This window comes from Triticum urartu, chromosome 3 (assembly GCF_003073215.2).
Source record: "Triticum urartu cultivar G1812 chromosome 3, Tu2.1, whole genome shotgun sequence".
NCBI lineage: Eukaryota > Viridiplantae > Streptophyta > Magnoliopsida > Poales > Poaceae > Triticum > Triticum urartu.
The window spans coordinates 638,974,360-639,035,762 of NC_053024.1; the positions used below are offsets into that span (position 1 = coordinate 638,974,360).

Consider the following 61,403-nt stretch of genomic DNA (forward strand, 5'->3'; position numbering starts at 1 on the left):
CATACTAAACGATCGGGTGCTAAGCTAATGGAATGGGTCATGTCAATCAGATCATTCATCTAATGATGTGATCCCGTTAATCAAATAACAACTCTTTGTCCATGGTTAGGAAACATAACCATCTTTGATTAACGAGCTAGTCAAGTAGAGGCATACTAGTGACACTCTGTTTGTCTATGTATTCACACATGTATTATGTTTCCGGTTAATACAATTCTAGCATGAAAATAAACATTTATCATGATATAAGGAAATAAATAATAACTTTATTATTGCCTCTAGGGCATATTTCCTTCAGTCTCCCACTTGCACTAGAGTCAATAATCTAGATTACACAGTAATGATTCTAACACCCATGGAGCCTTGGTGCTGATCATGTTTTGCTCGTGGAAGAGGCTTAGTCAACGGGTCCGCTTCATTCAGATCCGTATGTATCTTGCAAATCTCTATGTCTCCCACCTGGACTGGATCCCGGATGGAATTGAAGCGTCTCTTGATGTGCTTGGTTCTCTTGTGAAATCTGGATTCCTTTGCCAAGGCAATTGCACCAATATTGTCACAAAAGATTTTCATTGGACCCGATGCACTAGGTATGACACCTAGATCGGATATGAACTCCTTCATCCAGACTCCTTCATTTGTTGCTTCCGAAGAAGCTATGTATTCCGCTTCACACGTAGATCCCGCCACGACGCTTTGTTTAGAACTGCACCAACTGACAGCTCCACCGTTTAATGTAAACACGTATCCAGTTTGCGATTTAGAATCGTCCGGATCAGTGTCAAAGCTCGCATCAACGTAACCATTTACGATGAGCTCTTTGGCACCTCCATAAACGAGAAACATATCCTTAGTCCTTTTCAGGTATTTTAGGATGTTCTTGACCGCTGTCCAGTGATCCACTCCTGGATTACTTTTGTACCTCCCTGCTAGACTTATAGCAAGGCACACATCAGGTCTGGTACACAGCATTGCATACATGATAGAGCCTATGGCTGAAGCATAGGGAACATCTTTCATTTTCTCTCTATCTTCTGCAGTGGTCGGGCATTGAGTCTTACTCAACTTCACACCTTGTAAAGCAGGCAAGAACCCTTTCTTTGCTTGATCCATTTTGAACTTCTTCAAAACTTTGTCAAGGTATGTGCTTTGTGAAAGTCCAATTAAGCGTCTTGATCTATCTCTATAGATCTTAATGCCTAATATGTAAGCAGCTTCACCGAGGTCTTTCATTGAAAAACTCTTATTCAAGTATCCCTTTATGCTATCCAGAAATTCTATATCATTTCCAATTACTAATATGTCATCCACATATAATATCAGAAATGCTACAGAGCTCCCACTCACTTTCTTGTAAATACAGGTTTCTCCAAAAGTCTGTATAAAATCAAATGCTTTGATCACACTATCAAAGCGTTTATTACAACTCCGAGAGGCTTGCACCAGTCCATAAATGGATCGCTGGAGCTTGCACACTTTGTTAGCTCCCTTTGGATCGACAAAACCTTCTGGTTGCATCATATACAACTCTTCTTCCAGAAATCCATTCAGGAATGCAGTTTTGACATCCATCTGCCAAATTTCATAATCATAAAATGCGGCAATTGCTAACATGATTCGGACAGACTTAAGCATCGCTACGGGTGAGAAGGTCTCATCGTAGTCAATCCCTTGAACTTGCTGAAAACCTTTTGCGACAAGTCGAGCTTTGTAGACAGTAATATTACCGTCAGCGTCAGTCTTCTTCTTGAAGATCCATTTATTCTCAATTGCTTGCCGATCATTGGGCAAGTCAACCAAAGTCCATACTTTGTTCTCATACATGGATCCCATCTCAGATTTCATGGCTTCAAGCCATTTTGCGGAATCTGGGCTCACCATCGCTTCTTCATAGTTCTTAGGTTCATCATGATCTAGTAGCATGACTTCCAGAACAGGATTACCGTACCACTCTGGCGCGGATCTCACTCTGGTTGATCTACGAGGTTCAGTAGTATCTTGTTCTGAAGTTTCATGATCATTATCATTAGCTTCCTCATTAATTGGTGTAGGTGTCACAGAAACAGGTTTCTGTGATGTACTACTTTCCAATAAGGGAGTAGGTACAGTTACCTCGTCAAGTTCTACTTTCCTCCCACTCACTTCTTTCGAGAGAAACTCCTTCTCCAGAAAGTTTCCGAATTTAGCAACAAAAATCTTGCCTTCGGGTCTGTGATAGAAGGTGTATCCAATAGTTTCCTTTGGATATCCTATGAAGACACATTTCTCCGATTTGGGTTCGAGCTTATCAGGTTGAAGCTTTTTCACATAAGCATCGCAGCCCCAAAATTTCAGAAATGACAACTTTGGTTTCTTGCCAAACCACAGTTCATAAGGCGTCGTCTCAATGGATTTTGATGGTGCCCTATTTAACGTGAATGCGGCCATCTCTAGAGCGTATCCCCAAAACGATAGCGGTAAATCAGTAAGAGACATCATAGATCGCACCATATCTAGTAAAGTGTGATTACGACGTTCGGACACACCATTACGCTGTGGTGTTCCGGGTGGCGTGAGTTGTGAAACTATTTCACATTGTTTCAAATGTACACCAAACTCGTAACTCAAATATTCTCCTCCACGATCAGATCGTAGGAATTTTATTTTCTTGTTACGATGATTTTCAACTTCACTCTGAAATTCTTTGAACTTTTCAAACGTTTCAGACTTGTGTTTCATTATGTAGATATACCCATATCTGCTTAAGTCATCTGTGAAGGTGAGAAAATAACGATATCCCCCACGAGCCTCAACATTCATCGGACCACATACATCTGTATGTATGATTTCCAACAAATCTGCTGCTCTCTCCATAGTACTAGAGAACGGTGTTTTTGTCATCTTACCCATAAGGCACGGTTCGCAAGTACCAAGTGATTCATAATCAAGTGGTTCCAAAAGCCCATCAGTATGGAGTTTCTTCATGCGCTTTATACCGATATGACTCAAACGGCAGTGCCACAATAAGTTGCACTATCATTATCAACTCTGCATCTTTTGGCTTCAACACTATGAATATGTGTGTCACTACTATCGAGATTTAATAAGAATAGACCACTCCTTAAGGGTGCATGACCATAAAAGATATTACTCATGTAAATAGAACAACCATTATTCTATGATTTAAATGAATAACCGTCTCGCATCAAACAAGATCCAGATATAATGTTCATGCTTAATGCTGGCACCAAATAACAATTATTTAGGTCTAATACTAATCCCGAAGGTAGATGTAGAGGTAGCGTGCCAACTGCGATCACATCGACTTTGGAACCATTTCCCACGCGCATCGTCACCTCGCCCTTGGCCAATCTTCGCTTAATCCGTAGTCCCTGTTTCGAGTTGCAAATATTAGCAACAGAACCAGTATCAAATACCCAGGTGCTACTGCGAGCATTAGTAAGGTACACATCAATAACATGTATATCACATATACCTTTGTTCACCTTGCCATCCTTCTTATCCGCCAAATACTTGGGGCAGTTCCGCTTCCAGTGACCAGTCTGCTTGCAGTAGAAACACTCAGTTTCAGGCTTAGGTCCAGGTTTGGGTTTCTTCTCTTGAGTAGAAACTTGCTTGCTGTTCTTTTTGAAGTTCCCCTTCTTCTTCCCTTTGCCCTTTTTCTTGAAACTAGTGGTCTTGTTGACCATCAACACTTGATGCTCCTTCTTGATTTCTACCTCCGCAGCTTTCAGCATTGCGAAGAGCTCGGGAATAGTCTTATTCATCCCTTGCATATTATAGTTCATCACGAAGCTCTTGTAGCTTGGTGGCAGTGATTGGAGAATTCTGTCAATGACGCAATCATCTGGAAGATTAACTCCCAATTGAATCAAGTGATTATTATACCCAGACATTTTGAGTATATGCTCACTGACAGAACTGTTCTCCTCCATCTTGCAGCTATAGAACTTATTGGAGACTTCATATCTCTCAATCCGGGCATTTGCTTGAAATATTAACTTCAACTCCTGGAACATCTCATATGCTCCATGACGTTCAAAATGTCGCTAAAGTCCCGATTCTAAGCCGTAAAGCATGGCACACTGAACTATCGAGTAGTCATCAGCTTTGCTCTGCCAGACGTTCATAACATCTGGTGTTGCTCCAGCAGCAGGCCTGGCACCCAGCGGTGCTTCCAGGACGTAATTCTTCTGTGCAGCAATGAGGATAATCCTCAAGTTACGGACCTAGTCCGTGTAATTGCTACCATCATCTTTCAACTTTGCTTTCTCAAGGAACGCATTAAAATTCAACGGAACAACAGCACGGGCCATCTATCTACAATCAAACATAAATAAGCAAGATACTATCAGGTACTAAGTTCATGATAAATTTAGGTTCAATTAATCATATTACTTAAAGAACTCCAACTTAGATAGACATCCCTCTAATCCTCTAAGTGATTACGTGATCCAAATCAACTAAACCATGTCCGATCATCACGTGAGATGGAGTAGTTTCATTGGTGAACATCACTATGTTGATCATATCTACTATATGATTCACGCTCGACCTTTCGGTCTCCATGTTCCGAGGCCATATCTGCATATGCTTGGCTCGTCAAGTATAACCTGAGTATTCTGCGTGTGCAACTGTTTTGCACCCGTTGTATTTGAACGTAGAGCCTATCACACCCGATCATCACATGGTGTCTCAGCACGAAGAACTTTCGCAACGGTGCATACTCAGGGAGAACACTTCTTGATAATTAGTGAGAGATCATCTTATAATGCTACCGTCAATCAAAGCAAGATAAGATGCATAAAAGATAAACATCACATGCAATCAATATAAGTGATATGATATGGCCATCATCATCTTGTGCTTGTGATCTCCATCTCGAAGCACCGTCGTGATCACTATCGTCACCGGCGCGACACCTTGATCTCCATCGTAGCATCGTTGTCGTCTCGCCAATCTTATGCTTCCACGACTATCGCTACCGCTTAGTGATAAAGTAAAGCATTACAGCGCGATTGCATTGCATACAATAAAGCGACAACCATATGGCTCCTGCCAGTTGCCGATAACTCGGTTACAAAACATGATCATCTCATACAATAAAATTTAGCATCATGTCTTGACCATATCACATCACAACATGCCCTGCAAAAACAAGTTAGACGTCCTCTACTTTGTTGTTGCAAGTTTTACGTAGCTGCTACGGGCTTAAGCAAGAACCAATCTTACCTACGCATCAAAACCACAACGATAGTTTGTCAAGTTGGTGCTGTTTTAACCTTCGCAAGGACCGGGCGTAGCCACACTCGGTTCAACTAAAGTTGGAGAAACTGTCACCCGCTAGCCACCTTTGTGCAAAGCACGTCGGGAGAACCGGTCTCGCATAAGCGTAGGCGTAATGTCGGTCTGGGCTGCTTCGTCCAACAATACCGCCGAACCAAAGTATGACATGCTGGTAAGTAGTATGACTTATATCGCCCACAACTCACTTGTGTTCTACTCGTGCATATAACATCAACACATAAAACCTAGGCTCGGATGCCACTGTTGGGGAACGTAGTAATTTCAAAAAAATTCCTACGCACACGCAAGATCATGGTGATGCATAGCAACGAGAGGGGAGAGTGTGATCTACGTACCCTTGTAGACCGACAGCGGAAGCGTTAGCACAACGCGGTTGATGTAGTCGTACGTCTTCACGGCCCGACCGATCAAGCACCAAAACTACGGCACCTCCGAGTTCTAGCACACGTTCAGCTCGATGACGATCCCCGGACTCCGATCTAGCAAAGTGTCGGGGAAGAGTTCCGTCAGCACGACGGTGTGGTGACGATCTTGATGTACTATCGTCGCAGGGCTTCGCCTAAGCACCGCTACAGATATGATCGAGGTGGATTATGGTGGAGGGGCACCACACGGCTAAGATCAATGATCAATTGTTGTGCTATGCGTGCCCACTACTGAGAAAAGGTATAAATAGAAGTTTACAGTAGCGTGTATTATGGACCCCACGCTACTGATAGTTACCAGTAGCATCTGTTACAAAGCGCGCTACTGGTACAACATAGTAGCACGTTGGTTTTTGGAGGCCACGCTACTGGTAAGTTTGCCATAGCACACCACCTGACCAAAAAATATTAGCAGCGTTTGTTGTCTAACAAGCGCTACTGTTAAGAAAGTAGCTGTAGCGCCCGTGCACCTAGACGCGCTACTGCTATTTCTTCTATGGGTAAACTTATACCAGTAGTTGTTTTTGTACAAGGCTATAGCTAGTTTTACATACCAGCAGATATTTTGGCTGGCACTCATAGCAGTAGCGTGCTTTGGCACGCGACATAAAATCTAAGAACTTGAAAAAGACATTGCAGGAATGTGTTTTGCACACTATGCTAAACACTAGTTCATAGCAGCGTGTCAGTCGCATCAACCTGCCACTGTTATCCTCCTCTTCCCTTTCCTGACCCCGTTCTTCTTCCGCCCTCCCCCTTCTTTTCCCCTTTCCTTGCACCTTGCTTGTTCTTCGAAATAGCCTCCCCCTCCCAAATCCCACTTCTTAAAGCTCCCTCTCAGTTCTTTTGCCCCTCTCACACTTCACTAATCCATTAGGAGCCCTCTTCTATATATGCACTCACAAATACACCCCCCTCTCTTTGTACCCTCCACCACAATCTCTCTCTTCTTGTGTGACCCTCCACCACCCCCCTCACATAATTCTCCTATCCCCCTGTTCTTCCCTCCCACTCACCCATCAAATGCTCCCTTACTTAACCAACTACTCTTCGTCCTAAACCTAGCTCTCTCTTTCGTCACACTAAAGATGAAGCTCAAAGACTCTTAAGACGCTAAATCATAGATTACGATGGGGGCCATATACGTTCTAAAAAGAAAAGAAATGTTGCTGAGAATTATAAGCATACTAACACATAGGTGAGCAAAAAGAGTGTTTGTTTGGATAGGAACGAAACACTAATAAGTATATGGGGATTGCGCTGTATGATATAAACTAATCACCTGAGATTATGATTGTGTATGAGGCTAAAGGTTAGAGAATTCCTCATTGTGGATTTTGATAATAGTTATGTGGGTGAACTGGGTTTGCTATGTTATAAAACGGCGCCTTCATTATGGAAATGTCGATTCAATTCCGTTTCGGCGAATTTCGGGCATGCAAACTCAATATGTCCTATATTTAGGGAAGGTCATGCCGAATTTTTGTATAAATTTGATCCATGCATGCATATATACGTGTTTAAAATATTTGCTTCGTGCACAGGTGATCATGAAGGTCAATGGAAGGAAGGTGGAAAGATACTGGCAATCCGCTGTGGATGACATGTATGAAAAAAGACTGAAGGATGTTTTATGTCCGTGTCAAAAATGCAAAGGAAGAGTCAGGCTCGACCCCTTTGAGGGTGGTAAATTCAAGGCGCACCTGCTCATGCATGGTTTCATGCATGGCCATACTCGGTGGATAAGTGATGATGATGAGGAGGAGGAGGAGGACGTCGACGGGGCAGGAAATAACGGCATGGGGCCACCAGACGAAGATATGACCGATTATGTGCCCAAAGAGGAAGACGGCCTCGGAAATGTCGATGGCGAAGAGGCAGTTCAAGGCGGAGAAGACGCGGACATGCCACCGTCTTCGTCTCTAGTTCGCTACTAAGTTTAGCCATGCAGGACCCGCATGTTCGAGACCTGCTTCGCAAGAAGACGACTAGCGACAGAGCTGCTTCTAGAGAGGAGGCCAAACTGGCGCAACTGGAGGTAGACTCGATGACTCCTTTGTATGATGGTTGCAATAATCCCGAGGTGACCCGCTTGAGTTTCACACTAGAACTTCTAAAGATGAAGGCAAAAAACAAATGGACAGATACAAGCCTGGATGAGCTTCTGAAGTACCTAAAGAAGCTTCTTCCCGCGGGAAGCCTGTGTCCTACTAGTGTCGAGGAGGCAAAGAAAATCGTGTGCCCTCTTGATCTGACACATATTAGATATCATGCATGCATCAATGATTGCATCATATATCGGAACGAGCACGCTGGAAAAACCATCTGTCCAAAGTGCAATGCTTCACGATATAAAAAGGCCGGAAAGAAAGCTCCACAGAAAGTTGTATGGTACTTTCCGATCACTCCGCGTCTACAGCGGTATTTCGTAGATTCTAAGGAAGCAAAGCTTATGCACTGGCACGCGGAGAGGGTGAAGCCAGATGACGGGGATGAGCCGAAGCTGAGACACCTCGTAGATGTTAGCCAGTGGAGAGCATTAAATGCTGAATTTGATTTTTTTCGCAAATGATCCAAGGAACATCATGCTTGGCGCTAGTAGGGATGGCATGAATCCATTTGGCAACCAAAACACCAATCATAGCACATGGCCCGTGTTTGTATGGATGTACAACCTCCCCCTGGTTGTGCATGAAGGAAAAATACATACACATGGCTATGCTTATTCAAGGGCCGAGACAACCGAGAAATGATATAAATCTGTATCTTGGGTTACTGAAAGAGGAGTTATAGACCTTATGGAAAACGCCGGCCAAGACATGGGATGCAAGCAAAGGAGAGTATTTCTACATGAGAGCCGCGCTGATCACGACGGTGCAGGACTATCTCGGTTACGGCTATCTCTCCAGCCAGGTGTGCCACGGATATTGCGGATGCACGAGGTGCATGGATGATACAACTTCTCTGCGGCTATCGAAAGATGGCGGGTCTTCGAAAATCATGTACATGGGGCATCAAAGATGGCTCGAGAAGGATGACCCATGGAGAAAGCGTGGAGATCTATTCAATGGTAAGGCTGAGCATCGAGGTCCTCCACGTAAGCGTAGCGGTGCAGAAATATATGAGTTATTGAAGAACTGGAAAGAGTGCCCCTCGCCGGGAAAGACGAAGAAAAAGGCACCGGAGCCCCTGCTGAAGGTATGGAAGATGAGATCTGTTTTCTGGGACTTGGAATACTGGCCCATACTCGACACGCCACATAGCCTTAATCAAATGCATATCACAAAAAATATCCTTGAGAGTTTGCTTGGAACATTGATGAACATGCCGGAGAGGACCAAGGATGGGCCGAAGGCAAGAAAAGACTTGGAATTTTTGAAAATCAGGAAAGATCTCCAAATGCTAGGTAAAAGGTCGTCAGAGGAGACCGAGAAGGAGACGGAAGATAGGGGAAAAAAAGTAAACAAGAAGGAAGAACAATATTGCCCCCCCTCTTGCTTCACCTTAGATCCGAAGGAGGTCGATCAATTGTTCAAGTGCCTTGCCGGAATCAAAGTTAGTTCCGAATACTGTGGGAAGATAAGCAGATATCTGGACACTAAGAAAAAAAGGTTCAGTGGGATGAAGTCTCACGACTGTCATGTGATGATGATGCAGTTACTCCCGGTTGCACTTAGAGGGATTATGGACACACATGTGCGTGAGACCCTTACTGACCTATGCCACTTTTTTGATGCTATCTCTGGAAAGTCGATCAGTGTGAAGCAACTCCATAGGCTACAGGAAGAGATCGTTGTCATACTGAATGAGCTAGAGATGTACTTCCCGCCCGCGTTCTTTGATGTCATGGTGCATCTATGTGTCCACATCGTGGACGACATCATCAACCTAGGGTCGACATTCCTGCATAGCATGATGTCGTTCGAGAGGATGAATGGGGTCATCAAAGGATTCGTTCGTAACATGTCCCGTCAAGATGGAAGCATAGCCCAGGGATATCTGGCCAAAAAGTGCATCTCTTTCTGTGAGAGTTATCTGACCAAAGACCGTGTTGTTGGTTTGCCCGTCAACAAGCACTGTGGAAGGCTCGAAGGCGAAGGTCACACCAACGGTCATAGGGATTTGAATGTGTTACGCTCGGGCCGACAAAACGACATTGACAGGGCAAACTTAGTAGTGCTACAACACCTAGATGTGCTAGAAGATTTTGTGACACTGCACAAAGAGACCATCGCAAAGGAATACCGTGACCGTGGGGTGCACAGGACGGACGTTGAAGTTATTAGAGAGCACAACTCCACTTTCGTGCGTTGGTTCAAAGAGAGAGTTCTGACTAATCCCCCGGAAGAGGGTTGTCCGAATGGAACACTCATATATGCCTTAGCACATGGCCCCTCGACCAACCCCACGACTTATCAAGCATATGATATCAACGGATACACGTTCTACATGGAGGAGAAAGATATAAACAGTGATGACCAAAACTCAGGGGTGACGATGGAAGCCATGACCGGGAATGTAATTGAAAGATATTACGGAAGGGTCGAAGAGATATGGGAGCTTAACTACTCTGGATTGCATAGCGCGACGATGTTCCGTGTCAGATGGGCTAAAAATGTACACAGAGAAAACCGACATTTCACTACCATGTGTATTCCCGACTACGATGATAGTGGTACCGTCAACGCCATCGCCAAAAATGAGCCATGGGTACATGCTAAACACGTGACACAATGTTTCTTCATAACTGATCCGATCAATCCCAGTCGTGTTGTCGTGAGGAGAAGCAAAAGGAGCATCGCCGGAATGGATGGAGTCGCCAACGAGGAAGACTATGACCGGTACGGTGATCCGATGAGGGAAGATGATGCTGATGACGACGAAACATATGTCAAAAGAAGAATGAAGACTACATTACCTACGAAAGATCGTAATCCCTGGAGAAGGAAAATTCACGACCATGGGCTCAATTATTCGACAATGAACAAAAGAGGGAAGAAGATCACTCTAAAGCGTCGCCGTCGCCCAAGCTGACAAACTAATCCCCAAAGTTTGTGTGTGTCTTTTTTGTATACCGGTGTTAGCGGTCAAATCATGTAATATATATTATACTAATTATTATCCAGAGGGTAACAATGGTATTGCTCTAACGACAGACCAAATTAAAGGAAGGAAAGTGCAAAAGAAAGATAAGAAAAAGGAAAGTGCAAATGAAAGAAAAAGAAAAGGAAGAAGAAAAAGAAAAAGAAAGGAAGTTTTGCAAAATGAAATGAAAAAAAAAAGAAAAAAGAACTAATAAGTTGTGGAAACTAAAATGAAAGAAAAATAAAAAAGAACAAGGAAGGAAGTTTGTGGAATATGAAAAAGAAAAAGAAAAAAAGTAAAAGAATAATAAATATAAAAGGAGAAATATAAATGAAATAAAAGGAAGAAAGTTTGTGGAATATCAAAAATAAAAAGAAAAAGAAAAAAAAATTAGCAGTAGCTTGTTTTGGCCTGGGCAGCGCTATAGCTAAGAAAAATAAAAAATTAAAAAAAATAGCGGTAGCGCGTTTTGGCCTGGGCAGCGCTATAGCTAAGAAAAAAATTAAAAAAAATAGCGGTAGCGCGTTTTGGCTTGGGCAGCGCTATAACTAACTTAGCTATAGCGCGTTTTGCCAACACGCGCTATAGCTAAGTTGCCTACAGCACTGTCCGCTAGATCCTATCTCTTTCCTCTCTCTCACTCTCGCTCGAATCCCCTTTCTCTCGCCACCGCCGACGCCCGCACCCGCCCACGCCGCTGACGCCCGCCCGCCCACGCCACTGCCAACGCCCGCACCCGCCCATGCCGCCGACGCCCGCACCCGCCCACGCCACCGCCGATGCCCGCACCTGCCCACGCCGCCGTCGACGCGCGCCGCACCTGACCTCGACGCAGGCCACTGGCCACCCCGACGCTCCCTCCTCCCGTGTTACCCCCTGCCCTAGGTGCACCCCTAGCCTGACCCCTCCCCCCGTGCCGCCCCTGCTCTCTCTCTCTCTGACCAAATTTGGTCTCTCTGCAGATCGACGAGGAGGAGAAGGACCCCGGCTCCTCTACCCCGGCGACCCCGACCTAGGTGCACCCGGCCCCTCTGCCCCGGCGACCCCGACCCTGATCCCAACCCCGGCCAAGGTGTGCCACCCCCTCTTCCCTCCCTTTTCATATGCTTGTTTTGTTCAAATGCTTGCTGTCCACATGTTGAATGCTGTTAAAATGCATGTTGTTAGAGTGTTAAAAGTCTGTTGTTAGAGTGTTCAAATGTGTGTTGTTAGAGTGTTCAATTTCTGTTAAAATGCCTATTGTTGGAGTGTTCAAATGCTTGCTGTTAAAATGCATGTTGTTCAAATGCTTGCTGTTAAAATGCCTATTGTTAGAATGCTGTTAATATGCTTGTTTTGAATTTTGTTGCTAGATTAAATGAAAATGAGTGTTTAGTTTGTTTATAGAGTAAATAAAATGAAAATGAACATTTTATTAGGCAGATTGTAGGTCCACAATTGATCTTGTGTGTCTACAATAATTTATCTTGTGTGTCTACAATAATTTATCTCGTGAATGATTGACGCACAGGTAGATCACCGAAGTGCCGCTCGACGACGCCGCTTGAAGATCATCGACACCACACCCTCATCCTCGACAGGCAAATAGTGAGCATCCCAAAACCCACACTATATAGAGCTCTGTCCATGCAGATGCTAGAGGAGAGTACATGTGCATGTGGTTGTTGTCCTGCTATAGTGAGCATCCTATATTGTTGTGCTGTTGTAGTTCTACCGGACTTTGGTTGTTGATTAATTTCCCGATTGCGAGTGACCTATGTTTTGCCGGAAATGTTGATTCATTTCCATTCTGGCAAATTTCAGGCCCTCTATATGTGCACTTTCTAGCAAAGGTCATGCCGAAATTTTCCGTGAATTTCGGCATGACTTGTGCTAGAAATTGGACATATCGAGTGCTTGAGATTTGTCGCGACGGGAATGAAACGGCATTTCCGGCAAAACAAAGGTCACTTTTTTCATTATTCACTTTATATTAAACCACTACAACATTGAACCCTAGGAAACATGACCGACACCGATGAGGTCGGAGGTTCTCAGGCCCAATTAGGTCAAGCACACGCCTACCTCGACTTTCTGGCGGATCAGGAGGGACAGCAAGCTGGGTGTCCGGACCGCCTTGTCATAACGGATGACGATGGTGGTGGCACCGGCGCCGGCGCCAACACTGATGCCACCAACGACACCGGCACTGAGACTGGCGCTGATGATGTTCCTAACTGCAGCATGGAAGGTGGGACCTCCCAAGCCAGTGAGGGACAGAAGGAAAAGAGGACACGACGCCCAAATGAGCTCAGCACCGGAAGAATGGTGGTCACGGCGGTGCACCCTGGCAAGTTCGAGCCAATAGAGCCGCGAGAAGTGGCAGCGTGTTACGGCAACCAACTAGGATGCATCCTACAGGATACCACTAACATCAACGACACAAAAATATGGAAGAATGAACATTTGAAGAAGCTGCTTCTAACTAGGTTGCACGCAAGATTCCAGTTCCCTAGTCGGAAAGACGATGTCGACCCATGGGATGATGAGGGCATGAAAAAAATCAACAACAAAGCCCTAGGGAAGTTCAGCAATGCATTGAGCGCTTGGAAAACTAGGGTGAAAAGGGCGATTCAAGAGAATGAAACCTACGCCGAGATTGTTGTAGACAATCCGAAAATTACGATAGAGGACTTTGAAAGGTTCAAGGAGACTTGCAATGAAGAAGCTGCCAAGGCCAGGTCGGAGAGAGGCAAGCAGCTGCAGGCAAAGAACATGGGGAACCACCGCCTTGGAAGTCGTGGTTACACGGGAAAGAGGCCTGTGTGGGCTAAGGAGGACGCAGAAAGTGAACGTCAGGGGATCCCAGACCCATTGGCTGAGTTCACCGACCAGCAGGAGCACGACTTCATCAGGGCCCGATTCTCGTGGGACCCCAAGAAAAAGATTTTTTTCACCGACGGGCCGACTAGGCAATTCATGAGATTAGTGGTAATTATCCTTTTTACCACCTTACATATTAGGTTCTGATCAACGAAGTCTACTACATTCTAGTCGTATTCGTAAATGATTCACGGTCCATTTTGCAGAGAGAGCAACACAAGCTTGCGGCCGAGAGTGACTCGTCGACTCAGTCGTCGACGAAGTACAAGTGGGACACTCCTTTCAACCGGGCCATGAACATAATGATGGGACACCCGCCCGGCCAACGGCCGCAATATGGATGTGTGCATGGCGACAGGGATGGGGCCACTTGGAAGTACTATTATAACGAGGACCCCGAGGCCAAAAGACAGAGAAAGAAGTTCAGTCAAGTGACTATCGACGAGAAGGTGGCACGGGCGATGGAGAAAGCAAAAGTTGAGACCAAAGCTGAGATAATCGCTGCCTGTAGAGATGATATGGTGGCTGCCTTTACAAGCTTGATTCCAACAGTGGTCACATGGGTGCAACAAAATCCAAACGCGCCACCAAGTGATTTTCCCATGCCCAGCTTCAGCGAGAGCAACTCAATGAACACCGCACCCATACCCGTACCTAGTATGGCAACCGGCGCACCTCCTCCAGTGGCACCTGCTCCTCCGCCCAGCTCTCATAGCAGCCCTAGCTCCGTCTCTGGCTTGAATGTCGGGCCGTTGACATTGGCTGAGCTCGACGCCCTCACGGTAAATATGCGTCGTCGCACCTTCATCAACTCAACTAATTAATTAATCTTCAGTTGCTGTTCTTTTTGGATCTCTGACGCCGCACGTATATGTCTTTGTAGGCCGACTCCACTCCGTGCACCCTCCTTTACAACATGAAGGGCGGGTTGGTGGATGTGGGGAAGGGTACTATAGTGAAGCCTAAGGATCGATTGTTTCACCGCCGGCAGATGCCTGATAACGCCTTAAGGGTCTCCATGGCGAGTGTGAAAGCGGGCTACGAGGGTCTCCCTCATCCGATACAAACCGATGGAGAGGATGACGAGACCCCCACGCAGCTTGGGAAATGAAAAAATTGGCTGATCCTGTGGCCGAAAAATCTTCTTCGTGTCGAGGTGGCCGGGAGCACACCAATGGGACCTCAGGAAGGTATGACCACAACACCACCTACACAAGCACAACCATCGTCGGTGCTGCTTGCTGAGATCGAGAGACATGAGGAAGGAGGGCCAACCGTTCCGCCGACAGATGATGCCATCTGCCCCATGGAAGAGGATAGGGATCATGACATGGAGGAGGCCGACGATGACCCTAACCAGTATTTCAATACTGCCTTTGACAACGATGTAACAATGAGTCAACCATATGAATATGAGATGCATGTACCAGAGCCGGGACGTCCCCAGGAGTGCAAGAAGTCTTTGTTCATGCAATCCTCGCAGGACACGCCTCCAGATGCCGGCTCCACCAAAGCTCAACTGATTAGCAAGAGTCGTCCAAAGCTGAGCCCGACAACACTAGGGGTGGTGCTCAAGGAGGGTCTAACAGACCCACCACCACCTGAGCCCAAGAAGAAGCAGAGGAAAAGACCAGCGGCGAGAAAATCCAATAAAGCTGGCAATGTTGGTTCTAGTAGCCAGCCGCCTTCGACCAAGGTTGACCGTGTACCGATGAAACATGCGCCATTAATCCATGTTGCGGGACAGCCAATGGTACCGGCGAATCTGGTTTAAATCTGGCTTACACCCGTTGTATTCGAACGTTAGAATCTATCACACCGGATCATCACGTGGTGCTTCGAAACGACAAACCTTCGCAACGGTGCACAGTTAGGGGGAACACCTTTCTTGAAATTTTAGTGAGGGATCATCTTATTTAAGCTACCGTCGTTCTAAGCAAATAAGATGTAAAACATGATAAACATCACATGCAATCAAATAGTGACATGATATGGCCAATATCATTTTGCTCCTTTTGATCTCCATCTTCGGGGCTCCATGATCATCGTTGTCACCGGCATGACACCATGATCTCCATCATCATGATCTCCATCATCGTGTCTTCTTCAATTTGTCTCGTCATCTATTACTTCTACTACTATGGCTAACGCTTTAGCAATAAAGTAAAGTAATTGCATGACATTTATGTTGACACGCAGGTCATAAATAAATTAAGACAACTCCTATGGCTCCTGCCGGTTGTCACACTCATCGACATGCAAGTCGTGATTCCTATTACAAGAACATGATCAATCTCATACATCACATATATCATTCATCACATCCTTTTGGCCATATCACATCACAAGGCATATGCTGCAAAAACAAGTTAGACGTCCTCTAATTGTCGTTGCAAGTTTTTACGTGGCTGCTATAGGTTTCTAGCAAGAACGTTTCTTACCTACGCCAAAACCACAAGGTGATATGCCAATTTCTATTTACCCTTCATAAGGACCCTTTTCATCGAATCCGATCCGACTAAAGTGGGAGAGACAGACACCCGCTAGCCACCTTATGCAACTAGTGCATGTCAGTCGGTGGAACCAGTCTCACGTAAGAGTACGTGTAAGGTCGTCCAGGCCGCTTCATCCCACGATGCCGCCGAATCAAGATAAGACTACTAACGGCAAGTAAATTGACAAAATCAACGCCCACAACTGCTTTGTGTTCTACTCGTGCATAGAAACTACGCATAGACCTAGCTCATGATGCCACTGTTGGGGAACGTAGCAGAAATTCAAAATTTTCTACGCATCACCAAGATCAATCTATGGAGTAATCTAGCAACGAGGGGAAGGAGGGTGCATCTACATACCCTTGTAGATCACTAAGCGAAAGCGTTCAAGTGAACAGGGTTATGGAGTCGTACTCGTCGTGATCCAAATCACCGATGATCCTAGTGCCGAATGGACGGCACCTCCGTGTTCAACACACGTACAGCCCGGTGACGTCTCCTATGCCTTGATCCAGCAAGGGGAGAAGGAGAGGTTGGGGAAGACTCCATCCAGCAGCAGCACGACGGCGTGGTGGTGGTGGAGGAGCGCGGGACTCCAGCAGGGCTTCGCCAAGCACTACGAGAGACGAGGAGGAAGAGGGGTAGGGCTGCACCAACAGGGAGATTGAATCGCGTGTTGGGCTGCCCCCTTTGCTCAAGTATATATAGGGGGAGGGGAGGGGCTGCGCCCCCACCTAGGGTTCCCTCCCTAGGGGTGGCGGCAGCCCCCAGATCCCATCTGGGAGGCAGCCAAGGGGGAGAGAGAGGGGGCGCACCTAGGGTGGGCCTTAGGGCCCATCTGCGCCTAGGGTTTGCCCCCTCTCCCCTTGAGGACGCCTTGGGCCTTGGTGGGAGGCGCCCCAGCCCTCCTAGGGGCTGGTCCCTTCCCACTATTGGCCCATGTAAGCCTCCGGGGCTGGTGGCCCCACCTGGTGGACCCCCGGACCCCTTCGGTGGTCTCGGTACACTACCGGTGATGCCCGGAACACTTCCGGTGGCCAAAACCATACTTCCTATATATTAATATTTACCTCCGGACCATTCCGGAACTCCTCATGACGTCCGAGATCTCATCCGGGACTCCGAACAACATTCGATAACCGCATACATACTTTCCCTATAACCCTAGCGTCATCGAACCTTAAGTGTGTAGACCCTACGGGTTCGGGAACCATGCAGACATGCCCGAGACAACTCTCCGGTCAATAACCAACAGCGGGATCTGGATACCCATGTTGGCTCCCACATGCTCCACGATGATCTCATCGGATGAACCACGATGTCAAGGACTTTATCAATCCCGTATACAATTCCCTTTGTCTAGCGGTACGATACTTGCCCGAGATTCGATCGTCGGTATCCCGATACCTTGTTCAATCTCGTTACCGGCAAGTCTCTTTACTCGTTCCGTAACACACCATCCCGTGATCAACTCCTTGATCACATTGTGCAAATTATGATGATGTCCTACCGAGTGGGCCCAGAGATACCTCTCCGTTTACACGGAGTGACAAATCCCAGTCTCGATTCGTGCCAACCCAACAGACACTTTCGGAGATACCTGTAGTGTACCTTTATAGCCACCCAGTTACGTTGTGACGTTTGGCACACCCAAAGCACTCCTACGTATCCAGGAGTTGCACAATCTCATGGTCTAAGGAAATGATACTTGACATTAGAAAAGCTTTAGCAAACGAACTACACGATCTTTGTGCTAGGCTTAGGATTGGGTCTTGTCCATCACATCATTCTCCTAATGATGTGATCCCGTTATCAACGACATCCAATGTCCATGGTTAGGAAACCGTAACCATCTATTGATCAACGAGCTAGTCAACTAGAGGTTTACTAGGGACATGGTGTTGTCTATGTATCCACACATGTATCTGAGTTTCCTATCAATACAATTCTAGCATGGATAATAAACGATTATCATGAACAAGGAAATATAATAATAACCAATTTATTATTGCCTCTAGGGCATATTTCCAACAGTCTCCCACTTGCATTAGAGTCAATAATCTAGTTCACATCGCCATGTGATTAACACTCACAGGTCACATCGCCATGTGACCAACATCCAAAAGTCTACTAGACTCAATGATCTAGTTCACATCACTATGTGATAAACACTCAAACAGTTCTGGGTTTGATCATGTTATGCTTGTGAGAGAGGTTGTAGTCAACGGGTCTTGCCATATTCAGATCCCTATGTACTTCGCAAAACTTTATGTCATATCGTAGATGCTTCTACCACGTTCCACTTGGAGCTATTCCAAATTGTTGCTCCATTATACGTATCCGGTATCTCTACTCAGAGCTATCCAGATAGGTGTTAAGCTTGCATCGACGTAACTCTTTACGTCGAATTCTTTATCACCTCCATAACCGAGAAACATTTCCTTATTCTTCTAAGGATAATTTTTGACCGCTATCCGGTGATCTACTCCTAGATCACCTTTGTACCCTCTTGCCAGACATGTGGCAAGGCACACATCAGGTGCGGTACTCAGCATGGCATACCGTATAGAGCCTATGACAAGAGCATAGGGGACGACCTTCGTCCTTCCTCTTTCTTCTGCCGTGGTCAATCTTTGAGTCTTACTCAACTTCACACCTTACAACTCAGGTGAGAACCCCTTATTTGACTGATCTATTTTGAACTCTTTCAAAAACATGTCAAGGTGTGCGTTCTTTGAAAGTATCATTAGGCGTCTTGATCTATCTCTATAGATCTTGATGCCCAGTATGTAAGCAGCTTTATCCAGGTCTTCCTTTGAAACATACTCTTCAAACAACCATTTATGCTTTCCAGAAATTCTACATTATTTCAGATCAACAATATGTCATCCACATATACTTATCAGAAATGTTGTAGTGCTCCCACTCACTTTCTTGTAAATACAAGTTTCTAGCAAACATTGTATAAACCTAAAAGCTTTGATCACTCCATCAAAACATATATTCCGATTCCGAGATGCTTGCTCTAGTCCATAGAAGGATTGCTGGAGCCAGCATACCTTTTAGCATCCTTAGGATCGACAAAACCTTTTATTGTATCACATACAACTTTTCTTACGAAAACTGGTAAGAAAACTTGTTTTGACATCCATCTGTAAGATTTCATAATCGAAAAATACAGCTAATGCTAACATGATTCCGACGGACTTAAGCATCGCTACGGGTGAGAAATTCTCATCATAGTCAACTCCTTGAACTTGTGAAAAGACTCTTTTCCACAAGTCGAGCTTCATAGACGGTAACATTACCACCCACGTCCGTCTTCTTCTTAAAGATACATTTATCTTAATGGCTTTCCGATCAACGGGCAAGTCCACCAAAGTCCATACATGGATCCTATCTCGGATTTCATGGCTTCTAACCATTTTTCGGAATACGGGCCCACCATCGCTTCTCCATAGCTCGTAGGTTCATTGTTGTTTAACAACATGATATCTAAGACAGGATTACCGTACCACTCAGGAGTAGTACATATCCTTGTCGACCTACGAGGTTCGATAGCAACTTGATCTGAAGCTTCATGATCACTATCATTAACTTCCTCTTCAACAGACGTAGGTGCCACAGAAAACATCTTTCTATGTTGCATCACTCTCTGGTTGAAGTAAAGGTTCGACAACCTCATCAAGTTCTATCTTCCTCCCACTCAATTCTTTCGAGAGAAACTCCTTCTCGAGAAAGGACCCATTCTTAGCGACAAACAATTTGCCCTCGGATCTGAGATAGAAGGTATACCCTACTGTCACCTTTGGTTATCCTATGAAGATGTGTTTGTCCGCTTTGGGTTCGAGCTTCTCCGGCTGAAGCCTTAAGCATCGCATCCCCAAATGTTAAGAAACGACAACTTTGGTTTCTTGACAAACCAATGTTCTTATGACGTCATCTCAACGGACTTAGATGGTGTCCTATCTAAAGTGAATGCAGCTGTCTCTAACGCATAACCTCAAAATGAAAACGGTAGATCACACCATATCTCATAAGGTTCGATTACGATGTCCGGACACACCATAACCCAGTGGTGTTCCAGGTGGCTTCAACTGTGAAACGATTCCACAATGTCTTAAGTGTTTGCCAAACTCATAACTCAGATATTCTCATTGATCAGATCGTAGGAATTTGATCTTCTTGTTATGATGATTCTTAACTTCACTCTGAAATCGCTTGAACTTTTCAAACGTTTCAGACTTGTGCTTCATTAAGTAAATATACCTATATCTACTCAAATCGTCAGTGAAGATGAGAAAATAGCGATATCCACCGCATGCTCCAATTCTCATTGGATCACACACATCTGCATGTATGATTTCCAACAAGTCACTTGCCCGTTTCATTGTACCTGAAAACGGGGTCTTAGTCATCCTGCCCATGAGGCATGGCTCGCATGTGTCAAGCGATTCAAAATCAAGTGACTCCAAACATCCATCGACATGGAGTTTCCTCACGCATCTTACGCCAATATGACCTAAGCGGCAGTGCCACGAGAAAGTGGTACTATCATTATTAACTCTACATCTTTTGGCGTGAACATGTGTATTACCACAACCGAGATTCAATGAACCATTCACATATGGTGCATGACCATGAAAGGTATCATTCATGTAAACAGAATAACCATTATTCTCTAACTTAAATGAATGACCGTATTGCAATGAACATGATCTAATCATATTCATGCTCAACGTAGACACCTGATAACATTTATCTAGGTTCAATACTAATCCCGAAGGCAGATGGAGCGTGCGATGGTGATCTCATCAACTTTGGAAACACTTCCAACACACATCGTCACCTCGCCCTTAGCCAGTCTCCATTTAGTCCGTAGCTTTTGCTTCAAGTCACCAGTAATAGCAACTGAACCGGTATCCAATACCCAGGTGCTACCAGGAGTACTAGCGAGGTACACATTAATAACACGTATATACTTTGTTGAAGTTGCCAGCCTTCTTATCTACCATGCATTTGGGGTAATTCCGCTACCAGTGACCGTCCCCTTTACAATAGAAGCACTTAGTCTTGGGTTTGGGTTCAACCTTGGGTTCCTTTACTGGAGCGGCAACTGGTTTGCCATCCATGAAGTTTCCCTTCTAGGCCTTGCCCTTCTTGAAACCAGTGGTCTTGTTAAACCATCAACACTTGATGCTCCTTCTTGATTTCTACCCTTTACGGTCTTAAGCACCGCGAACAGCTCCGGGATCAACTCCATCCCTTGCATGTCATAGTTCATCACGAAGATCTAGTAGCTTAGTGATAGTGTCTAGAGAACTCCATCAAACACTATCTTATCTGGAATTTTAACTCCCACTTGATTTAAGTGATTGTAGCACCCAGTCATTCTGAGCACATGCTCACTAGCTAAGCTATTCTCCTCCATCTTGATGGCAAAAGAACTCGTCAGAGGTCTCACACCTCTCAGCACGGGCATGAGCCTGAAATCCCAATTTCAGCTCTTGGAACATCTCATATGTTCTATGGCGTTCAAAACGTCATTGGAATCCCGATTCTAAGCCGTAAAGTATGGTGCACTAAACTATCAAGTAGTCATCAGGATGTGTCTGTCAGGTGTTCACAACATCCACAGACGACGTTGTAGGGGTTTACACATCGAGCGGTGCATCAAAGACGTAAGCCTTCTGTGTAGCAGTGAGGACACTCCTCGGACTACGGACCTAGTCCGCATCATTGCTTACAATATCTTTCAACTTGGTCTTTCTCTAGGAACGTATTGAAACAGGGAGCTACAACGTGAGCTATTTATCTACAACATATTTGCAAAGACAATTTAGACTATGTTCATGATAATTGAGTTCATTTAATGAACTCCCACTCAGATAGACATCCCTCTAGTCATCTAAGTGAAACATGTTCCGAGTCAACTAGGCCGTGTCCGATCATCACGTGAGACGGACTAGTCAACATCGGTGAACATCTTCATGTTGATCGTATCTTCTATACGACTCATGCTCGACCTTTCAGTATTCCGTGTTCCGAGGCCATGTCTGTACATGCTAGGCTCGTCAAGTCAACCTAAGTGTTTTTGCTGTGTAAATCTAGCTTACACCCGTTGTATTCGAACGTTAGAATCTATCACACCCGATCATCACGTGGTGCTTCAAAACGACGAACCTTCGCAATGGTGCACAGTTAGGGGGAACACCTTTCTTGAAATTTTAGTGAGGGATCATCTTATTTAAGCTACCGTCGTTCTAAGCAAATAAGATGTAAAACATGATAAACACCACATGCAATCAAATAGTGACATGATATGGCCAATATCATTTTGCTCCTTTTGATCTCCATCTTCGGGGCTCCATGATCATCGTTGTCACCGGCATGACACCATGATCTCCATCATCATGATCTCCATCATCGTGTCTTCTTGAAGTTGTCTCGTCATCTATTACTTCTACTACTATGGCTAACGCTTTAGCAATAAAGTAAAGTAATTACATGACATTTATGTTGACACGCAGGTCATAAATAAATTAAGACAACTCCTATGGCTCCTGCCGGTTGTCATACTCATCGACATGCAAGTCGTGATTCCTATTACAAGAACATGATCAATCTCATACATCACATATATCATTCATCACATCCTTTTGGCCATATCACATCACAAGGCATATGCTGCAAAAACAAGTTAGACGTCCTCTAATTGTCGTTGCAAGTTTTTACGTGGCTGCTATAGGTTTCTAGCAAGAACGTTTCTTACCTACGCCAAAACCACAACGTGATATGCCAATTTCTATTTACCCTTCATAAGGACCCTTTTCATCGAATCCGATCCGACTAAAGTGGGAGAGACAGACACCCGCTAGCCACCTTATGCAACTAGTGCATGTCAGTCGGTGGAACTAGTCTCACGTAAGAGTACGTGTAAGGTCGGTCCGGGCCGCTTCATCCCACGATGCCGCCGAATCAAGATAAGACTAGTAACGGCAAGTAAATTGACAAAATCAACGCCCACAACTGCTTTGTGTTCTACTCGTGCATAGAAACTACGCATAGACCTAGCTCATGATGCCACTGTTGGGGAACGTAGTAGAAATTCAAAATTTTCTACGCATCACCAAGATCAATCTATGGAGTAATCTACAAACGAGGGGAAGGAGAGTGCATCTACATACCCTTGTAGATCGCTAAGCGGAAGCGTTCAAGTGAACGGGTTTGATGGAGTCATACTCGTGGTGATCCAAATCACCGATGATCCTAGTGCCGAACGGACGGCACCTCCGTGTTCAACACACGTACAGCCCGGTGACGTCTCCTACGCCTTGATCCAGCAAGGGGAGAAGGAGAGGTTGGGGAAGACTCCATCCAGCAGCAGCACGACGGCGTGGTGGTGGTGGAGGAGCGCGGGACTCCAGCAGGGCTTTGCCAAGCACTACGAGAGACGAGGAGGAAGAGGGGTAGGGCTGCGCCAACAGGGAGATTGAATCGCGTGTTGGGCTGCCCCCTTTGCTAAAGTATATATAGGGGGAGGGGAGGGGCTGCGCCCCCACCTAGGGTTCCCTCCCTAGGGGTGGCGGCAGCCCCTAGATCCCAACTGGGAGGCGGCCAAGGGGGAGAGAGAGGGGGGCGCACCTAGGGTAGGCCTTAGGGCCCATCTGCGCCTAGGGTTTGCCCCCTCTCCCCTTGAGGACGCCTTGGGCCTTGGTGGGAGGCGCCCCAGCCCACCTAGGGGCTGGTCCCTTCCCACTATTGGACCATGTAAGCCTCCGGGGCTGGTGGCCCCACCTGGTGGACCCCCAGACCCCTCCGGTGGTCCCGGTACACTACCGGTGATGCCCGGAACACTTCCGGTGGCCAAAACCATACTTCCTATATATTAATCTTTACCTCCGGACCATTCTGGAACTCCTCGCGACGTCCGGGATCTCATCCGGGACTCCGAACAACATTCGGTAACCGCGTACATACTTTCCCTATGACCCTAGGGTCATCGAACCTTAAGTGTGTAGACCCTGCGGGTTCGGGAACCATGCAGACATGCCCGAGACAACTCTCCGGTCAATAACCAACAGCGGGATCTGGATACCCATGTTGGCTCCCACATGCTCCATGATGATCTCATCGGATGAACCATGATGTCAAGGACTTTATCAATCCTGTATACAATTCCCTTTGTCTAGCGGTACGATACTTGCCCGGGATTCGATCGTCGGTATCCCGATACCTTGTTCAATCTCGTTACCAGCAAGTCTCTTTACTCGTTCCGTAACACGTCATCCCGTGATCAACTCCTTGATCACATTGTGCACATTATGATGATGTCCTACCGAGTGGGCCCAGAGATACCTCTCCATTTACACGGAGTGACAAATCCCAGTCTCGATTCGTGCCAACCCAACAGACACTTTCGGAGATACCTGTAGTGTACCTTTATAGCCACCCAGTTACATTGTGATGTTTGGCACACCCAAAGCACTCCTACGGTATCCGGGAGTTGCACAGTCTCATGGTCTAAGGAAATGATACTTGACATTAGAAAAGCTTTAGCAAACGAACTACACGATCTTTGTGCTAGGCTTAGGATTGGGTCTTGTCCATCACATCATTCTCCTAATGATGTGATCCCGTTATCAACGACATCCAATGTCCATGGTCAGGAAACCGTAACCATCTATTGATCAATGAGCTAGTCAACTAGAGGCTTACTAGGGACATGGTGTTGTCTATGTATCCACACATGTATCTGAGTTTCCTATCAATACAATTCTAGCATGGATAATAAAAGATTATCATGAACAAGGAAATATAATAATAACCAATTTATTATTGCCTCTAGGGCATATTTCCAACAGTGGGGTATTGGAGTAGTAGCAGCGCTGCTTACCAGTAGCGTTTTTTTGAAGCCCACGCTACTACTATTAGCAGTAGCGATGGACAGAGGCGCGCTACTGCTAGATACAGATAGCAGTAGCGCTGGTTTAAACAAGCACTACTGCTGTAAAATAGTTGTAGCGCCGTAGCAATAGCGCTGGTGCCCGCGCTACTGGTAGCTCAAAAACCAGCGCTACTGGTAAGAGTTTTCCTAGTAGTGACGATTCCTCCCTCGTCGCAGCCCCGGCGGCGCTGCGCGAATCGCCGCAGGGCGGCGCACTGGCGCTCCCTCACCATCTTCAGGGAGTCTGCGCGCGCCCATTCTAGGGTCACGTCGTCGTCGAGCTAGACGTCGGCGCCGTGCTCCGTCTTCACCGCGGGGAGGCCCGGCTCTGTCTTCACTGGCGCCAGGCCCGGCTCCGTCTTGGACTTGACGAAGCGCGGAGGAGCCAATGAGGGGGCGCGCCGGCCGCCCTCATTGATGACGATGCCGGCGCTGCGAGTGCGTCGGTCGAGCGGCGTCTCCATCGCGGGCTCGGCCTTGACGCCGAGCAGCGCCGGAGCGCCGGGCGAGTGTGAGGAAGAGCGGGAGGAGGAGGAAGAAGAGGAGGCGCCGAACCTCCTGGGCAACCATTGCCCGTCGCGTCGGCGGTGAGCCGTGGCCGTGGCAGCCGCCCTCGCCGGGGGGTATGCCAACGGCGGGTCGTTGCCGCCCTCGAGGTACGTCAGAACGCCCGTTGCTGAGTCTCCACCCCGTTGGCCTGGCGCGCATGTCCGGCGGCGCCGGGATGTTCGCCTAGAACAGGAGCCACGACTCCTGTTCGCGGAGAGATCGGCGGCCGAAGCCGTTGGCTGCGGCCTCATCGTCGGGGAATCGCTCGGCCATCGGGAGAGGGAGGGAGGGCTTGGCGGCAGCGCTCGGGAAAGGCAGGGCTCGGCAGCGGCGCTCGGGAGAGGTAGAGGGCGGGCTAGGGCTCGTGTGGCTGATGTAGCCAGAGGCGAGGGAGGCCACCGGCTTATATAGCGGCGCCGCCCCGTGTGTACGCATGCGAGGGAGGGGAGGCGTCGGCGCCGCCCCGTGAACGCGCCGCCCGTGAGGAATCACTGGTAAGGCTGACCGGCGACAGCCTTGCCATTGATTCCCCGCGGGAAACCGAAGCGTTCGGGGAAGAAGACGCGCGGTGTCGCTGACGCGGCGGGCCCGCGGCTTTTTCGCGCCAAAACCGCTCGCCCCGGCGCCCCCAGCGCGCCGGGTTCGATCTGTGTCTGCCGGCGCTAAATCCGGGCCCGCTGGAGATGCTCTTAGACGGTGCGTGGACGGGAAGATAGAGACTCGCGTGAGCGCGCAGTATATAGTGGCTGCGGGAGGCGAGGCGAGGAGAAGCCTGGGCACAGAGTGCTTGATAAGCAAAGTGAGCAACATCCGGTTATTTGCTTCGATGAATTTACAATCTCTAAAAGAAATTCGTTGGGAGAGTTTTTTTCTCTTTTATTTGATTGTGTCGACCATGATCTAAACAGAAATGGCAATGCGTGTACGTGAGGGATGCAGTTGCATGCTGTTACAATACCCTGCTTTCGGGGCCTCTTTCTTGATCGGTACTGTACTGTTCTTGCCTTAACGGAGATATATTCCCATCTGGAAACTACGGTTGCAAGAGGATGAAGGATACATACATACATCATACTCAGCTACTCCAGAGACCTATATTACGGTACAAAGGAAGTACATATACAAGCATGGAGTACTTGATTAGTTGCATGCTAAGTTTCATGCTTAGTTCATCATAATGTGTATGTGATGTGGTGTGCTGTAAACAAGGAAAAAAACAACACGCTATACAAAATAACGCCGCCCCTAAAAATATGCTTAGTGTGTTATAACACGCTATAGCATGCTATTAACAAGATATTATACACTGGTCAATTTAGCGAGACAATTCTCTAGCTGCGTAGCTAGGCCCCAGGTTAGCAGCTTGATGCTTCAGTAGAACTGTTTAGTACTGTTTGTTACTGTAGCAACGAGCTTGGTCTGGGGCGTGGCTCTGATGTGGCTACGCCACTGTAAACAATGCAGGTGTCAACGAAAAAGAGGCCGCCACTGCTGTCCATGGCTGGCGCTAGCTCATGCTCGACTTGAAGCTTATCGGTGCACCGGCTGAACCTACCTACCAGTAGTCGCCGCACGAGCACGCGCCATCCTTCATGTGATGGAAGCAGTTGGCGTCCCTCAGCACGATCTGCCTGCCGTACGCCTGGGCGACCATCTTGATCGCGGCGTGGCAGTCGCCGCACACCCGGAGGTTCTTGAACACGCGGATGGGCGCGCCGGCGGGCACGGCGAGCAGCCCGAACGCGACGGCGAGCCTCTCGCTGTGGTGCGCCAGGCCCTTCTCCCTCCCCTCCGGCCCCTCGTCCTGCAGCGCCCAGGCGGTGTCCGCCACGTACCCTTGGCCGCGGATCCTCTCCGTCATCTCCTCCACCTTCCGGTAGATCTCGGCCGCCCGCGGGTGGCCTCGGTCCTCCACGTAGAACAGGTGCGTCACGCCGTTCGCCGCCACCCAGCTGCAGCCGGGCTCCTTGGTGATCCCTCTCGCCTTCATCGACGTCCGGACCCTCGCCACGTCGCCCCACCTCCCCGCCCGCGAGTACAGGTTCGACAGCATGACGTACGGCACGGCGTCCGTGGGGTCGAGCCTCCAGACCATCCCGGCGGCGTGCTCGGCGAGCTCGGCGTTCCGGTGCGTCCGGCACGCGGCCAGCAGCGCCTTCCAGACCGTGGCGTCCAGCCTCGTCGTGCTCCGGTTCAGCAGGTCCATGGCCTCGTCGAGCCGCCCGGCGCGGCCGAGCAGGTCCACCATACACGCGTAGTGGTCCGGCCCGGGCGCGATGCCGTGGTCGGCCTGCATGGACCGGAAGTGCGCCCGGCCGGCGTCGACCAGGCCGGCGTGGCTGCACGCGAAGAGAAGGCCGATGAAGGTCACGTAGTCCGGCCGGCACCCGGACCGGACCATCTCCGCGTAGATCTCCAGCGACTCCCTGCCCCGGCCGTTCTGCGCGTACCCGACGATCAGCGCCGTCCACGTGATGGGGTCGCACCGGACCCGCATCGCGTCGAAGACCCTCTTGGCCTCGCCGAGCGAGCCGGTCTTGGCGTACATGGAGACCAGCGAGTTCCCGACGGAGAGGAACGGGTCGAGCGCGAGCCGGATCGCGGCGGCGTGCACCGACCGGCCCAGCTCGAGCGCCGTCGCCCCGGCGCACGAGCTCAGCGCGGCCGCGACGGCGAACTCGTCCGGGCCGACGCCCGCGGCGACCATGTCGCGGTAGACCCGCAGGGCCGGGTCGTGGGAGCGGGAGCGCGCGAGCCCCGTGAGGAGGGAGGTCCAGGTGACCACGTCGCGGCGCGGCATTTCGTCGAACACGGCCCGCGCGGCGCCGTGGCGGGACAGCTTGGCGTAGGCGTCGACGAGCGCGTTGGCGACGTGGAGGTGCGCGGCGAGGCCCGCGCGGAGGAGGAGGCAGTGGAGCGCGTCGGCGGGGAGCCGGAGGAGCGCGGCGGAGTTGAGGGCGGGCGGCAGGGTGTACTCGTCGGCGTGGTGGCCCCGGGCGCGCATCTCGTGGAGCAGCGCGAGCGCGCGCGGGTGCAGGCCGGCCCGGGAGCAGCGGGAGATGGCCGCGTTGTAGGCCACGCCGGCCGGCACGACCATTGCCGCCGGGTGCACGACGGGCTGAGCTCGGAGTCGGTTCGGCGTCTAGCGTGGCGACTGCCGCGTCATGTGTGCATCAGTGCGTGCTGCTGCTTCTGATATGCGATTGCTCGAGCGTTCACGGCGTCGGCGTCGGCGAGCCATCTCAGCCATGGCGGCGGGTCAGTACTTTGATCGCGGCACATATTCAACGGAATTCTTTTGTACACGACCAGCGCTCTAAATCAGCAGCACGGTTCATCCTGCCGATCGTTGGGAATTCATCAATTATCACGGGATCATCATTTTATGGCGAAACAGCTAAAACTTTTGTCAAAGCAAATATTGAGCTTCAAAAGTTTGGTGGAGTTGCACCATTGGGATCTCTAGTTTTAAATGACCGCCAACAAAGGCAGATACATGTCCAATGCAATTGGTCTCCTTTCTTCTGTTTGTATGTATTGCGCAGGGTCCAAGAAAGGGTCTAACCACTTTGGATCTATAGTACGCAGTCTTTCCCTACATTTCTGTTAGAGGCTGCTTCCAGAACTCAAACTCGTGACCTGATGGTCACAAGGCAACAACTTTACCGTTGCGCCAAGGCTCCCCTTCTATGTAGATAGATCACTGCCGAAAGCAAATATTCAGCTGGTTGGTTGATGCTGAACTTAAGTTGTCAGACAATGAAAAATCTTTTGGAGATAACTGGTGACCTTATGAACAACATAACAATCTTGATTCTTGAAGAACATGAGTTGGAGACAATTCAGACAAAGCAAAAAATACTGATACATACACGGTCTGTTCTCCTAACGGAATTCATTCTGGAGTACACACATTTGAAACGCTTCATTTCTACCTTACCAGGAATTCAGAAGATTCTGGCACTGAGGATTGATAATCTGTTTGATACTGCCTTGTGGCTCACATCAAATAAGGTCAATTCGGCCGGCCTCGACAAGGCCCTTGATGGACTTGTACCGAAGGACATACAGGTCGTCAGCAACCAAATCCACAACTTCCTCCCCTCTTCATGGAAGCAAGCACCACAGGTTAGCACAGTTCAAGGAAGTGAAATGACAAAAACCATGTGAGCTTGGGCACTTACACGTCATCTAGCTGGAATGCTCCTACGTCACTCTTGGTCTTGCAGAAGACAAATGTGTCAAGCTGAGGCTCTGGAACTGCACAAGGCATTCGAAAACCAAGTGAGATAGTGTCTCAAAGCTGATTACATGCTACAAACACATTTCTCTCACATCTTCAGCAAATCAGCAACAAAAAGGACAGAAACATTTTCAACAATAAAAACACGTACATGAACAATAAAAAAGATGTCCCAACATCTGTTGTTAACATTGGACATCATAGCTATTCTATGAACTTTATTGTACTCATGGCACTTGTTGAAAAGTAAGGTTCGGGTTTTCTCGCTAATGCCTATATACAGTACTGACTACTGAATCAGCTCCATAACGTCCATGTCAATTGTTGGTTATTACTGACTGGTAGGTTAAAATGCTAAGCTGAATATACAGCAGTAACTGGAGAACTAGGGTTACATTTTGCAACCATTGTACAAAATATAAAATCGTCAGCATGAATCTTTGGCTGACTGAGGGGGCACGTGAAAATCTGCTGACTAATCTTAGAAATGATAGAAAGACACACCATCACAGTCTAAGATTGACTCTCCTAACATGTCATGCTCTATTTGCATGTAATGTATTTTAGCGTCTTACGGCTCTGTAACTACTGCCCCAGGCTTCCCTATCATGATGTGCAGTCATGCACTTGCCTTTTCACTTCCAAATTGCATCAGAATATTATTTAAGTACATGATGAAGCCAAGCGTGATGATTCCAATAAATCTACATTGCATACAGGGATTTCAAGCTCAGGTAGGAGACAAGAAACGAATGTTAAAACCTTCAAGATAAGCTGCTTATAAAGCACATTGCTATGATCAAATGCTTTTATTAAACAAATAACAGTTACATTCCAGTGCGGCAGGCCATTTTATCCTTAGAAAACTGTTTTTACTGCTCCATTACTATTCACTAATGAGCATAGTTTTCAGGAAGGAATATTCCAGGCCAACTGAACTATATATCACCAAATGAAACTCCAAGAGGCATGAGTGTACAAGTGAGGCTTTTTTATGAACCTGGCAACTTATTTATGTTATCCAAAATCAAGTTGTAGGTGCATGTTTGTCAGTGATACCCTGACCAGGACCCAAAAAACCTATTTGTCACAGATTAACTGAATGAAATGTCAACATGTGATACATATCAAGCTGGCTTTAAATGGTGAAGTACTAATCATCATACTGAGTAGCTTATGTAATGGCTGAAGCTATAAACAACTGATGTAGTAAAGTATGACAAAGAAACATGCTAATTTCAAGATCAAGTGGAATACCCATGTCATCCTCCGTGCTCGACAAGGATTGCCTCGTTACCGAGTCATAACCGTAGGGAAGCTTCGACAGCACCGACTGCTCGAGATGCTTCTCCATGATCTCCTTGCAGCTTCCGACAGATCAAACCCAACAAGGGAGCGTTACTTCAGCCACAAAACAAGCACAAACAACCACTAGACGGTCCAATCGAGTAGAGAGGTACCTCTTGGCGAATCGCTGCTCCTGCTGCGACAGCCGGCTCAAGAGGTCCTCAGAATTGGCGATGTGGGCCATGTACTTCTCAATCTACAGACAGCAGCACGATGAGGTCAAGTAATTGCCAATGATGCAACATTTCGGTCAGTAACTGAACCGCTGCGCGGTACAGACTACAGAGACTGAATTCAACTTGACCTTCTGCAGGCGGAGCCGTAGGTAGGAGCGGAGCAGGAAGAGCGTGCGGTCGAGGTCCATCTGGTAGAGCGAGACCACCAGGTCGTCGACGCCGTTATCCGTGAAGTCATCGAGCGTCTCCTCCTGGTTTCACCGCACAGGTCGTCAAGAATCAGAAACATTCCGAATTGTGAAGAACGGGGGGCAACCAATAGAGTCAGTGAAGCGAGAAGGGGTGGGAGGGCTAACGAGGAGCTGGATCTGCTCGCGGGCGCGGGAGACGAGGGCGGAGTCGAAGTGGAGGATCTCCGGCGCGGCCTTCTCGTTGCGCCAAGCACGCTTCAGCAGCTCCACGTCCGTGGTCGCCGCGGCCGACGCGGCGGCGGAGTCCTCGTCCTCCCACGAAGACATCGTCGCCACTCCCTTCCTCTGTCGCTAACTGGCGAAGCGAGCGCCGGCGCGGCGAGGAACGAGGCGGTTAGGAAGGGGCGGCACCGGCCTGGCGAGGGCGAGTACGGACGGGGAGGGGAGCGGTGGGGGGGGGGGGGGGGGGGGTCAGACTTGTACGGCGGTGGCGGTGGCGACGGCGACGGCGAGACCCGAGGAGGAGGCAAAATCGCAGGGGTTTGGGTTCGGAGTGAGGCTAGTGCTGGACTGCTGGGCCGTGAGGTGTGAGCGCTCTTCATCTGTGGGCCGAGAGCGAATAGACGAAGCGGATCGATCGAGAGAGTAGGAGTACCGCTCAAAAAAAAAAGAGAAGACAGAGAGAGAATAGGAGTGTCCACTCCAAAAGAAAAGAGAGAGAGAGTAGGAGTGTTGTCTTTCTTAAAAAAAAGTCTACGCCCACATGTGTGGCATACTAGATATCCGCTCACATATCGTGTGTGGCGTGAGTAGGAGGCAACCTACATGGACTATGTGTGGGTGGACATTAGAATTGCCCACATGTGTGGGCGCAGCTACTTCGTGTCACACGTCCAACAAATACTACTCATCCCCGCTCCGCGCATGTGGCGCGAAGCAAATATACCCACACGTCCTGGCGCAGCTACGTTAGGTACCCGCAGGATGATGATTTTGTTGCCATCCAAAATGACAGATGTAGTTATCCGGGATGGCAAATGTAATTGTAAAAGCATGTCAACTCCTTCTGTTTTGTTTAACTATAGTTGTCATGTCTAATTTATGATAGTTGTCGCGTGTAATCAAACCATAGTTGTCGTGTGTGATTAACTACTTGTCACATATGGTCAAACAATAGTTGCCACGTGTGGTCCAACCGTAGTTGCCATGTATGGTTAATCACACTTGTCATGTGTGTTTATCTGGTTGTCACATACGCGCAACTGCAGTTGTCGTCTAGCAACGAATCATAGTTGTCATGTGTGTTTACCTAGTTGCCACGTACGCGCAACTGCAGTTGCCATCAAACAATATACGAGTGTCGTGTGGGAAAAAAGCAGTTCGCCCACACGCGCGTGGACTAGGTGGTGGTTGTGTGGGCAGAAACTAGTTCGCCCACACAGCGCTGGCAAACTGCGTGCTACGGGACGTGTGGGTAAACTCTCCAATGCCCCCACACACGATGATGCCCACGTGACACTCAGATTCTAACAGATTTCTTTAGGATTCGTGCAAAACAGAATCAATGTGGATCAAGACGTGTGGGCGATGTGCAAATATGCCGCCCGTATGGGCGTTATTATTTGGGTGAAAAAAAAGAGTATGAATGTGTCCACTAAAAAAATAGAGAGAGAGAGGAGTGTGTCCACTCATTAAACCCATTAAGCTACGCATGAAGGGTGCCCAACCAGCTATGCCACGTGGCGCAAGCTGGTTGGCCGTGGTGAGAAATTTTTTAGAATTTTTTTAAATGAAGGTGTGTATTATTTTTAAAATATTTTTTCCTTTTTGGATGGAGGTGAAGACCTCTGATATTTTCTAAATGGAGGGTTATACAAAGTGGCATTCGCTGGTAGGTTGCGGTGGCATTTTTTTATTTTTTTAGATGAAGGTGAGGATTTTTTCCTGAGATTTTTTTTAGATGGAGGCGAGGACTCTATGTATTTTTTTTACGAAAATATGCACACAACTTTCTCTTAAACGGCGTCACTGGGTGGCGTCTCAACCACTAGTCAAAATTCAAAATGAGGGAGAGAGGAGAGTGTGTATAGTGTTTTTTAACAATGGTGTCTGCAGACCTTCGAATAACTAGAAGCGCGTTGCAACGGATGCTAAAATTGGTACCCTGATGACATGGATAAAGATGTATTGAGTGTCCAACAACCTATAGTTGAAATATATTCCAAATATATCGTTGCTCGGAAGAAAACCCACCTTCTTGTTGGGATTGTAGACGACGTAGTTGATGGCGATCTGGGTGTAGAGGTGGTCGGGTTCGTCCACGACCTAGACATCGAGCAACACGTGGTCCGGCCACAACACTGACTCCTTCATAGCTATGTTAACTCTCTAGTGGCAATTCAAGCAGAGCCCCATGCAGACCACGTAAAGGGGAAGATAGTTGTTGGCGCTGACCTGATCAGTATCGCATGTGTAATACAGCCAAAGGACCTGCTTCGACGCTGGTTGACGCCGCTGGCGGGCTGGACGAGTCTCAACGTTGATGGGTCGTTTTGCGAGCGCCACCATTCTGCATGTGCAGGTATGATAGTGCGTGGCTTGGGTGGTGTTTAGTTCTCTGGTTCTAGGATTTTTTGTAGTCCCAACTAAAAAATCTCTAATTCCTAAAATGTCCCTCCCTCCCTGTTTGTTTTCAGAGATTAAAAAGTCTCTAGTCTCTTCCTAGAGGTTATTAAATGACCATGTTGCTCCTGGCATATAGAAAAATAACAATTAAACAACACTATAGGATGACGGGCCAATGGGTGCATGGAGGAGCATTGTTGGAAAAGTCTCAAAAAGTTTTAAAAGGACTCTTTTTGAGAGTCTTCTTCATTTAGTCTCAAATGCCTAGTTTAGTCCCTAAAAAGTCCCTTTCGTTTGGCAAAAAAGTCTTTAAGAAAGATTTTTTTTAGTTTTTACATAAAAAAATCCCTGGAAACAAACACCCCCTTATATTGCAATCCCATATTTGTTGCATGCCGTCAGCTACGTACTTGCGCGTCTCTCCTGGAAGCAGAAATCGCTGCATGCAAGGAGGGGATTGAGCTTGCTCTTCAATGGACAACCCTGCCGATTATTATTCAGTCCGACTGCAGAGACGTCACTAATCTTATCCAATGCATGAGCAAGGACAGGTCGGTGCATTCCATGGTAATTGAGGAGATTAAGAGCCTTCTCCATGAAGGAAGGGAGTTTTTAGTCAAAGTATGTTAGGAGAGAACAAAATAATGTAAGCCATTATTTGGCTAACTTTGATAGAGGTGAGAAGCGTACTGCGGTATGGTTTCGATCTGGGCCTGGAGATGTGCTAGACCTATGTAAGGCAGACATGGTCGATGCTTGATTAATACAAACCCCCTTTCAATCGCAAAAAAAGGTACATGTATAAATAATATTATTTCTAAATATGTACTGTAATAACTTGTTTTAATTGCAATATTGGTTATTTAATCTATGTAAAATTCTAGCCCTTGTTGATGCACGGGTTGATGAGTCTAGATAACAAAGATTGAGATTAGTATGTAACGAATTACGGAACATTGAGTTTTCTTCCATTCCCTTCATAGTAAAGTTACAAGATTGAAATAGGTTTACTATAAGTAGCGTTTTCCGTAAACCCTACCGCTCTGGCGATTAGGGTTTGGCGGACCTGACGGCGCCCGCAAATTGGATCGGCGGGGCGCACCTGGGATTCTGCCGGCGGGAGGGATGGTGACACCCTCCGGCAGCGGAAGCGGGACGGCAGGGGCAACTCTGTCGCCTGGATCGGCTAGGGCGCGCCTGGAGGAACAACTCGGGAAACTCGACATCACAGAGGAAGAGGCGATGCCATTGGTGCTAGACGATCGTGTGGATGGGGCGCCAGAGAAGTGGATTGTGGCCGGAAAAGTGCTGAATCGGAATTTACTTCACATCTAGACTATCTCAAACGCCCTCCGACCTGCTTGGGGTAATCCCAAGGGTCTAGCCTTCCGGATCGTGGGAGAGAACACGTTTGTAGCGGAGTTTGCGACGAAGCGAGATCGAGATCGTGTATGGGATGGATCCCCATGGCACATCAGCAAGAACGCAGTAATTCTATCAGAGTTCGACGAGTGCATGTGCCCGTCGGAACTTAAATTCGGCAAACTCAAGGTTTGGGCCCGTGTCGTCAATCTTCCGTTCAATCTGCGCACTGAAACCTGGTGCAAGGCCATCGCGAAGCAGATTGATAAGGAGGCTAGCTCGGCCCACTTCGATCATGGGGGAGGCTACCTGCGTGCCCGTGTTACTTTGGACGTAGCCAAGCCATTGAGGAGATGGATCGTCATCAATTCTGCAAGGAGGGGCAGCATCGATCCATATGACATACAGTATGAAAACATCCCCCACTTTTGCTTCTCGTGTGGCCGATTGGGTCACTCTGACTTATTCTGTCCGACGCCTGGAACGAGAGATGAAAACGGCGATCTGCCGTTTGGCAAGGGTCTCCGTCCGCCGGAAGAGAAAAGGAAACCTGCATCTTCTGAAGGTTCCTCGAAAACCAACCAGACCAAATCAGGCAAGAATGACACAAGGAACTCAAGTAATGCAACTGAGAAGGGGGCCGAGGTCACATCCCCAGCGAAACGAACTGCACCGAAACGAAAAGGGGAGGCTCCTGCTCAAGTGTAACGCAGAATTGATTTGCCTCTTCTGACAAATCACGCTACAGCTGATACTTTGGAAGCAGAACATTCAGATGTAGCCATGCAGAAGGGTGCAGATGATGCTGAGGAAAATGATGGTACAGTGAGAGAGGTTAAGAAAAAGAAACCAACACCTACGAATTCTGAATCTTCGGCAGAGGCTGCTAGTCGGCCCTGCCCGAAGCAATGATTTGCCTAAGATGGAACTGCCGGGGGCTTGGGAACCCCGAGGCAGTTCGCGAGCTTCGCAGTGTCGTGAAGCAAGATGGCCCCGCTCTGGTTTTTGTCATGGAAACAAAGATCCGAGGGAAACGAGTGGAAAAATTGCAGCAGATGTTAGGGTTTGCTGGCTGTTTTGCTGTGGACAGCGAGGGACTAAGTGGGGGCATCGGCCTCTTTTGGTCCCGTGATGTAACAGTGGAGCTCAAGAACTACAGCTCGAGCCATATCGATGTTGTGGTCCGCGATGCACTAAACACCTCGGTGAACTGGAGGTTCACCGGGTTCTATGGAGCGCCGAGGGCAGAGAACAGACATCATAGCTGGCGATTCCTACGTACCCTACACAGCTTACCTCATTCTGAGTGGTTGTGTATGGGTGATTTCCACGAAACCCTTTATGGGGAAGAGCATTTTAGCAGTACAACTCGACCGGAGTGGCAAATGAGAGCTTTCCGCGATGTTGTCAGTGATTGTGCTTTCCAGGATTTGGGGTGGTCTGGGGTTCCCTACACATGGGACAACCGACAATCTGGTAATGCAAATGTCAAGGCTCGGCTTGATCGAGCTTTCGCTAACGAGGAGTTCCGACAGAAGTACGAGCATGCTACAGTGCGCCATGTGTGTTCCTTAGAATCTGACCACTGCTTTGTAGTGGTGGATCTTCGACACCATCCACCCAACAGACATGTTTCGAAGCCCTTTCGCTATGAGAACGTCTGGCAAACTCATAGTGACTATGAACAGCTGGTGACTGAAACTTGGCGTGCACAAGTAAAGGAGCCGGGTCTGCTCGGGGTCATGAACTCCCTAGAAGCCCTACAACATAAACTAGCACCTTGGGGGGTTCGGGAATTCGGATGCTTAACAAGGACCGTCCGTCAGCTGCAAAAACGACTTGACAGACTGCGAAGACAGTCGGTTGGACGGGGCCCTTCAGATGAAGAAAAAGCTACCATGTCAAAGCTCCGAGAGGCATTAAAGTTAGAGGAGATATGGTTCAAGCAACGATCACGTGTCCCTTGGCTTCGTGAGGGAGATCGCAACACGGCCTACTTTCAAGCGTAGGCTAAGCAATTCCAACGAATCAACAAGATCGCTAACTTACAGTGGTCTGACGGCTCAGTCTGTGCTTCGGGGGAGGAGGATAAGGAAGAGATACTTGCTTTTTATCAAAGTCTCTACAAGTCTCAGGGGTACAGCAACAGTCATGAGCTGTTATTGCATGTACCGCGCCGGGTCACGCCGGTGATGAATGATCTTCTCTGTAAACCGTTCGACGAATCAGAGATCTGGGCTTCCCTCTTTCAGATGGCCCCGTCAAAAGCGCCGGGGTTGGACGGATTTACAGCAGGTTTTTACCAACGCCATTGGGATCTTCTTAAGCAAGATATAGTCCCGGCGCTATTGGAGTTCTTAAATGGTGGTGAATTACCGACGGGACTCAATGACACTTCCATCACTTTAATCCCAAAGGTACGCCACCCGCAGAATATCTCGCAATATCGACCCATTGCTCTGTGCCCAGTACTCTATAAGATTGCTGTTAAAGCCATTACCAATCGTTTGAGGCCGTGCATGGATGAGATTATTAGCGAAGAACAAAGTGCTTTCGTCCCGGGTCGTTTGATCACAGACAATGTTCTTGTTGCATTTGAAAGTGTACATACGATGAAGAGACGGAAGAAAGGGAAAATTTTCTCATGTGCAATCAAACTGGACATGATGAAAGCTTACGATCGAGTCGAGTGGCATTTTCTTGAAGCTATGCTTTTGAGGCTCGGATTTGCTGGCAGCTTGGTGAGACTGATCATGAAGTGTGTCACATCTGTACATTTCTCCGTGCGTGTAAACGGGGAGCTGCTGCCCTACTTCACCCCGTCGAGAGGCCTTCGGCAGGGCTGCCCAGTTTCGCCATACCTTTTCTTGCTATGTGCTGAAGGCTTCTCTGCTCTGGTTAATCACTATGGAAATTTCGTTGATCGTGGCATCAGAGTGAATCACAGAGCGCCTTGGGTAAGTCATCTTTTGTTCGCTAATGATAGTTTGATTTTCATCAAGGCGACCCTCGAGAGTGCAACTAGATTGAATGACATTCTCACGATCTATGGTGCGGCCTCCGGTCATTGTGTAAACATATCAAAGAGTTCTATATATTTCAGTCCTAACACACCGGCGGCGCTCAAAGCAAGTCTGAAACAACTTCTGAATGTCCATTCCGAAGCTTTTTCTGAGCGTTACCTCGGCCTCCCCACTGCAATTGGAAGGATCTCCAGCGGAACCTTTGAACATATTGGAGATCGGGCCAAGGGTAAGATGCAAGGTTGGTCAGAACGCTTGTTTGCATGTGCCGGGAGAGAAACCCTAATCAAGTCAATCGTTCAGGCCATTCCAACTTTCAGCATGTCATGCTTTCTGTTGACCAAAAAAGTTTGCAAAGGTTTGACCTCAAACATGGCAAAATTCTGGTGGGCGAGCTCTCTGGACAGACGTGCTCTTCATTGGATTGCATGGGACAAACTTGCTACACCAAAAATCAAAGGGGGGATGGGTTTCCGTGACCTCCGACAGTTCAACATTGCCCTTCTTGGGAAACATGGCTGGAGGTTCATGACGAAACCGGACTCACTTTGCACCAGAGTTATGAAAGGAAGGTACTTTCCTGATTGTGATTTTATGCAGGCTACTATACCAAAGTCAGCGTTTGCTACTTGGAGGGCGATCGTTGCTGGTCTTCAAGCACTAGATGTTGGCCTTGTTAAGAGAATCGGTGATGGCACTACCACCTCGGTGTGGGAGGATCGATGGCTGCCGTCGACTGTATCCATGAGACCGTTATTCAGACCGCCAAATACAACGATCAACATGGTGAGCGACTTGATCGACTATGATAACTGGTCTTGGAATCGGGATCTGATCCGTGCAACCTTTATCACACCCGATGCGGAAGCGATCCTGAATATTCCCCTACGTCACGGCGGTGGGGAGGACTTTTATGCTTGGGCACATGAGAGATCCGACACTTACTCTGTTAAAATAGCCTATCGAGCTCTAATGAATCAAAAAGAGCATGCAGCTCTGGAAGAAGGGCAGGTAGCAGGACCATCAGAGAATGAACAACAGATGTGGAGTGTTTTATGGAAGCTCAAAGTAGTTCCCAAGGTCAGGGTGTTCTGGTGGCAAGTTATTCGAGGAATCATCCCAGATGAGAAGACACTCCAACATAGACACATAAAGGAGACAAGCTTATGCAAGCTCTGTCTCGCGATGGACGAGGACCTGATGCATGCATTAGTGCATTGTTCTCATGCAAGAAGTTTCTGGGAGGAGGCCCGGTTGCTTTTTGAGATATCTTTGCCTAGGCTCCACCCCAACACTTGGGCGCATGGCATACTCTGTGAGCAACACTTCTCAGAGAGAGACCGTGCCATCATCATCACAGTCATGTGGGCTATCTGGATGTCCCATAACAGGAGGACACATGATCAAGATATCATCGACCCAGCATCTTCGGTTCGGCGCATCCGGGAAGACCCGGCGTTGCTTGATATTCCCCGGCAGAGTATCATACCATTGCCGGGCCACGGTTGGCGGCCGCCCGAGACGATCTACGTCAAGGTGAACACAGACGCTGCGATCCAGCGCGATGCTGGCAATGCAGGTGCGGGTGGCGTCGCCCGCTCTTCATCAGCTTTCCTGGGTGCATGGTGCAAACCCCACATGGGGGTCACGGATCCTTTCATCGCCGAAGTGCTCTCTCTTCGGGAGGGCACCATATTTGCTAAGCTTCGAGGATTCACGCACGTGCAACTGGAAACCGGCTGTCTAGAGGCAGTAAACCTCTGGAACTCTAGCTACACTGATCTTTTGGTAGTAGCACCGATCCTGTCTGAAATTAGAGAGCTCTCTGCTAGCTTTTTGTCTTTTGATATTTCTCATGTAAGTAGAGCTGCTAACGGTCCTGCACACTTGTGTGCTAAGCGTGCATGTACGCTTAACGTGACCGAGAGCTGGCTAGATACCACTCCAAGCTTCCTGACCAGCAGCCTCTTGTCTGACTGTCCAGCGAACACTTTTATTCAATAAAGCTCTCTAAATCCCCCGCAAAAAAGAAATAGGTTTACTATACATTACATCTCACCGCCAACGTAATCTGCTTGATCGCTCAAAAAGTACAAGTAGAAGTAGTGATCCTCGAGAGGACGGCCCCGCGGCAGCGCACCCTGCTCTCTCGTCACATGCGAAGCGGACTCCCTGAACCTCCGGGCGCGCGCCCTGCCGTACGCGTCGATGTTCAGCTGCGAGACCAGGAAGAGCTCCACCTCCGCGACGAACCGCGCCGTCCGTCCATGGAGGAACGGCCTCGCGGCGTCGGACAGCGAACGCACGAACTCTTCCCTTGCTTTCTCCGGCGAGGTCTCCTTGGAAGCGTGCGGCTTCTCTGCCGTTCTCGTGGCGGAGTCGATGACGCCGAGGATGTGGTAGACTATGGCGTCGACGTCTTCGTCCCGCATGAGGGCCTGGATCTCCCGTCTCAGCCATGGCTCGAGCCACACGTTCCTCCGGAGGTACTTTCGCTGCTTTCAGTATTTCTGCATGCTCGGCTCGTCGCCTGAGACCTCTCTCGTGTTGTAGATTTGTGATATGAGCGCATGCACGTCTGAGAGGTTCCCCGGGCGGTGCTGCTCGTGCTCGATGTGATGCTGCTGGAACGACTCGCCGTCAAAGGCGTGGACGATGGACGCGTTGTCGGTCTTGCAGAGGGGGCACCTTGCCAAGGACAAGGGTGCTTCGCGCTTGCTCGCCACGATCTTCACCCACTGCGTTATGCACCTGTAGCAGAACGAGTGCAGGCAGGCGTCGAGGTAGGCCTCATCTTCGATGGCTTCGAGGCAGATGGGGCAAGCGCCCGCCGCCGCGGGCAGGTTGCTGCGGCCGCTGCCGGAGGGCGAGGCGGATGCGGCGGCCGCCATGTTTGGAACTGGAGGCCGAGACGGGTCGGCGGCGCCTTACGGTTTTGGGGCTTGCCTCGTGCCGGTTCTATGGATTCGTACATGCTGCAGCCATATATAGGCGTGCACAACGCGAGAAAAAACCAACAGAAGACCGGACACGGACTGCGATACGACCACGACATGGAAACTGATCGGCCAGTTTTAATCCTTGCCGCTGATAATTCACCCTAAGCCGATCCAGTGAATTCGCAGGCGCCGCCTTCCCTGTGGCAACTCGTCCCGTCTCGCCCCGGCTCTCCCGATCTCCGCCGCCGGCCACCACAGTACGCCGCCTCCATCCCTTCTGTAACACCCCACCAGGCCACCACACGCCAGCCGTCCGCTGCGGCCAACACTACCCTCGGTTGCCGTTGTCCCCTGCGACTGCCCCCGCCCACACCCTAGCCATCCGCTCGGCCACCATCGCTCTCCTCCGCCGCTGGCCACCATCGCTCCCCTTCCTTGCCACCACCTCCACTTCGGCTATTATGCCTAACTGTGTTCGGGGCGAAATTAGGTCAGTTTGTTGAACCGATCAGCCATGAAGGACAAAAACGGCCTAAATGTAAGTCTTGTTTCTTTTGTGCCTGACTGATTGATGTTTGTCCTACACGTCAGATTCACACGCGCTGGCAATGGAGGAGACAGGCTTAGCAAGCTGCCCAATGACCTTCTGCTCAACATTCTGAAGAGGGTGGACACACTCGATGCTATAAGGGCATGCGTCCTATCCAACGAAATGCTGAAGCTCCCTGCCATGCTCTCACAGCTCTTCCTAAGTGCTGGCTCCATTCCAGGCCGCCATGATAAAGCTCGTGTTTTCAGTCTTGGTGAATGCCTCCAAACCAACCGAGCCGTGGCTCATGTGACTGATAACATCTTGAGAACAAGGTTCCTGGATATCACCATCACCAAACTCAAAATCAGATTTGTCTTGACGCAACACGACTCTCTCGCCATTGGCAGATCTGTTGCCCGCGCCATGTCAACCCAGAAAGTTGCGGCGGCTGAATTTCAGATCACAACAGAGAAGGCTTGTAAGATCTGCTCTTCTGCAGATTTCCTCCGCTTTGGTAAGCAGTTCAATGATCTTATCGGTGCTTGTCTAGATGCATTTGTTAGCCTTAGGCGTCTGTGGCTGCGCAATATGAGGTTTGGTGAACACGACATCCCCAGCATCCTCAGCACTTGCAAGCTTTTGGAGTCCTTGCGTTTAACCGATTGCGACTCGGGGATCTATTCTGTGCTGCAAGTAGAACATGCTTAACTTGTTGAGTTCGTGGTCGACAGGGGGAAATTTGAGAGAATTGAACTGGCATATCTACCAAAACTCCAAAGGGTTTGCTATAATAGTTGGTACTCTTATAAAGATTTCCTGTATTTTCTTTTTGTACCATAGCTTTCGAAGCTCACACTTATGAAATCTGCCGGCCGTTTGCAAAAGACCCTTGAGTTAAGTCAGCTCCTTGCTAATGTTCCTTCCGTAAGCGATCTGCATCTGGATTTTGCAAGTGAAAAGGTATGAATTAGTCATTTGAATCATATATGCCCATTCTCACTCTATATATTATATGCAGCAATATTAACTTGAGTGGGTCTTCTCCGCCAATTGAGCATGTAATTTATATGCAACTTGCACCGAGTTCGTTAATTGTTTTTTTTCTATCCCAGATTTGGGTTCTACCAGAATCCCCGAAGCTGCTTACTCCTGTGCTCAGCAAACTACAGCGTGTGAATCTGGGTCATCTTTCTGAAGGATGTGATTTAGCTTGAACAATGTTTATTCTTGAAGTTGCACCGTCCCTAAAAGAGTTGTGCATTAGAGTATGGGATCATTAGTGCAACACAGTGACAGACAAAGAGTTACGGAAGAAATATGGTTTGTGCGAAAAGGCAGAGGTGAAGTGGAAGCCATATGCCCCTGATTTCAAACACAAGAATCTGGCTAAGCTCACCATCTATGGTTTCTAGCCCGACGATAACTTTGTGACCTACATCAGGCGTGTTGTGGAAGCTGCGGTTAATATGACATAGATATATCTGCATGACAGGAAGGTGTGTGGGCGTTGTAGTGACCTGGATCATGCGGTCAAGGGCAAGGTTTGTCCATCAAGATATCCACGAACCACTGAGGAGAGGAAGGGGACAACTGAGGGGCTTGGTTTGGCTTCACGTGTTGTGATTCACTTTATGTCCTAAATGAAGAATGATGTACTTTGAAAATCAACTACCCTATCATCTTTTACTTGGAAGGAGTTTCTGAACTCCATAATTCTGTAGTCACCAAGTCTACTCTTGCTTTCCTTTCTGTTGAATCTTGTACCTTGAAAAACGCCCGCCCTAATTGTGGAAACATTTATTAAGTACATCTCTGGCACATTTTTATGTTAAAACCAAATGTTCGTGATTAGAGATTACATTGTGACCCGTTGCCAATCGATTTATGATTTCTGAAGATATTATTTTGAACCCTTTCTGAACATGTTCCCCAGCATAATGTGTTGGGAGGCGACAATGGCAAGGATTTGGTGCCCGGGGGCTGAGGAGGCAATGTGTTGGGAGACGACAATGACATGGATTTGTGTCAGGGTGGTTCTGGAGGCTATTGTGAGATAGATTTGATAGAGAAGCCGCTGTAGGGCGCAAGAAAGATTCTGGATATGCGCCTCGACGGTAATACTCGTGATGATTATGTATGGGGCAGAGTGCGGCATGACGTCCAGCAGCCGCTCACTAAGTTTGTAAGCATCGTTCGAGCAAAAAAGAGGCAGTTGTACCTTGTCATATATGAGAAACTGGTGAGATTTTGGAAATTATGTGACTTAGTTGGTCACGAGTTCAAGGAGTGTGGGATTGAAATACATGAGGAGAAAAACAAGAAATATGGCAATTGGCTTTATGTTGATCCTCCGAATAGGTCGCGTCCTGATGTGAGCAGAAGGAAAAGCAAAGAACAATAACCTTCCAGGACGTCTTATGCTACTACTTGGGACACGTTTGGTTGCTCGCATGTTGTTGGTTGCCTGGACTACATCAGATTATTTGCCTGCATGAACCTTAAAGCACTCCTTAGCCATGCCCGCTTGGAACGGCTGAATCGGCCGTTTTCACCGAGCCAGACTCGAGCGTTGCATGGGAGGGGTCGCAACACTGACCACCTGCGTCCACGGAGATGGCAGGAGCTTGCGCATGTCTCCCAAAAAGCAGCAGGAGGAATTAGCGTCACCTCCCATCAAATTGGTCGCCCTATATAGCCTCCCTCACCTCACCGCCAAAACTCGCCACCCCCCTCTTGAGCTTTCCCTCCGGCGCAGATCGACAAGGACGAGCAGGTAAGCGGCGCTTCTGCTCTGGTCATCGGTTGACAGCGGCGGCAATTTGACTTCTCCTCTTCTCCGGCGTGTTCAGCGCCTCCATCGCGGCTGCTCCGATGGCGCCTGTGAGTTCAGTCACCCCTTCTCTCTACTAGTTCTAGTTAGATCTGTGAGCATGTGGTAGGGCTTATATTTGTGACCATGTGTGTGAGTGTGATGTTCTGGCAGCTATTGGCGATGGATCTGAAGCAATGCTAGGAGTTGTTTCCATTTTGGTAAGGATTGGTAGCTAGTTGGTGATGGATGGATTGGTAGTATGCTTGATGTTTAGTATGTTAGTATGCAAGTATATGTGCTAGTTTGTTGGAATCTTTGCTATGATTTGAGCTGTTGTGTTGAACTAGATCATCCGCTTGTACATGTGGTAGTGCTCGTTCATACAATCCATATAAAGTGTTCGTTCATATTCTCCATGTTTAGTGCTAGTTCCTACTATTGATGTGTAGTGTGCGCCACTCTTGCCGATACTTACGTTTGTAGGACATGAGCACGCAAGAGTTTAGTCAAACCCTTGTCGTGTCCCAAAGGCAATTCGCGGCGTCCTATGTCGAGGACTCCCAGCCTCCTATCGGCCAAGTGCTTCCTGATTCTGATGTTTTTGAGGTGTCGGTTGCGGGTTCAACCAGAATTCCCCCTACCATCCTTTTTATCCTTTTGTGTCTGCCTTTCGATAAGCAACATGAGCTGCATCATTGGGCTAAGTAAGCATGTAACCCCTCACGCCAATGGCGAAGTAGCGATGGTAGGATAACATCGTCTTTTGAATGTGGTGGTAGGATGACACCATACTGGTGGTGGAATGAACTTGTTATGTTGTATGATCATGCATGCTTACTTATGTTTCATATCTAGTGTGCTCCATTGTTTGATGCTTGAATTGTTGCTCTTCTGCCATGCTAGGACAAGTGGTATGTGGTGTTCTGAAGGAGGGTTCCCGGGGTTTATAGTTCATGAGAAGCATGCAATGAACAAGTGTCAGGTTACAAGAACAACTCCCACAGAGGGTTTAAGGATAGGTAGGCGAAAGAGGATGCTTGCTCCAACTTTGTGCTAATGCAGGCATGCAATGTTGAAGTTAGCAAGGCAGATCGATGGTTTGGGCTAAAGAACTTCATCATTATCGTCCAGTTAGTCACAATTGCAGTGTTGTCTTGTTGGTGCGAGCGGATTGATCGTGTGTAAGGTGTAGCGGGTAAGCTCATCACGTACGGGACAAGGTTACTACACCTCTCTGCCTGTATGTAACCAAATAATATGCACTAGTACTAGCACAACCAATGCGAGCAACCAAACACAGTGCGTAGAGTCATTGCTACGATGCTGGGAGAGGGGATGCAGACAAACAATCAACATGCATATATTGGTTTTTTGCCTGCATTAGCTCAACCAGGATCACTTGGACAAGTATGCAAAGTGGCAAAAAACCATGCGAGCAACCAAACGTGTCCTTAGTTTTTTTCCATACCATGGTGGTTCCTTTTGGGACGTCTTATGCTGCTACTTCTTGGTTTTCAACTCCTCCTCGGCTTGGAAGAGCTCATTCCATCAATCCTTGATGAATTGTGCCTCCTCCAGAAGGCCATGTTTCTCGCGGACGACCTTCTTGGTCGTACTGACCAACGACTTTATCCTTAACACGTCGTGGTTTGGGCTGCCGAGCGATTCGTTTAGGCATCCTTGTCTTTAGGACCTAAGTTGCTCTGAGGCTCGCTCGTGCTATCAGGGTTATCGCCGTTGATGGTGCCATTGTTGTCGCGTTATTGGCTCCGCCATTGTTGCTGCCACACAGTGTTCGAGCATGTAGATATTATAGGTCGAGGTTGTCATCCAGCTACCCAAGGGCATGGCGGCTGCCAGTGCGTCTTTCTCGGACATGTCAACCTCCTCATCTATGTCCTCGGTCTCATCCATGGGTTCTTCCAAGACACTGGTTAGATCCTCGATGTTGGCCTGGTTCGATCAAATTGAATTTTCCCAGAGACTCCCATATTCGATCATACACCAAGATCGGGCTATCTGAGGTTGCAAACTTCTGGAACCGATCTGATATCTAAATCATGGGCATCGGCTTTGGAGCAGACATCGTAGGTTCCTCTTGGGTCAGATATGACTTCCGGACCAGGGTAAGCATCCTTGAAGTGAGATCTAACATCAACCTTGGGTTCTCACGCTCTTTAGTGGCTTGATCTGACATTCGGGCCAGGGGAAGCGACCTCGAGATCGGATGTGACACCGACCACGTGAAGGGGTTCTCATCCTCCTCGGCAGCTGGATCTAGCGCCGGGTCGGAGGGAAGTGGTGAAGGAAATATGCCCTAGAGGCAATAATAAAGTTATTATTTATTTCCTTATATCATGATAAATGTTTATTTTCATGCTAGAATTGTATTAACCGGAAACATAATACATGTGTGAATACATAGACAAACAGAGTGTCACTAGTATGCCTCTAATTGACTAGCTCGTTGATCAAAGATGGTTATGTTTCCTAACCATAGACATGAGTTGTCATTTGATTAACGGGATCACATCATTAGGAGAATGATGTGATTGACTTGACCCATTCCGTTAGCATAGCACTTGATCGTTTAGTTTGTTGCTATTGCTTTCTTCATGACTTATACATGTTCCTATGACTATGAGATTATGCAACTCCCGTTTACCAGAGGAACATTTTGTGTGCTACCAAACGTCACAACGTAACTTGGTGATTATAAAGGTGCTCTACAGGTGTCTCCGAAGGTACTTGTTGGGTTGGCGTATTTCGAGATTAGGATTTGTCACTCCGATTGTCGGAGAGGTATCTCTGGGCCCTCTCGGTAATGCACATCACTTAAGCCTTGCAAGCATTGCAACTAATGAGTTAGTTGCAGGATGATGTATTACGGAACGAGTAAAGAGACTTGCCGGTAGCGAGATTGAACTAGGTATTGAGATACCGACGATCGAATCTCGGGCAAGTAACATACGGATAAAAAGGGAACAACGTATGTTGTTATGCGGTCTGACCGATAAAGATCTTCGTAGAATATGTGGGAGCCAATATGAGCATCTAGGTTCCGCTATTGGTTATTGACCGGAGACATGTCTCGGTCATGTCTACATAGTTCTCGAACCCGTAGGGTCCACACGCTTAAAGTTTCGGTGACGATTGTATTATGAGTTTATGTGATTTGATGTACCGAAGGTAGTTCGGACTCCCGGATGAGATCGGGGACATGACGAGGAGTCTCGAAATGGTCGAGACGTAAAGATCGATATATTGGATGACTATATTCGGACATCGGAAAGGTTCCGAGTGATTCGGGTATTTTCGGGGGTACCGGGGAGTTACGGGAATACGAGGAAGAAGTAATGGGCCTCATGGGCCAAGTGGTGGAAGAGAGAAGGCAGGGCGCGCGCCCCCCCTAGCCCAAACCGAATTGGACTAGGGGGGCGGCCCCCCTTTCCTCCTTTTCCTCCTTCTCCTTCCTTCTCCTTCTCCTCCTTCCTTTCCTCCTCCTAGTAGGAGTAGGAAAGGGGAGTCCTACTCCTACTAGGAGGAGGGCTCCTCCTCCTGGCGCGCCCATAGAGGGCCGGCCGGCCTCCCCCCTGCTCCTTTATATACAGGGGCAGGGGGCACCTCTAGACACACAAGTTGATCAGTTGATCTCTCCTAGCCATGTGCGGTGCCCCCCTCCACCATATTCCACCTCGGTCATATCGTAGCGGTGCTTAGGCGAAGCCCTGCATCGGTAGCAACATCATTGTGACGCCCTCGATTCAATCGTACACTAATTATACACGCAAATGTGTACGATCAAGATCAAGGACTCACGGGAAGATATCACAACACAACTCTAGACACAAATTAAAATAATACAAGCTTTATATTACAAGCCAGGGGCCTCGAGGGCTCGAATACATAAGCTCGAATACACAAGAGTCAGCGGAAGCAACAATATCTGAGTACAGACATAAGTTAGACAAGTGTGCCTTAAGAAGGCTAGCACAAAAGCAACAACGATCGAAAAGGCAAGGCCTCCTGCCTGGGAGCCTCCTAACTACTCCTAGTCGTCTGCGGTCTTCACGTAGTAGTAGGCATCCCCCGGGTAGTAGTAGTCTTTAGTGGCATCGTTTGGCTCCTGGGATCCGTCATCTGGTCGCAACAACCGGGTATAGGGGAAAAAGAGGTAGCAAAGCAATCGTGAGTACTGCATTTGTATCAAAGGAGATGGGCTGTATCTGTGGACTAAACTGCAGAATGCCAGAAGGGAAAGGGAAAGCCTAGCCTATCGAAGACTAGCATCTTCTGGAAACCACCATCTTGCAGCAACAGGAGGGAGTAGAGTAGCATAAAGTAAAGTAGCAGTAATGTTATCAACCTCGGCCAGAGATCCTTTCTCGACTCCCTGCGAAAAAGCAATCCCAGAGCCATACTATCCAGTTATCATCACAATCCAATTCTCATCACCATGTCTCACCTCAAGTATCCAGTTCTAGTTGTATCGATCAGGATACAACTCCAAGTGTCTGTCACCGTAGGACAGGCTATCGATAGATGTTTTCTTCCCTGCAGGGGTGCACCAACTTACCCACCACGCTTGATTAACTCCGGCCGAACACACTTTCCAGGGTCATGCCCGGCCTCGGCCAAACAATACGCCGCAACCCGACCTAGGCTTAATAGAGAGGCCAGCACGCCGGACTAGACCTATGCCCCCAGGGGTCATGGGCCATCTCCCCAGGAACTCCTGCACGTTGCGTACGCGGCCGGTGAGCAGACCTAGCTACCTCCTTCAACAAGTGTAACACCCCGGATGTAACTTTCCCAATTTGTACTCCAACTCTTGCCGTTTTTGGCGTTAAGTTATTTTATTTTCACGGGTTCGGGTCTTTGTCTCCGTGTGTTGTTATCGTTGTCATGCATCTCATATCATGTCATCATGTGCATCGCATTTGCATACGTGTTCATCTCATGCATTCGAGCATTTTCCCCGTTGTCCGTTTTGCATTCCGGTGCTTCGTTCTCCTCGGGTGGTCTTTTCTACCTTTCTTTCGTGTGTGGGGATTAAACATTTCCGGATGGGACCGAGACTTGCCAAGCGGCCTTGTTTTACTACCGGTAGACCGCCTGTCAAGTTTCGTGCCATTTGGACTTCGTTTGATACTCCAACGGTTAACCGAGGGACCGAAAAGGCCTCGTGGGTGTTGCAGCCCAACACCCCTCCAATTTGGCCCAAAACCCACCTAAACCTGCTCCATCATCTAGAGCGTTCGATCACGATCGCGTGGCCGAAAACCGCACCTCATTTGGACTCTCCTAGCTCCCTCTACCTCTATTTAAAGTCCCCTCCCGAAATTCACGGATCTTCCCCTTCCTCTAACCCTAATTTTTTTCCTCCGCGCCGCCGGACACGTCCGGGCGACGCCGGACAAATCCCGCCGCCGCTCCCAGCCTCTCCCGTCGCGCCACGTGTCCCTGTACCGCCGCCCGCCGCCGCGCGGCCCGGGGAGCCCGGAGCCGGCCCCCGCGGCCCATCTCCCCCGCGCCGTCGCCCGAAGCCGCCTGCCTCCTCGCCCCGTTCGCCGACCCCGCCGCCACCGTGCACCGCCACCTCGCCTCGTCGCCGGCCGCCGTGGCTCCGCCGCCCCTCGCCTCCTCTCCGCCGCCCCAGCCTCTTCCTCCCGCTCCGGCCGCCGCCCCGGCCAACGACTCCGGCGACGGATCCGGTCGACCTCGGATTGCGTGCCACCGAAACCCTAGATCTGGTGGTTCCTTTTTTTTCTCTAAGTCCCCGGAATTTTCTAGTCCATATGCTCATGTTCATAGCCTCGTAACTTTGCATCCGTAGCTCCGATTCATGCATATGGCATATCAAAATGTTCATCTCAGAGAGTACATCATTTCATTCCATTGCATCATTTTCATTTGAGTTCATCTTGATGCATGAAATGCTGTTAGAAGAGGGCTACTTGAGTTAATTGTCAGATCTGCTACTCCATTTGCATATTTGTCATTTTTGCCATGATTATTGTGTGCATGTTATGCTCATGAGCTCTACATATGTTTTGTTAAGGGTTTTGTCATCTTTCCAGAGGTGCAACCCATGTATTTTTGTGATGTGTGTGGTGCCTAGTGCAAGCTTGCAAAGTGGTGCACTTGGTAATTCTGTTTTCAGGGACTTAGCATTTCCACTAAGTCCTTGAGCTGTTTAGTTCATGTTGCCATATGTCCATGTTGTTTCCTAGTGATCCGTGCCTCTTTTGAGGATGATCAGTAAGGATGTTTTGTTAATCTTGTAGTGCTCTATCCATCCATGTCTTTGTTTGAAATTATGGAGCACCCTAGCTTGAGTCAATCGAGCTCTACTTTTGCTACTTTGTGAATCTGGGCAGATTGTCAACTTGTTTGCAATGTTGCCGATGTTGTTATAGTTGATTCGTGCATGCTATGCTATTGTTCTTGCCATGTCTAGCTTGCATTTTGTGTGTTCTTGATAGATTCATGCTTATCTTGTCATGACTTGCACCGTAGTGAGTGCATCGAGCTCGTAAACATGCCTACTTGAGTTATGTTTCAGCATGTGCCAGTTTTCACTAAGTCTGAAAACTGATTATGTTTTTGCCATGTTCACATGCTTGCAATTGTATTTTCTGGTCCCTTTTGGCTCAAGGTCACTAAGGGACTTTTGTTAAGCTTTTTGAGTATCTCCATGCCATATTTTACTTTGCCATGTTCAGGTCCTGTAGCATGTAATTTTGTTGCTCCGAAGAGTGCTACTTGGTCTGAAATTTCAGACAAGTGTTAATTTCACTAAGTCTGAGATCTGTTTACCATATGCATTTTTGCCATGCTTGTTTGAACCTGTTAATGGATGAATTGGCCGTAACTCAGTGCTAGACTTTTGTTAAGCATCTTGAATGCATCCCTGCCATGTATTTTTTTGCCATGTTTGGGTGCTGTAGCATGTTCATCTCATTGCATTTAGATGGCTACTTGCTGTAAATCGCAGACCGGTGTCATATTTGTTTTGCTTGCCATTTCCAAACCGTAGCTCCGATTCCGGTGATCTTTATATCGTTTTCAAGCGATTTCATCTCATATTTTCAGTGGCACACTTGGTTTTCCAAGTTGAGGCCAGGATCTTGCATTTCCTGTCACATCTTGCATATGCATCCCGCATCGCATCCCGCATAGCATACCATCCTTGCATCATATTGTTTGATCCTTGCACGTGGTTGATTGTGTCCTTGTTGCTTGTTTGTCTTGTTTGGGTAGAGCCGGGAGACGAGTTCGCTAACGAGGAGCCCGTTGAGTTTGCTTTCGAGGATCCAGTCAACTCTGACAACTTTGCAGGCAAGATGATCATACCCTCGAAATCACTACTATCTTTGCTATGCTAGATTGCTCGCTCTTTTGCTATGCCAATGCTACGATGCCTACCACTTGCTTTCAAGCCTCCCAAATTGCCATGTCAAACCTCTAACCCACCATATCCTAGCAAACCGTTGATTGGCTATGTTACCGCTTTGCTCAGCCCCTCTTATAGCGTTGCTAGTTGCAGGTGAAGATTGGAGGCCGTTCCTTGTTGGAACATTTATTTACTTGTTGGGATATCATTATATTATCTTGTTATCTTAATGCATCTATATACTTGGTAAAGGGTGGAATGCTCGGCCTCTCGCCTAGTGTTTTGTTCCACTCTTGCCGCCCTAGTTTCCGTCATATCGGTGTTATGTTCCCGGATTTTTGCGTTCCTTACGCGGTTGGGTTATAATGGGACCCCTTGATAGTTCGCCTTGATTAAAGCTTTTCCAACAATGCCCAACCTTGGTTTTACCATTTGCCACCTAGCCTCTTTTTCCCTTGGGTTTCCGGAGCCCGAGGGTCATCTTATTTTAGCTCCCCCGGGCCAGTGCTCCTCTGAGTGTTGGTCCAACCGAGCGATGTCCGGGGCTACCAAGGGCAACTCTGGGCTGGCCTACCCGACGTCTTGCTCATCTGGTGTGCCCTGAGAACGAGATATGTGCAGCTCCTATCGGGATTTGTCGGCACATCTGGGTGGTGTTGCTGGTCTTGTTTTAACCTGTCGAAGTGTCTTGAATAACCGAGATACCGAGTCTGATCGGAACGTCTTGGGAGGAGGTCTATTCCTTCATTGACCGTGAGAGCTTGTCATGGGCTAAGTTGGGACTCCCCTGCAGGGATTGAACTTTCGAAAGCCGTGCCCGCGGTTATGGGCAGATGGGAATTTGTTAATGTCCGGTTGTAGATAACTTGAACCTTAACTTAATTTAAAATGAATCAATCATGTGTGTTACCGTGATGGCCTCTTCTCGGCGGAGTCCGGGAAGTGGACACGGTGTTGGAGTAATGCTTGCGCAGGTTGTTCTCTAGTTTCTCGCTCGCGCTTTGCCTCCTCTTCTCGCTCTCTTTTGCGAACAGGTTAGCCACCATATATGCTAGTCGCTTGCTGCAGCCCCACTTACTTTTACCTTGCCTCACCTATAAGCTTAAATAGTCTTGATCGCGAGGGTGCGAGATTGCTGAGTCCCTGTGGCTCACAGATTACTATTACACCAGATGCAGGGCCTGATGATTCCGCTCCAGGTGATGCGCTCGAGCTCAAGTGGGAGTTTGACGAGGACTCTCAACGTTATTATGTTTCATTTCCTGATGATCAGTAGCCCAGTTGGGGATGATTGGGACCATGTCGCATGTTGGGTTATCTTTTATTTTGGCGCCGTAGTCGGGCCATGAGTGTTTTGAATGATGTAATGTTATTCATGTACCTTGATTGACGTGGCGATTGTAAGCCAACTATGTTCTCTCCCCTTTATTATTATATTACAAGGGATGTGTAAAGATTACCTTACTTGCGACATATGCCTTCAATGCGATTATGTCTCTAAGTCGTGCCCCGACACGTGGGAGCTATAGTCGCATCGAGGGTGTTATAACAAGGTAGGTGCTTTCCAGTCCAACCCGGCGCGCGCCGCTCAGTCGCTGACGTCTATTAAGCTTCGGCTGATGTATACGACGCAGAACGCCCATACTATGCCCACGTGATGGTTAGTGCTATCAGGCCAGAGGCCCCTCGGATCAAATATCCAAATCATAGTGGATTAGGAACGCGCGGTAACGAGCAGAGACTCACGATCGATGTGACCCCGTCGCCCCATCTCGAGTACTTTCGACAAGGGCTAAGAATGCCCGGCCATGCCTCCTAGGTATCTCGCGGGCACCTTCCAGGTCAACCCGACTCCACATCACTCGCAATTAAGCTCGCGCGGGTACCCCTCAGGGTCGACCCGTCTTTAGTAACATGGCTCAGTGTAAAGTCATAGTAACCATAGTAATTGTGTGTCTAACACCAAGGGGAAAACCCGAGGAATCACCCCCGGTGAATCCCACTCGATGTTATCATCAAGGTGAACGTAAGAGGATCCACCCTCGAGGTTCACACTTGAGGGGTTGCAGGACAGAGCGGTAACGGAAGTGGTTTAGGAGGAAATCACCCTTGATGACCTCGACCGTATAGCTACACTATAGAGATCTCATCAGGAGTGATGTATGAGGTTCACCCTCAGCACTCGATAGTAACTCTGTAGTGTCGTACAACTAGGGGGTGATGTGCGGTGTCGGGGCCTGGACGTCGATCACGTTGATCGAGTCATCGAACATAAAACGAGGCAACTGGGACAAGGTGGGGGTCACTGATGGATCACTAACCAACCTATACTAAGCAGTTTAGGATAAGCAGGTAAGGTATGAAAGCAGGTAACAACAACAGGCTATGCATCAGAGTAGGATCATACAGAAAGCAGTAGAAGTTCTAATGCAAGCATGAGAGGAAAGAAATGGGCGATATCGGAATGCTCAAGGGGGGTTTGCTTGCCTGGTTGCTCAGACAAGAAGGAGGGGTCGTCGGTGATGTAGTCGATCACAGCGGCATCATCAATCTCAGGGTCTACCGGAGAGAAGAGGGGGAAGAAACAGTAAATACAGAGCAATCAATGCATCACAAGGCATAACATGACGACGGGCAAAGCTAGGGTTGCCCTAACGTAGTACTACACGTTGCAGACGGAGGGGATAAACATCCGAGGATGGATTCCCGGCGTTAGGCGGATTCCGGACAAAGGAAAAGAGGGGGAAAGTTCCAAGTTCAGCATGCTTGGGAGGCGTGGCGGACAAACGGGCTGCGTATCCGGGTTCGTCTCGTCGTTCTGAGCAACTTTCATGTACAAAGTTTTTCCACCCGAGTTACGATTTATTTTATATTAATTTTAAAATATTTAAAACATTTTTAGGATTAATTTAATTAATTTAAACAACATTATCCAGAATAGTGTTTGCTGACATCAGCATGACGTCAGCAGTCAACAGGGGTGTTGACTGGTCAAACTGACGTGTGGGTCCCACCTGTCAGTGACACATTTTAATTAAACACATTAATTAACCTAATCAGGATTAATTAGGGGTGGGCCCCACTGTCATTGACTACCTAATTAACTAATCAGGTCAATTAGTTAACTAATGTGTAATTAGTTAATTAGTTGTTTAATTTAATTAATCAGAATTAATTAAGTTAACTAATTAACCAATTAATTAATTATTAATTATTAATTATTAATTATTAATTATTTTTATTTTTTATTTTTTTTTAAAATACGTTCTGGGGGGGTGGGGCCCCTTTGTCATAGGCCCAGGGGGCCTTAGCGGGGCGGGTTACCGGGTGCGGGCACACCCGAGCAAGCACTCGCCCGCAGGGCGGGACGAGGCCGCCGGGGCACCGACGATGGGGCAAGCCGGCGCGGCCAGCCGGGGCCACGGCGGGCGGAGGCGAGGGGTGGCGCCGGCGCGGTCTCTGGCGCGGTGGCGCGGCCGTGGGAGGAGGAGAGGGCAGAGGCGAGGCGCGGCGAGGCACGAAGCCATGGGCGCCGGCCGGGCAACCGTAGTGGCGGCCGGCGAACAGCTGCGGATGGGCGGGGCGGCGCGCGCAGGGGTGAGCGAGGCAAGCGGCGGCCGCAGCACGAAGCAGCAGCAGCCAAGCGCATGGCGGCGGAGCAATGGCCGGAGCGGGCGATGGCCGAGCGCGGATGCACGCGCGCGTGTAGAAGCGAGGTAGCGGGAGGGGGAAGGAAGCACGGCGCGAGCGGGGCCGGCGAGCGAGGCGGCAGTGCAGCGACGAGCAGGGGAGGCGGGCCAAGCAGGGCAGCTGGTGCGGACTTGGCCGCGGCTGGGGACGGAGCAAAGCGGGGAAGCAGGGCGGGCCGGAGCGTGCGGGAGCGCGCCCATGGGCACGGGCGGATGCGGTGAGCGCGAGCTCCAGCGAGCTCGGCCATGGCGACGTACGACGTCAACGGCGACGGATCCACGCGAAGGAGGAGGGGGGTCGACGGAGGGGCTCACAGCGAAGCGTAGGGGGTTGGCAGTGGGCTCGGGGTGTGCGGGGGCAGTCCGGCGACGATGGGCGAAGTAGGGGATGGGCGCCGGCGTCGAGGCGCGTTGGGGCGATGATGAGGCTATCCAGCTTGGTGACGGGGACGGGGCTGCGGTGCGGTGGTCCGGCGAGGTGGCCCCGGGTGGCGGCGACGGTGGCGCCGCGGGGTCGAATGACGGCGACGGGCTCGGGTGCCCCGATCCAGAAGGGATCGGGAGAGGGGGGGAGTAGGGGTTGTGGGGTGGACGAGAGGATAGGGCTAGGGTTCGGAGTGGATCGGGAGGGGGGTTAAGGGGAGGCGGCTGGGCCGACCAGCTGAGTTGGGTCGGTTGGCTCGGGTGGGCCGAAGCCCAAGGGGAGGCGAGGGGCTGTAGCCCCTTTTCTCTCCTTTTGTTTTTGTTTTAACTTTTTTTTTCAGCTTTTGCATTTTTCCTTTTAGTCACTAATGACCTTGCAAAAATGTTGGTCCACCACCAATATTAACAAATGATTATTTGCCACAAGATGAACATTTTAGATTTCATGTCTGACAAAAAGAATTTTTGACTTTAGATTGGATTTGAATTTGAATGGTGATTTGGATCAAGTGAAGATTAGCAACAGTAACCTAATGACATGGCACCATTAACAGGTGATTACTGTAGCATGACACTAGGGGTGTTACAATCATCACCGTCACCACGCCGTCGTGCTGACGGAACTCTCCCGTGAAGCTCTGCTGGATCGGAGTTCGCGGGACGTCATCGAGCTGAACGTGTGCCGAACTCGGAGGTGCCGTGCGTTCGGTACTTGGATCGGTCGGATCGTGAAGACGTACGACTACATCAACCGCATTGTGCTAACGCTTCCGCTTTCGGTCTACGAGGGTACGTGGACAACACTCTCCCCTCTCGTTGCTATGCATCACCATGATCTTGCGTGTGCGTAGGAAAATTTTGAAATTACTACGTTCCCAATAGTGGCATCCGAGCCAGGTTTTATGCGTAGATGTCATATGCACGAGTAGAACACAAGTGAGTTGTGGGCGATATAAGTCATACTGCTTACCAGCATGTCATACTTTGGTTCAGCGGCATTGTTGGATGAAGCCGCCCGGACCGACATTACGCGTACGCTTACGCGAGACTCGTTCTACCAACGTGCTTTGCACACATGTGGCTGGCGGGTGTCAGTTTCTCCAACTTTAGTTGAACCGAGTGTGGCTACGCCCGGTCCTTGAGAAGGTTAAAACAGCACCAACTTGACAAACTATCGTTGTGGTTTTGATGCGTAGGTAAGAGCGGTTCTTGCTAAGCCCATAGCAGCCACGTAAAACTTGCAACAACAAAGTAGAGGACGTCTAACTTGTTTTTGCAGGGCATGTTGTGATGTGATATGGTCAAGACGTGATGAGATATAAGTTGTTGTATGAGATGATCATGTTTTGTTGAAGTTATCGGCAACTGGCAAAAGCCTTATGGTTGTCTCTCTATTGCATAAGATGCAAGCGCCAAATAATTGCTTTACTTTATCGCTATGCGATAGAAATAGTTGCAAGAGCAATAGTTGGCGAGACGACCATGTGATGACACATTGATATAGATCAAGATGGAGATCATGACGATACTTTGGAGATGGAGATCAAAGGCACAAGATGATGATGGCCATATCATGTCACATATTTTGATTGCATATGATGTTTATATTTTATACATCTTATTTTGCTTAGTTCGACGGTAGCTTTATAAGATGATCTCTCACTAATTATCAAGGTACAAGTGTTCTCCCTGAGTATGCACCGTTGCGAAAGTTCTTCGTGCTGAGACACCACGTGATGATCGGGTGTGATAAGCTCTACGTTCAAATACAACGGGTGCAAAACAGTTGCACACGCGGAATACTCAGGTTAAACTTGACGAGCCTAGCATATAACAGATATGGCCTCGGAACACGGAGACCGAAAGGTCGAGCGTGAATCATATAGTAGATATGATCAACATAGTGATGTTCACCATTGAAACTACTCCATCTCACGTGATGATCGGACATGGTTTAGTTGATATGGATCACATGATCACTTAGAAGATTAGAGGGATGTCTGTCTAAGTGGGAGTTCTTAAGTAATATGATTAATTGAACTTCAGTTTATCATGAACTTAGTTCTGGTAGTATTAGCATATCTATGTTGTAGATCAATAGCTCGCGATGTTGCTCCTAGTTTATTATGTTCCTAGAGAAAAATTATGTTGAAAAATGTTAGTAGCAATGATGCGGATTGGATTCGTGATCTGAGGATTATCCTCATTGCTGCACAGAAGAATTATGTCTTTGATGCACCGCTAGTTGACAGACCTATTGCAGGACTAGATGCATATGTTATGAACGTTTGGCTAGCTCAATATGATGACTACTTGATAGTTTAGTGCACCATGCTTAAACGTCTTAGAATCGGGACTTCAAAAACGTTTTGAATGTCATGGACCATATGAGAGGTTCCAGGAGTTAAAGTTAATATTTCAAGCAAATACCCGAGTTGAGAGATATGAAATCTCCAACAAGTTCTATAGCTAAAAGATGGAGGAGAATAGCTCAAGCAGTGAGCATGTGCTCAGATTGTCTGGGTACTACAATCGCTTGAATCAAGTGGGAGTTAATCTTCCAGATAAAATAGTGATTGACGGAATTCTCTAGTCACCATCACCAAGTTAGTAGAACTTCGTGATGAACTATAATATGCTGAAATCGACGAAGGTAGAAATCAAGAAAAGCATCAAGTGTTGATGGTAAAACCACTAGTTTCAAGTAAAGGGACAAAGGGAAGAAAGGGGAACTTCAAGAAGAACGGCAAACAAGTTGCTGCTCAAGTGAAGAAGCCCAAGTCTGGTTCTAAGCCTGAGACTAAGTGCTTTTACTGCAAAGGGACTGGTCACTGGAAGTGGAACTGCCCCAAGTTTTGGCGGATAAGAAGGATGGCAAAGTGAACAAAGGTATATTTGATATACAGATTATTGATGTGTATTTTACTAGTGTTCGTAGCAACCCCTCGGTATTTGATACTGGTTCAGTTGCTAAGAGTAGTAACTCGAAACGGGAGTTGCAGAATGAACAGAGACTAGTTAAGGGTGAAGTGACGATGTGTGTTGGAAGTGGTTCCAAGATTGATATGATCATCATCGCACACCCCCTATACTTTCGGGATTAGTGTTAAACCTAAATAAATGTTATTTAGTGTTTGCGTTGAGCATGAATATGATTGGATCATGTTTATTGCAATACGATTATTCATGTAAGTTAGAGAATAATTGTTGTTCTGTTTACATGAATAAAACCTTCTATGGTCATACACCCAATGAAAATGGTTTGTTGGATCTCAATCGTGGTGATACACATTTTTATAATACTGAAGCCAAAAGATGCAAAGTTAATAATGATAGTGCAACTTATTTGTGGCACTGCCGGTTAGGTCATATTGGTGTAAAGCGCATGAAGAAAATCCATGCTGATGGGCTTTTGGAATCACTTGATTATGAATCAGTTGATGCTTGCGAACCATGCCTCATGGGCAAGATGACTAAGACTCCGTTCTCCGGAACAATGGAGCGAGCAACAGCTTTGTTGGAAATCATACATACTGATGTATGTGGTCCGATCAATATTGAGGCTCGCGGCAGGTATCATTATTTTCTAATCATCACAGATGATTTGAGCAGATATGAGTATATCTACTTGACGAAACACAAGTCTGAAACATTTGAAAAGTTCAAAGAATTTCAGAGTGAAGTGGAGAATCATCGTAACAAAAAATGAAAGTTTCTACGATATGATCGCAGAAGTAAAATATTCGAGTTACGAGTTTGGCCTTCAGTTAAAACAATGTGAAATAGTTTCACTACTCACGCCACCTGGAACACCATAGTGTAATGGTGTGTCCGAACGTCGTAACCGTACTTTATTAGATATGGTGCAATCTATGATGTCTCTTACCAATTTACCACTATCATTTTGGGGTTACGCATTAGAGACAGCTACATTCACGTTAAATAGGGCACCATCTAAATCCGTTGAGACGACACCGTATGAACTGTGGTTTGGCGAGAAACCTAAGCTGTCATTTCTTAAAGATTGGAACTGCGATGCTTATGTGAAAAAGTTTGAACATGATAAGCTTGAACCCAAATCGGAGAAGTAAATTTTCATAGGATACCCAAAAGAAAATGTTGGGTACACCTTCTATCATAGATCTGAAGGCAAGATATTCATTGCTGAGAATGGATCCTTTCTAGAGAAGGAGTTTCTCTCGAAAGAAGTGAGTGGGAGGAAAGTAGAACTTGATGAGGTAACTGTACCTGCTCCCTTATTGGAAAGTAGTTCATCACAGAAATCTGTTCCTCTGACTACTACACCAATTAGTGAGGAAGTTAATGATAATGATCATGTAACTTCAGATCAAGTTAGTACCGAACCTCGTAGGTAAATCAGAGTGAGATCTGCACCAGAATGGTACGGTAATCCTGTTCTGGATATCATGTTAATTGACCATGACGAACCTACGAACTATGAGGAAGCGATGATGAGCCCGGATTCCACGAAATGGTTTGAGGCCATGAAATCTGAGATGGGATCCATATATGAGAACAAAGTGTGGACTTTGGTTGACTTGCCCGTTGATCGGCAAGCCATAGAAAATAAATGGATCTTCAAGAAGAAGACGTACGCTGATAATAGTGTTACTATCTACAAAGCTAGAATTGTCGCAAAAAGGTTTTCGACAAGTTCAAGGTGTTGACTACGATGAGAGTTTCTCACTCGTATCTATGCTTAAGTCTGTCCGAATCATGTTAGCAATTGCCCTATTTTATGAAATCTGGCAAATGGATAAACAAAATTGCATTCTTTAATGGATTTATTAAAGAAGAGTTGTATATGATGCAACCAGAAGGTTTTGTCAATCCTAAAGGTACTAACAAAATATGCAAGCTCCAGCGATCCATCTATGGACTGGTGCAAGCATCTCGGAGTTGGAATATACGCTTTGATAAGTTGATCAAAGCATATAGTTTTATACAGACTTGT

The 61,403-nt window shown here is 48.0% G+C and overlaps 2 protein-coding genes and 2 pseudogenes across 2 annotated transcripts; 1 reads left to right on the forward strand and 3 right to left on the reverse strand.

The window, feature by feature from the left end:
• Positions 1 to 26,795: 26,795 nt before the first annotated feature.
• LOC125545575 (pentatricopeptide repeat-containing protein At2g03880, mitochondrial-like) lies at positions 26,796 to 29,321 on the reverse strand. The gene has a single exon (XM_048709575.1). The coding sequence runs from the start codon at positions 28,765 to 28,767 to the stop codon at positions 27,226 to 27,228; it is 1,542 nt and encodes a 513-aa protein (XP_048565532.1). The 5' UTR covers positions 28,768 to 29,321; the 3' UTR covers positions 26,796 to 27,225.
• A 118-nt stretch (positions 29,322 to 29,439) lies between these two features.
• On the reverse strand, positions 29,440 to 32,193 carry LOC125545576 (DNA replication complex GINS protein SLD5). Its single transcript, XM_048709577.1, has 6 exons — positions 31,793 to 32,193; positions 31,565 to 31,687; positions 31,374 to 31,456; positions 31,171 to 31,280; positions 29,855 to 29,930; positions 29,440 to 29,775 (listed from the first exon to the last, which is right to left on the reverse strand). The coding sequence occupies exons 1-6, from the start codon at positions 31,952 to 31,954 to the stop codon at positions 29,676 to 29,678; spliced, it is 654 nt and encodes a 217-aa protein (XP_048565534.1). The 5' UTR covers positions 31,955 to 32,193; the 3' UTR covers positions 29,440 to 29,675.
• An 8,492-nt stretch (positions 32,194 to 40,685) lies between these two features.
• LOC125547079 lies at positions 40,686 to 41,528 on the reverse strand (annotated as a pseudogene).
• Positions 41,529 to 42,037: 509 nt separating this feature from the next.
• LOC125547080 lies at positions 42,038 to 43,748 on the forward strand (annotated as a pseudogene).
• Positions 43,749 to 61,403: the final 17,655 nt, after the last annotated feature.

Bases quoted from the DNA above. Each gene is read 5' to 3' on its own strand.
- LOC125545575 (XM_048709575.1), bottom strand. From the start codon at position 28,767: ATGGTCGTGCCGGCCGGCGTGGCCTACAACGCGGCCATCTCCCGCTGC.
- LOC125545576 (XM_048709577.1), bottom strand. From the start codon at position 31,954: ATGTCTTCGTGGGAGGACGAGGACTCCGCCGCCGCGTCGGCCGCGGCG. The intron at 29,931-31,170 runs GTATTCCACTTG...TGCCTTGTGCAG, and splicing joins GAGCACGGAGGATGACATGG to TTCCAGAGCCTCAGCTTGAC. The intron at 29,776-29,854 runs GTAAGTGCCCAA...GCTTCCATGAAG, and splicing joins GCATTCCAGCTAGATGACGT to AGGGGAGGAAGTTGTGGATT.